The sequence below is a fragment of the Pristiophorus japonicus genome, chromosome 3 (assembly GCF_044704955.1).
Source record: "Pristiophorus japonicus isolate sPriJap1 chromosome 3, sPriJap1.hap1, whole genome shotgun sequence".
Classification (NCBI taxonomy): domain Eukaryota; kingdom Metazoa; phylum Chordata; class Chondrichthyes; family Pristiophoridae; genus Pristiophorus; species Pristiophorus japonicus.
Window position 1 is genome coordinate 176270303 of NC_091979.1, and position 72089 is coordinate 176342391.

The 72089-nt window shown below is 45.3% G+C and overlaps 1 protein-coding gene across 1 annotated transcript; it reads left to right on the forward strand.

Annotated features, from left to right (window-relative positions):
* The first annotated feature begins 4830 nt into the window (after window positions 1–4830).
* LOC139259416 (protein S100-B-like) lies at window positions 4831–44945 on the forward strand. Its single transcript, XM_070874879.1, has 4 exons — window positions 4831–4933; window positions 19038–19190; window positions 33203–33371; window positions 44602–44945. The coding sequence occupies exons 2-3, from the start codon at window positions 19053–19055 to the stop codon at window positions 33347–33349; spliced, it is 285 nt and encodes a 94-aa protein (XP_070730980.1). The 5' UTR covers window positions 4831–4933; window positions 19038–19052; the 3' UTR covers window positions 33350–33371; window positions 44602–44945.
* The last annotated feature ends 27144 nt before the right edge of the window (window positions 44946–72089 follow it).

A 72089-nucleotide genomic window follows, 5' to 3' on the forward strand; every position in this document is an offset into this window, starting at 1 on the left:
GTCATGTCAGAGTCATGTGGGAAATCAGGGACACTTCCAGTGTCCAGCTGCAGCTCCTGACAGACCACATTGTGGCACTGGAGCTTCGGATGGATTCATTCTGGAGCATTCGCGATGCTGAGGATGTCATGAATTGCATGTTTAATGAGTTGGTCACACCGCAAGTAAAGGTTACACGGGCAGATAGGGAATGGGTGACCATCAGGAAGAGCAGCAGAAGGAAGGTAGTGCAGGGGTCTGCTGTAGCCATCTCCCTCCAAAACAGATATACAGTTTTTGGTACAGTTGGGGGAGATGGCCCATCAGGGGGAGGCAGCAGCAGCCAAGTTCCTGGCACCATGGGTGGCTCTGCTGCAAAGGAAGGCAGGAAAAAGAGTGGGAGAGCTATAGTGGTAGGGGATTCTATTGTAAGGGGAATAGATAGGCGTTTCTGCGGCCACAATCGAGACTCCAGGATGGTATGTTGCCTCCCTGATGCAAGGGTCAAGGATGTCTTGGAGTGGTTGCAGGGCATTCTGGAGGGGGAGGGTGAACAGCCAGTTGTCGTGGTGCATATAGGTACAAACGACATAGGAAAAAGATGGGATGAGGTCCTACAAGCTGAATTTAGAGAGCTAGGAGTTAAATTAAAAAGTAGGATGTCAAAGGTAGTAATCTCAGGATTGCTACCAGTGCCACGTGCTAGTCAGAGTAGGAATTGCAGGATAGTTAAGATGAATACGTGGCTTGAGGAATGGTGCAAGAGGGAGGGATTCAAATTCCTGGGACATTGGAACCGGTTCTGGGTGAGGTGGGACCAGTACAAACCGGACGGTCTGCACCTGGGCAGGACCGGAACCGATGTCCTAGATGGAGTGATTGCTAGTGCTATTGGGGAGGGGTTAAACTAATATGGCAGGGGGATGGGAATCTATGCAGGGAGAAAGAGGGAAGTAAAATGGGGGCTGAAGCAAAAGATAGAAAGGAGAAAAGTAAAAGTGGAGGGCAGAGAAATCCAAGGCAAAACTCAAAAAGGGCCACATCACAGCATAATTCTAAAAGGACAAAGAGTGTTAAAAGGAGTGTTAAAAAGACAAGCCTGAAGCCCATGTGTCTCAATGCAAGGACTATTCGTAAAAAGGTGGACAAATTAACTGCGCAGGCAACTATTAACGAATATGATATAACTGGATTACGGAGAATGGCTCCAGGGTGACTAAGGCTGAGAACTCAACATCCAGGGGTAGTCAACATTCAGGAAGGATAGACAGAAAGGAAAAGGAGGTGGGGTAGCGTGCTGGTTAAAGAGGAAATTAACAAAATAGTAAGGAAGGACATTAGCTTGGATGATGTGGAATCTGTATGGGTGGAGCTGCGGAATACCAAATGGCAGAAAACATTAGTGGGAGTTGTGTATAGACCATCAAACAGTAATAAGGAGATTAGGGATGGCATCAAACAAGAAATTAGGGATGCGTGCAATAAAGGTACAGCAGTTAACATGGGCAACTTTAATCTGCATCGAGATTGAGCTAACCAAACTGGTAGCAATACAATGGAGGAGGATTTCCTGGAATGTATTAGGGATGTTTTTCTAGACCAATATGTAGAGGAACCAACTAGGGAGCTGGCCATCCTGGACTGGGTGTTGTATAATGAGAGAGGATTAATTAGCAATCTTGTTGTGCGAGTCCCCTTGGGGAAGATTGACCATAATATGGTAGAATTCTTTATTGAGATGGAGAGTGACACAGTTAATTCAGAGACTAGGGTCCTGAACTTAAGGAAAGGTAACTTCAATGGTATGAGACGTGAATTGGCTAGGATAGACTAGCAAATGATACTTAAAGGGTTGACGGTGGATAGGCAATGGCAGATGTTTATAAATCACATGGATGAACTTCAACAATTGCACATCCCTGTCTGGAATAAAAATAAAACGAAGAAGGTGGCTCAACTGTGGCTAACAAGCAAAATTAGGGACAGTGTTAAATCCAAGGAAGAGGCATATAAATTGGCCAGAAAAAGCAGCAAACCTGAGGACTGAGAGAAATTTAGAATTCAGCAGAGGAGGACAAAGGGTTTAATTAGGAGGGGGAAATAGAGTATGAGCGGAAGCTTGCACGGAACATAAAAACTGACTGCTAAAGCTTCTATAGATATGTGAAGAGAAAAAGGTTAGTGAAGACAAATGTAGGTCCCTTGTAGTCAGAATCAGGTGAATTTATAATGGGGAACAAAGAAATGGCAGACCAATTGAACAAATACTTTGGTTCTGTCTTCACTAAGGAAGACACAAATAACCTTCCGGAAATACTAGGGGTCCGAGGCTCTAGCGAGAAGGAATATCACTTATTAGTGAGGAAATTGTGTTCAGGAAATTGATGGGATTGAAGGCCGATAAATCCCCAATGCCTGATAATCTGCATCCCAGAGTAGTTAAGGAAGTGGCCCTAGAAATAGTGGATGCATTGGTGATCATTTTCCAACATTCTATTGACTCTGGATCAGTTCCTATGGACTGGAGGGTAGCTAATGAACACCACTTTTTAAAAAAAGAGGGAGGGAGAAAACGGGAAATTATAGACTGGTTAGCCTGACATCGGTAGTGGGGAAAATGTTGGAATCAATTATTAAAGATGAAATAGCAGTGCATTTGGAAAACAGTGACAGGATCGGACCAAGTCAGCATGGATTTATGAAAGGGAAATCATGCTTGACAAATCTTCTAGAATTTTTTGACGATGTAACTAATAGAGTGGACAAGGGAGAACCAGTGGATGTGTTGTATTTGGACTTTCAAAAGGCTTTTGACAAGGTCCCACACAGGAGATAAGTGTGAAAAATTAAAGCACATGGTATTGGGGGTAATGTATTGATGTGGATAGAGAACTGGTTGGCAGACAGGGAGCAGAGAGTCGGAATAAATGGGTCCTTTTCAGAATGGCAGGCAATGACTAGTGGGGTGCCGCAGGGTTCAGTGTTGGGACCCCAGCTATTTACAATATACATTAATGATTTAGATGAAGGAATTGAATATCATATCTCCAAGTTTGCAGATAACACTAAACTGGGTGGTGGTGTGAGCTGTGAGGAGGATGCTAAGATGCTGCAGGGTGACTTGGACAGGTTAGGTGAGTGGGCAAATGCATGGTAGATATAGTATAATGTGGATAACTGTGAGGTTATCCACTTTGGTGGCAAAAACACGAAGGCAGAATATTTTCTGAATGATGACAGATTAGGAAAAGGGGAGGTACAACAAGACCTGGGTGTCATGGTACATCAGTCTTTGAAAGTTGGCAAGCAGATACAGCAGGCAGTAAAGAAGGCAAATGGCATGTTGGCCTTCATAGCTCGAGGATTTGAGTATAGGAGCAGGGAGGTCTTACTGCAGTTGTACAGGGCCTTGGTGAGGCCATACCTGGAATAGTGTGTTCAATTTTGGTCTCCTAATCTGAGGATGGACATTCTTGCTATTGAGGGAGTGCAGCGAAGGCTCACCAGACTGATTCCCAGGATGGCAGGACTGACATATGAGGAGGGAATGGATCGACTGGGCTTGTATTCAGTGGAGTTTCAAAGAATGAGAGGGGATCTCATAGAAATATATAAAAGTCTGATGGGATTGGACAGGTTAGAGGCAGGAAGAATGTTCCCGATGCTGGGGATGTCTAGAAGCAGGGCTCACAGTCTAAGGATAAGGGTTAAGCCATTTAGGACTGAGATGAGGAGAAACTTCTTCACTCAGATAGTTTTTAACCTGTGGAATTCTCTACTGCAGAAAGTTGTTGAGGCCAGTCGTTAGATATATTCAAGCAGGAGTTAGATATGGTCCTTATGGCTAAAGGGATCAAGGGGTATGGAGAGAAAGCAGGAAAGGAGTACTGAGATTGAATGATCAGCCATGATCTTATTGAATGGTGGTGCAGGCTCGAAGGGATGAATGGCCTACTACTGCACCTATTTTCTGTGTTTCTATGTTTTTATGTCTAGGCCAGATCAGATAGGGGTGAGCAAGCATTTAGGAAATTAGTGAACCAGTTGGATTTTTGTGACAATCTGGTAGCTTTGATGATACTAGCCCATAAACTACCACATTTATTGAATCTAATATGCACAACTTCCCTTGATGGGATTTGAACTGTAATTTGCTAGTCCTGTACCATATTTACTATACTGCCATATCCAATCAGTTTCCCTATTTCCCTTTTCAAAGCTCTTCATAATTTTGAGCACCTCTATTAGATTTCCTCTTTACCTTCTCTGTTCTAATGAAACAAATTCCAGTTTCTCTAATCTCTCCTCACAACTAAAACTGCTCATCCCTGGTATCACCTTAATTGATCTCTTCTGCACCCGTCCCATGGCCTTGACATCCTTCCTAAGGTAGAGCACCCAAAACTGGACACAATATTCGAACTGCATCCCAATTAATTATTTGAGTAGGTTTAGCGTTATCTATTCCCCTGCATGAATTCGCTTCTTCAGGAGAGAAGGGCAGAACATTGGGCAGATATAAGAATGAGGTAATCATTGTGCATGAGTAAATGGGTCACCTACAATCATTTAACAAATCTTAATAAATCATGGATAGTATCATCGATCTAAGATGTAAAACAGAACCCATAGTGTGATATTCATCAGGGACAATGCAGATCATCACAATTTTGCAGAGACAATCTGTGTTCCTCTGCTCAAGTTCTAACAAGGTTCTGGGTCCTTTAAAAGATTTTGCTGCATCATTTAAGCTTCATTAAGTTGCAACTGATGTAGCTGGTCTGAGGGATGTGGTGAGCCTCAGCCACCGATTGGTTGAATCTATCCGCATAGGGACTGCAGTGATTTCAATAATAGCTTCTCACTCTCAACTCAGAGAGGATAAAAGCATCACTGTCAGACAGCAAAACTTGTAGTCAACTGCTCGCTGAAAGTTAGCTGGAATCACACCAAGGTAAGGAGTATACTGTCAAAAACTGCTGGTGTGGAATGAAACTGAGATGCATCAATATAATCTGTGTCAGTTTGAGACAATCATACTTAATACTGTAAAAAAAAATTACTGGTCGAAAAATAATATTCTACTATGAAAAAATGGAATACTCACCAAGTATATTTAATGTTGATTCTAAAACTGGGGTGAGAAGAATCAAATACACAGCCTGAATGAGTGGTGGAAGCAGATTCTGTAGTAACTTTCCAAAGGGATTTAGATAAATGCTCAAAATAGAAAAAATTGATGGGCTATGGGGAAAGAGCAAAGGAGTGGCACTAATTGGGTAGCTCTTTCAAAGAACCAGCACAGGCACAATAGACCAAACGGCCTCCTTCTATACTATAAGATTTTAAGATTCTATGAGAAGATTCCAATGGGTTTGTGAAGTGATCAGATTTATTTCGGTTTTATTAGATTTTTGTATTTTTGACCTATTAGCTTACTAATTCTTTTGCTGTGTATTAATTTAAAAAAATGTTTCCTGCAATGATAGCACTGCTTTCCATTGGGTAGCTATATTTCAGACATTCAGACACGGGTGGGGAGGTCTCTGATAATATGTCAGGGACTCTCCCAAACAGAAAAGTTTGAAAATCACAGTTCTAATTTACTGCAAAAAATCAAAAGAAAAACTGCAAATGCTGAAAATTTAAATTAACAGCATAAGAATCACCAGGCTGGAAATGCAAAGCAGATCAGTCCGAATCTGGAATAAAGAGATAGTTTAATGTATCACCAGATCCGTATCTTTTTCGCTTCTTAACTAACCAAATATTGCAGCTCTTCTAGATTGGAAATTCAATATAACTTGTAGCAAAGTTTAGAACTAAGTCATTACGGTAACGGACAAAGCAAGAGGAATTTGCAGCATGCTTCGCCAAGCCCTTCAGTGTGACCAGACCTTGTCTGTGAGAGCAGTGCCTCCAAGTACTAACTCCACGAGTTGTTATGATCCGGAATGCACTGCCTGAAAGGTCAGTGGAAGCAGATTCAATCGTAACTTTCATGAAGGGAACTGGATAAGTAAAAGGATAAATTTGCAGGGCTGTGGGGAAAGAGCAGGGGAGTGGGACTAATTGGATAGCTCTTTCAAAGTGTTGGCACAGGCACAATGGGACGAATGGCCTCCTTCTGTGCTGTATGATTCTGTTTGGTTGTATGCAGTGTATAAATAGCAACATTATGACATATATTGAAGCTATTGAATGGTAAATGCGGTGGATATGAAGTTTCCCCAAACTCATTTTTGCGAGAATAAAGATTGAAAGTGCTTATAACTGAAGCTAAAGTGTGCTGTTATGTTTTATTACTGTGTGCATGTGAATTACCATCCACGAGATTCAGTTTATATAGAACTATTCTCCTTCCTTCCCATATACGGGCAAAGCGAAGTTGTACATATCGTATGGTTCAGGGCCACTGGTGGCGTACCGTCCTCTCAATAGAATTGCTGCTCTCAGGGGTGCAGCTAGTTGAAGTTTGTGCATATACTAGCCAATCTACCCCGCACACCCCTCACCTTCCGGCCTAATATCCCTGGAACTTGAGTGAAGGCACCAACCGTACAGACATTGCTCTAGGTGCTGCTTCCAACCAGCATAAAAGATGTCACTAACATGAGAGATTTAGCATAAAATCTGGGCTGATTGTGGGAGTGCTGCACTGTTGGAGGTGACATCTTTCAGATGAGACATTAAAACGGGGCCACGTCTGCCTTTTCAGGTGGATGTAAAAGATCTCATGGCACTATTTTGAAGACGAGCAGGGGAGTTCATCCAATGTCCTGACCAACATTTATCCCTCAACCAACACCTAAAACAGATTTCAGAGTGTAACCGCTGCCAATCATTGGCTCCCTTTCCCCCCTCTCACACTCCCCTCTCCCCTCAGAGCGTGTTTCTTTCTTTTTTTCTCCTTGTCTCTAATGGTAGCTGGTCATTATCCTGCCATTCACACCTTATCTTGACTAATGTTTTTCTAACTCCGGGCATTACCATTTGAATTTGGGCCATCATCCCTTTTGTGTCTCTAATCTCTCCTGTCTTCCAACCTTTCACAGACCTTCCCTTTTGTTCTTTCTTTCCCTCCCCCTTTCAGTGCTTGTTAAGAACCTGTTCTTTCTGAATACTCTCCAGTTCTGATGAAGGGTCATCGACCAGAAACATTAACTCTGCTTCCTCTGCAAAGATGTTGCCTGACCTGCTGAGACCTCCAGCATTTTCTGTTTTTATTCCAGATTCCAGCATTTGCAGTATTTTGCTTTTGTGTTATCTGATCATTTATTCATTGATTTTTATGGGGCCTTGCTGTGCACAAATTTGGCTGCCACATTTCCTACAATAACAGTGACTAAACTTCAAAAGTACCTCATTGGCTGTATGGCACTTTTGGGACGTCCTGAGATTGTGAAGCGTGCAGCGTAAATGCAAGTTCTTTCTATGAAAACGAATGATGTTCCATAAGAACATAAGAACATAAGAATTAGGAACAGGAGTAGGCCATCTAGCCCCTCGAGCCTGCTCCGCCATTCAATAAGATCATGGACTCAGCTCCACTTACCCGCCCTCTCCCCGTAACCCTTAATTCCCTTATTGGTTAAAAATCTATCTATCTGTGACTTGACTACATTCAATGAGCTAGCCTCAACTGCTTCCTTGGGCAGAGAATTCCACAGATTCACAACCCTCTGGGAGAAGAAATTCCTTCTCAACTCGGTTTTAAATTGACTCCCCCATATTTTGAGGCTGTGCCCCCTAGTTCTAGTCTCCCCGACCAGTGGAAACAACCTCTCTGCCTCTATCTTGTCTATCCCTTTCATGATTTTAAATGTTTCTATAAGATCACCCCTCATCCTTCTGAACTCCAACGAGTAAAGACCCAGTCTACTCAATCTATCATCATAAGGTAACCCCCTCATCTCCGGAATCAGCCTAGTGAACCGAACCCCTCTGATTCATTTCCCCACTGCTGCTTAACACAATAAACTAGTATACAGTTGTATACCTCCCATACCCTGGCAGTTCAACTCTATCTCTCGGACACCACCCAGTTCTCGCCAGCTCTGGGATGTTACTGAAGCTGGGAGGAAGGGAGGAAGAGAGGTAAGAGAAAATATTTTGAATCAACTTATTCCAATAGAGTTGCTTTATTGCCCTTGGCCAAGTCCATGCCCCAGACTGTGGTCTTTCATAAAACTGTCCCGGATCTACCAATGTAATAACATAATAGGGATTTATAGTCATGCTTTTACTTCAGTAAGTGCCAGTGTTTCATATCAGTTTGAGTATGAGCATTTATAGACAGCCACGTATCTACCGGTCTCTGACAATGTGTCAGTTATCAGACTGCAGTTAAAGCAATTGGTGAACTGGAATTTGTGAAGTGACTGGTACTGCTGATTGCTGCTATATTTGATCTTGCGTTAAAACGTTTCTGTTTCCCTTCTCATTGGATGTTGAATCATGATGAATCCTAAAATAAGATCAACATCAGAACAATCCTAACAGAACAGTACTCACTGTTGAAATGGTTAGCTCATACTAACCAATCTTCCCTACTGCCCAACTTAAATTAGACAATTAAACAATCCCTGGTGTCGCAGCCATGACAACAGTGAAAGAACCAGTTTTTTCCTATAGTGAACCTTCCTGATTTCACTGAGCCCAAAACATTAGTCCACATTAAATCCACCTAACTTTTATTCCTACTTTCTGACCAACTGGAAGTTTAAACAGTTACTTTTTGTAGTTATTTCTGAAACCAAACCTGAAATATTGCCCAGTCTGTAAAGCTCAGCAGCACCCAACAAATCAGAAGATAATTACGGATGAGAAAACCCATTTAATCTATCTTGCTTCATCCATCCAGAGACATTTTAAGCTCACCATATTGCAGCATCCTATTGTTTCTTAAATGATTCCAGGGCTTTTGTGTCCACTACTCAAGTTTATTCCACACATTAACCTCTCTTTGTGTGAAGAGGAATTTCCTGCTATTAATCCTCAAAATATCCTTTACTGGTTTGAACTTGAGTTCTGTTGTTCTACTCTCCCAACTTAATCTAACATAATTGTCAGAATTTACCTTTTCCATTCTTAACTATCTTACATGCTCCTATATGATCGATCACCTCTCAGATACCCTCTCCCCCAGGCTACAAAGCCCCAGTTTCTCTAATCTTTCCTCATAACTCAGGCCTTTGACAGTCGAGATCAGTCTTGTGACACTTCACTGCACTGCCTCCAGCTCCTGAATGGCTCCCTTGTGTTTCGGTGATCAGAAACTGGAGACAGGATTCAAAGTATGATCTGGCCAGAGCTCTGGACGTTTGATCTTTCTCTGACATGTATTCTACTCTTTTGGTCTTGTATTACATTTAACCTGTGAGCTATGGGGCAACTTCCTGAGATTATTAATTGAACTGCTTATCTAAAATATAATGAGATTTTAATTGGGGGAAACATTTTGGTAATGCACTGCATATACTATCCAGCAAGCAGACACAATTGTAATGCATTCAGGACGTTATCACTAGACCTTTTTGGGTCCACACATTAGATTGATATCATATACAATAAGTCTCCAGTATGTATCCTCTATATGACTTGTTTTTGCTCCTCCCCCAATTCTTTTTCTCCCTTCCTTTCTGACAGCGCTAATTCATGGTGAGGTGTGGTTCAATGGAAATCTGTCACCCTCCATATCTCACCTAAGTGGCCATTCATCATGGGCCAGGACAGTGAACAACAGTGGGCCATTCATCCACGTGGTGCATCACCGCCAAATCTGTTCCTGTCCTTTCCTGACATCAGCACACATTCCAGTGAAGATTAGTGGATGATGATGAGGAGCAGGAACTGGCTTGTTTATCCAATCACTAGCCCAGGGATGTTGATGCCATTGTAGTTCCACGCCCACTCCACCCCACCCACTCGACTGTTGCCTCATTTGAGAGCTGCAGTAACAATAACAACAACTTGCATTTCTAAAGTGATCCTCATGTGCATCTTAAAGCAGCAATGGTCAAAGAACAGGTGCCAAGGTAAAGGGATGGGAGGCTTTTCATTCAATCTTTAGTTTGAGCCTATTTCAGTCCGGTGTGCCACTGAGACATTAAGATCAGGAAGGTCCCAGTGCACTGTTACCCTTGTAATTACCCTCCAACCTCTCAGACCATTCCCTGCTCAAGACCCTCCACATAGGCCCACACCTCACTGCCAGGACTCAAACCTCACTACCCCACACCTCACTGTGCCACAGCCTATGTGATATTTTCCTTATGACATCACTAAGCACAATACACACAAGATGGCGCTACAGGAACTTGTCATGTGACCTTGTCACATGATCCTTTTATTATATACAGCATTAGTTACATTATCAATTAGTCCACTAGGTGGAGCAATAGTCCACTAAATATGCTACTACTACTTCCTTAATGATGGATTCCAGCATTTTCCCAATGACAGATGTTAGGCTAACTGGTCCATAGTTTACTGCTTTCTATTTTTCCAGTCTGCTGGGAACTCTCCAGAATTCAGGGAATTTTGGTAGATTACAACCAATGCATCCATTATCTCTGCTGCCACTTCTTTTAAGAGCCTAGGATGCAGGCCATCAGGTCCAGGGAACTTGTCCACCTTTAGTCCTTTTAGTTTACTGAGGACTTTATCTCGAGTGATAGTGATTGTTTTAAGTCCCCCCCGCCCCACCCCTGGCAATAGCTCCTTGATTACCAATTATTGGGATGTTTTTAGTGTCTTCTACTATGAAGACCTATACAAAATATTTGTTCAAAGTCTCTGCCATGTCCCTGTTTCCAGTCTCATCCTCTAACATTTACTTTAGCTACTCGCTTCCTTTTTATATATCTGTAGAAACTCTTACTGTCCGTTTTTATATTTCTTGCTAGTTTACTCTCATATGCTATCTTCTCTGTCTTTATCATTTTTGTAGTCGTGCTTTGCTGGTTTCTAAATACTTCCCAATCCTCTGGCCTTCCACTGTTCTTTGCAACATTGTATGCCTTTGTTTTCAATTTTATACCCTCCTTTACTTCCTTAGTTAGCCAGGAATGGTCCATCATTCTCTTACCATCTTTTTTTTCTCACTGGAATAAATCTTTGCTGAGAATTATGAAATATCTCCTTAAATGTTTGCCACTGCTTTTCTACAATCTTACCCTTTAATATATTTGCCCAGTCCACTTTAACCAACTGTGCCATCATACCTTTGTAATTACCTTTATTTAAGTTCAGGACACTAGTTTGAGACCTAGCTTTCTCACCCTCAAACTGAATTTGAAATTCTACCATGCTATGATCACTCTTCCCAAGAGGATCTTTCACTGTGAAATCATTAATTAATCCAGACTTGTTACACATTACCAGACCTAGAATAGTCTGCTCCCTGGTTGGTTCCACAACATATTGTTCCAAGAAACCATCCCGAATACACCCTGTGAACTCTTCCTCAAGGCTACCTTTTCCAATTTGATTTGTCCAATCGATATGAAGATTAAAATTGCACATGATTATTGCAGTACCATTCTTACAAGCCGTCATTATATCTTGATTTATAATCTATCCTACAATGTGGCTGCTGTTTGGGGGACTGCAGACCACATTGTGACTTCTTTCCCTTATTATTTCTTATCTCTACCCAAACTGATTCTACATCTTGATCTTCTGAGCCAATATCATTTCTCACTACTGCTCTGATCTCATCCCTTATTAACAGAGCTACCCCACCTCGTTTTCCTTTCTGCTTATCCTTACAAAATGGCAAATACCCCTGAATATTTAGTTCTTAGCCTTGGTCACCTTGCAACCACGTCTCTGTAATGGCAATCAGATCAGGCAATGTCGACAAGTGTGTTTGAAATTTAACTTGGATTTTTAGCTGTTCTGCAAAACAAAGATCCTCTCAAAGTCTTTGTGTTGGTTGGAAGAATTATCCATCAACAAAAATTTCAGCTAGGGAATCCGATTATCCTATCTTCATTGCCAATGTGATATTTTCCTTACAGCATCACTAAGCATACTTCACACAAGATGGCTCTACAGGAACTTGTATTGTGACCTTGTCACATGATCCTTTAATATATACAGCATTAGTTGCACTACCACATTAGTCCACTAGGTGGAGCAATAGTCCACTAGGGGAGCTCTCTATTACAGCACACATCTCACTGCCCCACCCACACCACAAGGATTGACTTTAACGCCCTCATCCATGCTCTGCCCACATTCTCAGTGATCTCTTACAGCCATGCATAACCCTTGCACTTTTATGTTGGCCTACTCTTTTTTTCCCTACTCCCTTTGCTTCACCTACTATGCTTCCATCCTCTGAAACTTGCTCTCCCATATCTTCACCTTATTACCTACCTGCCTTCAAAAGCCTCCTTGAGATTCTTCTTCCGTCAAACGAATATTATGTTACTTCAACTAATATTAGTTTTATAGTGCAATCAATTTGAAATTGTAGCATCAAGAGTGACAAGAAAGCAAATTAACTAATAGAATCTAGACCTGTGTTTGATAACCAACTTGAAAATGAGTCCCATTTATAGAGCACTTCAACTTCCCAAAACGCTTACAGGCAATGAAGTACTTTTGAAATGTATTCACTGTTGTAATGTAGGTAAACACAGTAGCCAATCTATATGTAGCAAGGTCCCACAAACAGCAATGAGATAAATGGCCAGATAATCTGTTTTAGCGATGTTGTTTGATGGATAAATATCAGCTAGAACACCGGGAAAACTCCCTTGCTTCTTTGAATAGTGCCATGGGATCCAACTGAGAGGGCAGACGGGGCTTCAGTAAACGTCTCACCCAAAAGAGGACCCCCTCCGACAGTACAGCGCTCCCTCAGTACTGCACTGGAATGCCAGCCTGGATTATACACTGGAGTGTGACTTGAACTCACAACCTTCTAACTGAGAGGTGAGAGCACTTCCACCGAGCCACAACTGACATCGTCTATGTCAATGAAAGAAAAAAGGGACATGTTCTTTCTGGTTTTGTGACAGACAATCTAGTAAAAACCTTGACACAATACTTAATACAGCATTCCACAGATATTTTCACACATCAAAATGCAAGGGTGAAAAGCTTTTCTGGTACAATTTCTGGTTGAATTATCTCTTTTTAAATGATCAAGGACAACGAGTTTGTTTACTCTGATTGGCCCGATTGCCTGAAGTGTGTTCAGCTGTAATATGGTCATCTAATTTTAGACAGTGTTTTGAAAGGTTTTTCAGAAGGTTCAAAAGGAAAAAGATTTTTAGAAGCTTTTGAACCATGAGATTTTGAAAAGGGCATTAAAGGAGACCACTATGCAGGAGGTCAACAAATGAGGGCTTGACAAACTCCAAATGGACACTTTATCAAAATGTAAATCTTCTATTACACAGAACAGATTGGAACTAAAAATCAGAGTTAGAGAATTAACCCGAAAACAGACTTACATGTCAGTGAACCTGGAACTGTGCCTAGTACATGCTGCAATCTTAGTTTCTGAATATGGCTTAAATGTTGGGGTAACTCAAATTAATGCTGTAATATTGAATGAATTTGTTTCTATCAACCTATGCGCATATCTTTTCCTGTGATCACGGATGTTTAAAGTTTAGAACGGTGCCAACCAGACTGTTACAAATGTAGCTAAATAACATCATTTTCAGTTGATTATCGATTACGTTCTTAAGGTATGACAGTGACTTTCGTTAACTGTGTTGGCTTCTGTAGGACAACATTGAAGTTAAGTGGGATCACACATAAAATCTTGAACAATTCAGTTCTTCCTATACAATTTTGCCCATTGTCTGGGATTTTTTATTCAATTCTTCCGATAAGGAGTTTTATTTACTCACTATGCCATTGGGGTTTCCCAGAGATTATTCCATATTTGAAATGTTCTTAGGCATTAATTGGGACAGAAATGGTGTTTGTTTATTTATGTCCCTGTCAATTATCTTCTTTGCTTTCCTGAAGGTGTTGACTCTAGGTGGGCTATGGCTCCACTGGCATGGGGACCCCTGGTACCTCATTATTATTAATGTGTGAGTGTGGACAATGGGCTGGTTTTCCCTTCTTCTTAATGGCAGTTTTTTTTGGGGGTGTTCTTCGGGTGCTAAAAGCAGTAAAACAAGGTGGTACGGCCTTATTACAACACCACACCAACAAAGTTGGAAGCAAAATTATCTTCAGTAAAACCTTTAAGTCTGCAGTAGCAGCTGGAGCCAGCCAACTCTGCCGCAAGTCAATGGTGGAGGACAGGCATAGCAAAGCTCTGCACACAACTTCCCCAAATTACCACTCCAAACCCCGCCTCTGAGAATATCGCCCCTTATGTAATGGTCCCTTATGCAATATCCCTGAGGCAGATGCTGCATTCGGGCAGTCACCTTGGTTCAGATATCTGAAGCTTTGTGAAATTTTGCCTGGAAATTGATTATTACTGTTTGCTGCTCATAAGCTTCTCTTCAAGACTTCCCCTGTCATTTATGGTACCATGAGAGACAGCAGAATCTGCTACCACTCTTTGTAGCTCATTGGTGCAGGGCACAGGCTCAGATGGGCTACTTGCTGGTGTCACTGCAGACTGCATAGTCCCAATCAAGTCTTGAAAGCTCTGTGAGCATGTCATGTTCAGGCTGACCCTTGAAGTAGTGCTGGCTGCCACGCCGGAAACCATGTGTGTCCTGAGAACCGTTGCCTGGCCTGTTGTTACTGTAGAGATTAGTTACACTGTCACACTCTCCAGTGTGTTTTGCACGTCATAAGAAACTTCATGCAATGTGTTACAGATGGGTGTATTGGACTCCTCCACTGCCTCCTCTTGAGATCTATGTGACCAAATTATTGTTCTGTGATCAGACTCTCTTGGCTCTTCAGCCGAGGGGAGTCATCGCTCCAGCCTCCATGGAGGAACTGCACTCTCCCTCTCTTGGCTGTTCAGCTGAATGCCTGGCCTCTTCCTAGAAGGCACAGAAGCTTGTTTAGCCATGTAAACACTCACATGACTCCTTACATAATAGTGGCTAATTGCATGGTCGTTGCGATACTATGGCAGCCCACATAAAGCTGAAACTGCCTGTGCTCCCTCTTTTGCTTTACGTTAAGGGAAGGAAAATCAGGTGACGTACACAACTTGCGGACGATCTGGAATCACCTGATTTATGCTCCTGTGAAAGAATTTTATCCTCATAGGTTCAAAGGAATGTGATTGACAAGGATTCTTATATCTGCACGTGTAGTATTCTTATCAGACTTGCGGGTGCAGGCAACCTTTAAACACCTCTCTTTCAGGATTAGCAGGATCCATTATGACAGGGAATAAGAGTCCTCCCATTGGTTTGGAGCTATTCTGGTGCCTTATTATTGATGGGGTTAGATGAAGAAGGGTGGGAGGAGGCTCATGTGGAGCATAAACACAGGCATGGACCTGCTGGGTCGTATGAACATAAGAACATAAGAATTAGGAGCAGGAGTAGACCATTTGGCCCCTTGAGCCTGCTCCACCATTCAATGAGATCAAGGATGATCTTCTACCTCAACTCCATTTTCCTGCTCTATTTCCATATCCCTTGATTCCCTTAATAACAAAAAATCTGTGGATCTCTGTCTTGAACATATTCAAAGACTGAGCCTCCACAGTCTTCTGGGGTAGAGAATTCCAAAGATGCACCACCCTCTGAATGAATAAGTTTCTCCTCATCTCAGTCCTAAATGGCCAACCCCTTATTCTGAGACTGTGACCCTTGGTTCTAGACTCCTCAGCCAGAGTAAATATCCTCCCTGCATCTACCCTGTCAAGCTCTGGTCTGTTTTTATGCTGTAAATACTTTGTAATTGTTTCCAGAGGTTTCCTTGTAATTAGTCAGTTAATGGCACTGAGTGGATGAGAGGTAAGGGAGTGAGCCCTTGGCCAACCCGGTGAGGTCATGGAAACTCTTCCTGCCCAGTGTGCCAATTTGTGGGCTGGTGGAGGTGGCACTCAGGACTCTGCCATCTCCCTCAATAAAGGTTGCCCTCTGTGGAGCTTCCTGCCCTAATAACCCAGGGCACAGGATTGGATAAAAAGGTGTGGGGGGGGGGGGGGGGGGTGGAGGACAGCACCTATAATGCAGCAATATGGAAACATTCACTGGGAGTGGTCCAGATTTCCCACAAGACCGGTTCGCCCTGTCCTGTAATTAGCTGCCATGTTTTAAATGCTGTTATTGCTGTGCCAAAGCCACGCTGGATAGATAATTAGTGTCAATCTAAGAAATTTTAGGGGATTAGCGCTGGCATGATGAAAACCCCCCCACTACATACCCAGCAATTAGAGGAGAACATAAGAACATAAGCAATAGGAGCAAGAGTAGGCCATATGGCCCCTCGAGTCTGCTCCGCCATTTAATACGATCTGATCATGGACTCAAGTCCGCTCCTCATAACCCCTTAATCCCTTATCAGTTAAGCTGTCTATCTCTGTCTTTAATTTATTCAATGTCCCGGCTTCCACAGTTCTCTGAGGCAACGAATTCCACAGATTTACAACCCTCTGAGAGAAGAAATTCCTCCTCATCTCAGTTTTAAATGGGTGGCCCCTTATTCTAAGATTCTGCCCCCTAGTTCTATTCTCCCCTATCAGTGGAAACATCCTCTCTGCATCCACCTTGTCAAGCCCCCTCATAATCTTATATGTTTAAATAAGAACACCTCTCATTCTTCTGAATTCTAATGAGTAGAGACCCAACCTCCTCAACTTTTCTTCATAAGTCAACCCGCTCATCTCCGGAATCAACCAAGTGAACCCTCTCTGGACTGCCTCCAAAGCAAGTATATCCTTTCGTAAATATGGAAACCAAAACTGTACACAGTACTCCAGGTGTGGCCTCATCAATACCCTGTATAACTGTAGCAAGACTTCCCTGCTTTTATAAATCCATCCCCTTTGCAATAAAGGCCAAGATTCCATTGGCCTTCCTGATCACATGCTGTACCTGCATACTAACCTTTTGTGTTTCATGCACAAGTATCCCCAGGTCCCGCTGTACTGCAATACTTTGCAATTTTTCTCCGTTTAAATAATAAATTGTTCTTTGATTTTTTTTCTGCCAAAGTGCATGACCTCACACTTTCCAACATTATATTCCATTTGCTAAATTTTTGCCTGTCTATGTCCTTTTGCAGCTTTTTTGTGTCCTCCTCACACATTGCTTTTCCTCCCAAATTTATATCGTTAGCAAACTTGGCTATGTTACACTCGGTCCTTTCTTCGAAGTCGTAAATATAGATTGTAAATAGTTGGGGTCCCAGCACTGATCCCTGCGGCACCCCACTAGTTACTGATTGCCAACCCGAGAATGAACCATTTATCCCAACTCTCTGTTTTCTGTTAGTTAGCCAATCCTCTATCCATGCCCCGTAAACTTTTATTTTGTGCAGCAACCTTTTATGTGGCACCTTGCCACATGCCTTCTAGAAGTCCAAATACACCACATCCACTGGTTCCCCTTTATCCACCCTGTTCGTTACATCCTCAAAGAATTCCAGCAAATTTGTCAAAAATGACTTCTCCTTCATAAATCCATGCTGACTCTGCCTGACTGAATTATGCTTTTCCAAATGTCCTGCTACTGCTTCTTTAATAATGGACTCCAACATTTTCCCAACTACAGATGTTAGGCTAACTGGTCTATAGTTTTCTGCTTTTTGTCTGCCTCCTTTTTTAAATAGGGGCGTTACATTTTCAGTTTTCCAATCTGCTGGGACCTCCCCAGAATCCAGGGAATTTTGGTAAATTACAACCAATCCATCCACAATTCCTGCCGCTACTTCTCTTAAGACCCTAGGATGCAAGCCATCAGGTCCAGGGGATTTATCCGCCTTCAGTCCCATTATCTTAATCAGTACCACCTCCTTAGTGATTGTGATTGTGCTAAGTTCCTTCCCCCCCCCCCCCCCCCCATAGCCCCTTGATTATCCATTGTTGGGATAGAATGCAGCCTAATGTGTCTCAACAGGCTACAGGAGGGGGAAGAGAGACAAATGGGAACAAAACTTGTTGGGGACCATTCAGCATCCCGTGCACCCAACAGGAAGTCATACTCGTAGGGAGTTGTAGCCCTATCACTGCATTCTTCGTGAGCGCAACTATCTCCCACATTCCGGAATCACCAGGCGGCCTCTGAAATGTTTCTGTTTTCAGATAATGCTAACAAATATTTTAAATAGGTACTGTCACAGCCATTCCTGATTTTACACCAGGAGGTGACTGGATAGAGATCGGGGCATGAACCCTGGCTGATTTTTTCCCTCCCGAGTGCAGAGATGCTGAGCCCAATTGTCACCCCCCTCCTGTTGTCCCAGTTGATAGGAACGAACTCAGCACAGATCGATAATCACATCTGGGGCCCTTTGCTTGCGATGGCTTACTGATACGCTGCTTTTGCCAATTGAGGCATTTGGGGGAGTTGGATTTTCCACAAGTGGAGAATTATTTCAGAAAAATATTTCTGCCCTCAGCAGACAAAGAACAGAGTTTCTTTCACTTAGCATTGCTTTTAGTGATTTTCAGGAATATTGGGCAGCCTTCTATCTATAAGAGAACATCATCAGTTTGTAATGTAACTTGCATTTATATAGTGCCGTTAATGTAGTAAAATGTCCTAAGGCACTTCACAGGAGCATTATCAGACAAATTTGACACTGAGCCACATAAGGAGATATTACGGCAGATGGCCAAAAGCTTGGTCGAAGAGTAGGTTTTAAGGAGTGTCTTAAAGGAGGAAAGAGAGGTAGAGAGGTTTAGGGAGGAAATTCTAGAGCTTAAGGCTGAGGCAACTGAAGGCACGGCCACCAATGATGGAGCGACCTAGATCAGGGATATACAAGAGGCCAGAATTGGAGAACAGTGATCTCGAAGGCTGGTAAGGCTGGAGGAGGTTACAGAGATAGGGAGGGGCGAGATCATGGAGGGATTTGAAAACAAGGATAAAAATGTTAAAATCAAGGTGTTGCCGGACTGAGAACTAACCCATTCCCCTCTTTTCACTCCCATTCAGGGTTTAACTGACAGAATGTCTGATCTGGAGAATGCTCTGGTCACAATTATTGAAACTTTTCACAAATATAGTGGAAAAGACGGAGATAAGCTGAAGCTGAAGAAGGTGGAACTGAAGGAGCTCATTAATAACGAGCTCACTAACTTCATTGGCGTGAGTATAGTCAAGTTCTTTTTTAGCCATGTAGAGGGAAAGTGGGCCTTTGCATTGGTTCTGCTGACAGTGTTTCAGATCTTGGCAGCGTATTTCAAATACTAGTGTTAGGACTCAGATTGAAAGGAGTCTTCGTTTTTCTCACAACAAAGAACCTTTATGTGGAGGCATTATTTATTTACTTCACACTGTGAGCTGCATTTGTTGGATCCCCACACACTGAGCGATGCGCTGATTTGGTGTTTAGCACAATTAGGTGCGCCAAAATGCACTGAAGTAGGAATTTTTGTTGTTGTTTGTTGTTGTCCTGCGCCTTGAGGTATCCAGAACTAGGAGGGCAGCCTTCCTCCGTGCTGATGCATTACTACTTTAACCAACTCTCAAGAAGATCACAGCCTTGGGAATACTCTCCCCCCCCTATTTGTTTACTCTCTCTCTTCCCTCCTGTGGGTAAATGTCTGGCCTACATGCCCAGGTTTCCTACAAGCAATGTGGCTGAGAGCAAAATGAGAGATCGTACCAAAGTACTGACACTCTCTGATATCATGAGTGTATCAAGGTGGTATGTAGGCTGTAGTAGCTACAGTTATCTTAGACATTGAGGTAGATTTTACAGATTAGTGCTCCCAACCCAGGGCCCCAAGCACCTCTTGCGAATTTCGGTGTGGAAGTCAGTGTTCCCATTAAACACCATCCACGGTGCATTGACCTCTGCACTCGAATTCCTGCTATGCACTCCGATTGCGCCAAGTTCAAGATGAGGAGGGGTAAGTTATAAAATGTGCCCACTGACTGTAAGTACAGAGCCAACAAGCTGAGTAATTACCCATACTTATATATATATGTTTGTAGCAGCAGCCATTTGAAAGTTGGAATGCAGTGAGCGAGTCAGCAAAAAAGTAGGGGTACAATTTCCGCGAGGGTTCGCTGCCGTAACATCGAAAAGCTCAGCAGGAAACGCAAAGGAATGGCATAATTGATCATTTGCCCTATTTCTCTGAGATTTCTGCCAATCTTCTGTTGAAGTTACAGTGGGAGATCGGGAGAATGTACAGAAATTGGTGAACATTGCTCTGTAACATGTTAGCCTGGATGCTTATGGAGACTGCAGAGTGAGAGAGAATAACAGATTAACGGGTGAATTCATTGTATGAGTAAAGAGGGCCCAGAAATGTTCCACACTGTATATTGGAAGAAGTAGGATAAAAAAATATTCCCTCAGTCTTGAAGCTTCCCACTGTCCTTCTCATTTTTCTTTGTGACCCTTTTTAATTAATAAAAACTTGGTGCATATCCCAGAACCAAGCAACAAAGAGGGACTAAGAAACCCTGTGGTTGCTATTGTGCATGCAACTACGGAAATGTACTCTATTCATTATTTCTAGAAAATCGGAAACATGTTGTAAAAGAACCCACTTAGAATTTCACAAGATGTACTGAAAGAACATTTCCATCAATGCATTTAAGATCTGCATATCTCACAGCAACCAGAGGAATTCTCGACCTGCCAATATGGTACTGGAGGGTCGGTTGCTGCTTGTCGATTGTTTTCTGTTGCACTTCAGGGCAGTAAGAAACCAGTGTTCATGTAGAATCTGCAGGTATCATGTGTCATATCACAGATTGTTCAGACGTGCTGTCCCATGTTGGCCATTTAGGGAACAAAACAGCATTGTAATATTGCTTTGTTTTGCCTTTTCTCTACCTCACCGGTTAGCTTCCCTGCCTCAAGAATTCTGTTCTTGCTCAAACAGCCACTGGTCCTTGTGTAGCACCTTGTCCAACCGGCCATTTATGTATAACCATTGGCAATGAGTGTCAGCAGCCTATTCAACCAGAATGAGGTGCAGGGATTGTTATGTATGTAATAACTCGATAGACTGAATACTGTAAACTAACACAGGTACAAACCCGGCTATGCTTTATTAGGGCTCAAAGTGATTACATTACACGATGGCTTGCCTTTTATACCTGGGCCGCACACACATGCACACAGCCCACTGACCTCCGACAGTGGCACCACCTGGTGGCTAGTAACCCCAAGCATACATACATGACATGGGTGATATGACCCAATGTTCATGCATATGGATATTTAGTGGGGATCGCTGTGATAGCAATCAGGAACAGGAATCCCAGTTGACTTTCGCCAGCCTAGCCCAGGAGCAGTGGGGTTTCTTAATGGCACTTCAGCACAGCTGAATCAGCACAGATTAGGAATTGCACCTGGACCCTTCCTGGTCTGTATGCCGCAGCTACTGATTTAATAAACTCATGGAGCCATTGGGACAACATGCGCTCTTTTATTTGTTCCTAAGTATAGCTTGCAATAACTTGCATTTACATAGTGCCTTTAACTTCATAGGAGGGTTATCAAACAAAATTTGACACCGAGCTACATAAGGAGATATTAGGGCAGCTTTGTCAAAGAGGTAGATTTTAAGGAGCGTCTTAAAGGAGGAGAGAGGTAGAGAAGCGGAGAGGTTCAGGAAGGAAATTCGAGAGGTTAGGGTCTTGGCAGCTGAAGCCATGGAGCGATTAAAATCGGGGATATGCAAGAGGTCAGAATTGGAGGGTTGTAGGCAATGTTCTCTGTAATTTTTTTTGGCCCCTTTAATGGGCTGCGCGGCCCATTCAAAATACCACGCATGCGTGGTTTATCTATTTAACATCCAGCAAACCGGCTGTGTGGGACTATCAGAGCTTAACTGATCATTGGTTGTAGGGCTGGAGGAGATTACAGAGATAGAGAGGGGTGAGGCCATGGAGGAACTTAAAAACAAAGATGAGAATTTTAAAATTGAGGCGTTGCTTATCCGGGATCCAATATAGGTCAGCAAGCACAGGGATGATGGGTGAACAGGACTTGGCACGAGTTAGATCCAGGACCGGAAATTTATTTTAGTGCGTGTATTATGGTCTGGCCTATGACTGGAAATTTATTTCCTCCCCAGCTGCCTCTTGAAATTTGTTAGCGGTGAAGTTCCACAAGCGTTCTCCCAGTCTCCCACCATAACTCCGGCAGAAACCAGCAGGAACCTCAGGGAGATGGCCAGAAGAACCCCCATGGAATTTCAGGTCCCTTTTGTCTGTAATTCTCATTCTTAGTTTTGGTTGGCATTTGCGATTTTATATACAAAAACAAAATACTGCGGATGCTGGAATCTGAAATAAAAACAGAAAATGCTGGAAAACTCAGCGGGTCAGGCAGCATTTGTGGAGAGAGAAACAGCGTTAATGTTTCGGGTCTGTGACACTTCATCAGAACTGGCGAATGTTCAAAATTAACAAATTCTTAAGGAGCACTGAAAGGGGGAGGAGAGGAAAGAACAAAAGGGAAGGTCTGTGATAGGGTGGAAGACAGGAGAGATTTGAGAGACAAAAGAGACGATGGGCGGGAGCGGCAGTGAGCTGTGAGTTCTGTGAATGACCTTCCTTAGTGCCTGGTTTGTGTCTTCGCTGGCTGCATATATTGACATCATTATTCAAAGCCGGAATGGGAGCATTGGTGGACACAGTGGTGTAAATTAAGCATTCTGGTATCCCAAACCAACCACTAGGGGAAATTTTCAATAGAAACATAGAAAATAGGTGCAGGAGTAGGCCATTTGGCCCTTCAAGCCTGCACCACCATTCAATATGATCATGGCTGATCATTTTTGCAACTTTAGTGCCCCATTCCTGCTTTCTCTCCATACCCCTTAATCTCTTTAGCCATAAGGATCACATCTAACTTCCTCAACAACTATCTGTGGTAGAGAATTCCACAGGTTCACAATTCTCTAAGTGAAGAAGTTTCTCCTCATCTCGGTCCTAAATGGCTTACCCCTTACCCTTAGACTGTGACCCCTGGTTCTGGACTTCCATCGGGAACATCGGGAACATTGTTCCTGCTTCTAACCTGTCCAATCCCATCAAAATGTTATATGTTTCTATGAGATCCCCTCTCATTCTTCTAAATTCCAGGGAATATAAGCCTAGTCGATCCAGTCTTTCTTCATATGTCAGTCCTGCCATCCCCGGAATCAGTCTGGTGAACCTTCGCTGCACTCCATCAATAGCAAGAATGTCCATCCTCAGATTAGGAGACCAAAACTGTACACAATATTCAAGGTGTGGCCTCACCAAGGCCCATTAAGACCTCCCTGCTCCTATACTCAAATCCTCTCGCTATGAAGGCCAACATGCCATTTGCCTTCTTCACCGCCTGCTGTACCTGCATGCCAACTTTCAATGACTGATGTACCATGACACCCAGGTCTCGTTGCACCTCCCCTTTTCCTAATCTGTCACCATTCAGAAAATATTCTGTCTTCCTCTTTTTGCCACCAAAGTAGATAACCTCACATTTATCTGCATTATACTGCATCTGCCATGCATTTTCCCACTCACCTAACATGTCCAAGTCACCCTGCAGCCTCTCAGCATCCTCCTCACAGCTCACACCGCCACCCAGCTTAGTGTCATCTGCAAACTTGGAGATATTACCTTCAATTCCTTCATCCAAATCATTAATGTATATTGTAAATAACTGGGGTCCCAGCACTGAACCTTGCGTTACCCCACTAGTCACTGCCTGCCATTCTGAAAAGGACCCATTTATCCTGACTCTCTGCTTCCTGTCTGCCAACCAGTTCTCTATCCACATCGGTACATTATCCCCAATACCATGTGCTTTAATTTTGCACACTAATCTCTTGTATGGTAAACCTTGTCAAAAGCCTTTTGAAAGAGCAAATACACCACATCCACTGGTTCTCCCTTGTCCACTCTACTAGATACATCCTCAAAAAATTCCAGAAGATTTGTCAAGCATGATTTCCCTTTTATAAATCCATGTTGACTTGGACCGATCCTGTCACTGCTTTCCAAATGCGCTGCTATTACATCTATAAAAACAGCAAATGCTGCAACCAGCCTGCAAGTCAGGCAAAATATGTGGAGAGAGAAACAGAGCTGTTGCTGTTGTTGAGTTAATGTTTCAGGTCAACGACTGAGGGGGAAGATGCTACTGTATTTATTTTTCAGCTGGTTGAGTTGATCACATTAATATTGACAGAAGCAATTTTTTCTGATGGGTGGGTGGGTGGGGGGACATGAATTCACTTGACACATGTGGTGCATACCGTTGGTTTATCTCCTTTTATTACTTGCCAGGTAGCATCAAGTATATGGTTCAGAGGATGTTATATCAATGAAGTCTGATTTTCAGGCACAGAGATTCAATCCAAACAAATTGAAAGAGAATAGCTGTTGTCAGACACCAGAAGGCATTGAGGCCTTCCGAGTTAATGCTGTGCTGTGTCTTGTGACTTTTACATTGTTAATTTCACTGACGGTAACATCACACCAGCAACAAGCTACATGTATACATGTCAGCGGGACAGCAGGAAGTGAAGGGATATAATTAAGGAGACTGAAGGTACAGTAAAAGAGCTACAAGTGTTTAGAAGGCAGGAAGCGGGTCAGAGTGCTTTTGGTGTGCATGGCCATCACCCTTCTTCTGAAAGCTGCCCTATCAAGGTCCTCATCTGAGTCCTATGCAGCAGAACTCGCTCTCCGGGGAACTGGCCCCCAAGCTACCCTTTCCCCCTGGCCTTGCTGTTGCCCAATCATGCCTGGGGCCTCACCCTGTGTAGATCCTGCGACTACACTAGCCCCTAAGAAAATGCTGTGCCAGTTTCCAAGTGACAGATGCAGTGACGCAGTGTCGTCTTCTTCTCCCCCTCGCTCTCATGTATTGCCTCGGGGATATCTGTTCAGGTGCTTGTTCTTGATTATCTGGAATCAGAAAGACATGAGAGTCAGGTTATGGTGAGCGGGTAGTGGAGCAAGGTATGCATGCATACAGGATCAGCAGCTTGAAAGTGAGAAGAGATTGTGGGCTGCGGGGGAAGTGGGATATGAGAAGAAGCATGTCTAGGCCTCTTTGACTAAAGTCTCTAAATGTTTCTGCTGGGTGTCCAACATTCTGCGTTGTGATGTTTCATTTACATAGAATTACATAGAATTGACAGTGCAGAAACAGATCATTTGGCCCAACTGCTCTATGCTGGTTGCACTTAGATAGTTTTGCATGAGCAGAAATATATAAGTGCACGTTGTGGCACTTGGTCACTCCAGATCATCACCTGTGACCCAAAATGACCTGCTCCCAGTGTTCACCAGTGCAGCTTGGAGTAGCCGTTAGGAGATGTCTGACACCGATTCAAGCCTGCATTATATATTTTTTTCTCTCACTCCCTGTGGGATAAAGTCTTGGGGCTGGATTTTCGGCTTTACTGATTTTGGGGCATTAATGGTGGCGAGACGGTTCCGATATCGCCTGAAAAAAGTTTGCACCCTCGATTGGAAATTTTGCCAAAAAAATGAGGATCCATGATCGGGGGCGTTAAACCAGGCATTACACAACATACATTTTGCGCCCGAGCCGAAAATTGCAGCATTAAGGAAGGTCGCCATTTTGCACATGCGCAGATGCATTTTAGTTTTCCCAGGCGCAGTCAGTATTTCTGGATGTGGTGGATTCCTGCACTCATGTGCAGATGACCCGGCCGACTTCTGGGACTGCGGCAGAGATGGCGCAGCAGGAGGGCAGAGAGCGTGCCAGGAGATTTTCATCAGAGGCTGCTGATTCCTGAGTGCATGCAGTGGAAAGGAGGTGGACTGCACTGCATCTAGTTGGGGCAGGGAGGCCACTGCAAAGCATCTTTAAATGCATCTGGCATGAGATTGGACAGGAGGTGACTGTGGCAGACACGGTAACCAGAACCGGCACCTAATGCCGCAAAAACTTCAATGACCTTACGAGAATCGTCAGGGTGAGTATCCTTCACATTTACGTATGCCTGCTATCTTTCCAAAATGAATGTCAGACACTATGTGAAGTCACACAATGGCACTATTGAACTATGGAAGGCATATATGGCACAACAGGAGGTGCGCCATTACTGAACCCTTCTTATTTTTCTCATTGCAGGCGAAGCTCTCACACAACAGGCGTGAGCAGTGCTGTACAGGCGGGGGGCCGCTGCAGCCCCTAGATTTAACTAATGTCGAGCAACGGGTGTTGCCCTCATGGAACCCCAGTTTGGACAGTTGCCGGGGGCAAAGCTGAACCCCCTACATGGTGGAGATGATGAGGCATGTGAAGAGGGTGTTATGGCTGAGTCGCAGGGCCCAACAGTTGCCCTGTCTGGACACAGTCAAATTAAAAAAGATATTAGGAAAGCAAAAAGAGAGCATGAAAAATTATTGGCAAGTAAAATCAAGGAAATTCCAAAGATGTTTTATAAATATATTAAGAGCAAGAGGATAACTAAAGAAAGGGTAGGGCCTATTAGAGACCATGAGGGTGATCTGTGTGTAGAGGTGAAAGATGTGGGTATGGTTCTTAATGAATACTTTGTATTTATTTTCAGAAAAGAGAAGGTCGATGCAGACACTGCTATCGAGGAGGAGAAGTGTGAAATATTAGATTAAATAAACTTAGTGAGAGAGGAGGTATTAAGGGGTTTCGCAGTTTTGAAAGTGGATAAGTCCCCAGGCCTGGATGAAATGTATCCCAGGCTGTTCAGTGAAGCAAAAGAAGAAATAGCAGAGACTTTGACGATCATTTTCCAATTCTCTCTGGTTTCAGGTGTGGTGCCAGAGGACTGGAGGACTGGTAATGTAGGACCTTTGTTTAAGAAGGGAAAAAGGGATAGACTGAATAATTACAGGCAAATCATATAATGTAGTGTATATGGATTTTAGCAAAGCTTTTGATAAGGTCCCTCATGTCAGACTTGTCACTAAAGTAAAAGCCTGTGGGATCCAGGGCAAAATGGCAAGTTGGATCCAAAATTGTCTCAGAAGTAGGAAGAAAAGGGTAATGGTTGATGGGTGTTTTTGTGACTGGAAGGATGTTTCCAGTGGGGTTCCACAGGACTCAGTACCAGGTTCCTTTCTTTTTGTGATATACATCAATCATCTAGACTTGAATATAGGGGGTATGATTATAAAAGTTTGCAGATGATACTAAAATCGGCTATGTGGTTGATAATGAAGAAGAAAGCTGTGGACTGCAGGAAGATATCAATCAATTGGTCAGGTGGGTAGAACAGTGGAAAATGGAATTCAATCCGGAGAAGTGAGGTAATGCATTTGAGAAGGGCTAACACGGAAAGGGAATACACATTAAATGGTAGGACACTGAGAAGTGTAGAGGAACAAAGGGACCTTGGAGTACTTGTCCACAGATCCCTGAAGGTAGCAGGCCAGGTGGATAAGGTGATTAAGAAGGCATACGGAATGCTTGCCTTTATTAGCTGAGGCATAGAATACAAGAGCAGTGGGGTAATGCTTGAACTGTATAAAACACTGGTTAGGCCACAGCTGGAATACTGCGTGTAGTTCTGGTCACTGCATTACAGGAAGGATGTGATTGCACTGGAGAAGGTACAGCGGAGATTTACGAGGATGTTGCCGGGAGTGGAGAATCTTAGCTACGAGGACAGATTGGATAGGCTGGGTTTGTTTTCCTTGGAACAAAGGAGGCTGAGGAGAGATCTCATTGAGGTGTATAAAATTATGAGAGGCCTAGATATAGTGGATAGAAAGGGTCTATTTCCCTCAGCAGAGGGGTCAACAACCAGTGGGCATACATTTAAAATAATTGGTAAAAGGTTTAGAGGGGATTTGAGAGGAAATGTCTTCACGCAGAGGGTTGTGGGGGTCTGGAACTCATTGCCTGACAGGGTGGTAAAGGCAGAAACCCTCACCACATTTAAAAAGTACTTGGATGTGCACTTGAAGTGCCGTGACCTGCAGGGTTACGGACCTAGATCTGTAAAGTGGAATGAGGCTGGATAGCCTCTTGTTGGTCGGCATCGACACGCTGGGCCGAAATGGCTTCTTTCTGTGCTGTAAATTTCTATGATTCTATGATTCTATCTGGGGATGAAGCCATTTTCCTGGGGTTTGAGTCGTCAGAGGCTCCTGGCCCCATTTGCCTACAGCAACGCAGTGCAGGAGATAAATCTCGGAGGCCAGCTCTCCGGAGGGTGAATTGGCACAGTAGGCCTGCTGAAGAACAGGCAGATATAGAACTGGACTTGGTGGCAATGTCCAGGGATAATACAGAGATGCACTGTGAGTTCATGGATGCATTGAGTAGGATCCCAGAATGCATCGACGGACTTGCTGTGACTGTTGCGGAGGCTGCGTCACGCATTGTCTGTGCAACTCAGGACACCAGCGAGGCCATCATTGCTGACTCACGGAGACAGACAGCCTCCAGAAGCAACAGCGGCATTCCAGAATATGTGGCGTGTGCCATTGATCATGTTACAGCATTGATCGCATCGCAGGCACCAGCCATGCTGCAACTTGGTGATATGATGCGGTCGATGATTGGTGTCTTCCCCACTGTCCAACGGGGAAGTGACGGTGCCAAAGCAGGCCAACAAGTTGTGGAGACACATCATGCTCCGGATGCTGAGGCCCAGCTCCGTCGGAGTCTCCGTAGCTCCGAGGAAATGGAAGGTGCTGTCCTTCCTCAGGGTGACAGCATTCCAGCTCCCACCACTGACTCGCCAGCAATGCACAATACGCAATCTGCACCCAAGCCACTAGAGACTGCTTATGCTGATGCTGAGGCGCAGCAGTCCATAGCCGGACCTTCTAGGCCCAGAGATAGTCCAGGGCATCATCATACACCATCTGCACTATCTGCCCTCCTGACGCAGCAGACTTGCTGTAGGCACTGAGGCCTCAATGAGGAGGAGCCGCAGGCATGGGAGGGGAATGAAGGGAAGGGGGGAAGTCTATTGGCAAGTCCCAGTAAGTGTCACACAACCATGTGCAAATGAGGTCCCATATAATGAGTGCCCCTGTATATAATTATTTTGTTATAATTTACTTTAATGGTTTGTAGTATCATTTACTTTTACTGTTTTATAGCATATTTTGAAATTGTTTGTTGATCGATTCATTACATTTGTTTGGAGGGTATTGTTTGATACTTTTGTTCCTACATTATAACTTTGAGCCTTTGCCGTTATTGTCTTGTGTATTATTGTGAAGCTCAGCGTAGATGTGCCTTTATGCTAGCACATAGTGTGGCCACTAGTAAATGCATCCCTCAGCTTCCTCCATTCAAGCAAATCTGTCCATTATGAGCTGGTGACATGCGGCTGTTGCTCTGGCAGCATCACGCTGCCACCCATGTGGATGGGTTGGCTATCCAATTGGTGCCTTTCCAGGCTCATCTTCAACGTTCTCCTCCTCCTGAGGTGGCCCTGCAATCCCCATTGGCAATGCTTGGCCCCTCATAATGGCCAAGTTGTGCCGCATGCAGCACAAGACAATGAATTCGGAGAGGGGGATATGAAGGCTGCCACCAAAGCAGTCCAGGCATTGGTGTCACTGTAGGAGATGGCATATCTCTGTCAGCACTTCCTTTCAGAAGCACAGCCTACTCACACACTGCTCCATAGAGAGCTGGACATAGGAGCGTTAGTGCCTGTAAACCTGTGGGAGGTAAGCCCTCCTCCTCAGATGTCTTCGGCCTCTTCTCATCCGTATCCCGACATGGCCAGCAGCCGTTCTTCTAGCTCGACACCGCCTGGCAATAGCAACCAGCATGATACACTGCCAAACTGGTAATGCTGCATTAAATTCTCTCACTGACCTTGTATGGACACTGTAATGGCAGATAAGAGTGCTGTTTGCAAGTCTGAGATTCATACAGCTCAACCATTGCAGTCAACATGAGCTGCAATGTAGGATCCTGATCCTCAGTTTAACATCTCATCCTCTGACAGTGCAGCACTCCCTCAGCACTGCACTGGAGAATCAGCCTAGATTTTTTGTATAACAAGTTCCTGGAGTAGGACTTGAATCCACAAACTTCTGACTCAGAGGTGAGGGTGCTACTTACTGAGCCACAGATGTAAGCTGCCAATACCGCCCGCTGCATCCTGGTAATGCCTGGTTTTTCAGATGTTTCTTAGGGCGGGTGTTAAATGAGACAATAGGTCCAAATTCTTCATCCAGGGCGCTAGTGGAGCGTTGCATGATGATGGACGTCATGATCTCAGTGAAACTAAAGGGCAGGGTGGTAAGTTTTTGCACGACCACAAAACAGGAGCCTAATTTACTGGCCGGGTGCTAAAAGCTGGACGGCAAGCGTTACGCCTAGAAACACCATTTACCACACCTCCGGGTTGCAAACAGAGATGCAAATGAGCTGAAAATCCAGCCCTTGGACTCTGTTTATTTCAATTGAGATCAGGAACTTATGGAGACATAATTGATCTACTTCCTACTGTATCACAACTCATCAGCTTACATCTGTGGCTCAGTAAGTAGCACTCTCGCCTCTGAGTCAGAAGTTTGTGGATTCAAGTTCCACTCCAGGAACTTGTCGTACAAAAAATCTAGGCTGATACTCCAGTGCAGTGCTGAGGGAGTGCTGCACTGTCAGAGGATGAGATGTTAAACTGAGGCCTGGCTGCTGTCTCAAGTGGACATAAAAGATCTCGTGGCATTATTTTGAAGACGAGCAGGGGAACTAGCCCCGGTGTCCTGGCAAATATTTATCCCTGAATCAAAAAAACAGATTATCTGGTCATTATCACATTGCTGTTTGTGGGAGCTTGCTTGTTTGCAAATTGGCTGCTGTATTTCCTACATTACAACAGTGACTACACTCCAAAAGTACTTCATTGGCTGTAAAGTGCTTTGAGATGTCCGGTGGTTGTGAAAAGTGCTCTATAAATGCAGTTTCTTTCTTTATAAACTGAACATCTATTTATAATATATTAAGGGGTTGAAATTCGGCATCGCCCCATTAGGGGGCGCTAACTGAAATGAGGCGGGACTTCCTGCGCTTGGCGCAGACATCCCACCCCAGCCGTGAAATTGGGGTTACTGCCACCAAGAGGAAGTGGAGTGCAATGTTGGATGCTTCACTTCCTCTCAGGGGTGGGACCGGGGCAGTAAGCATGCGAAGTTTCCAGCGCTACGTGGCCTTCCTTTACGTTAAAGGGATGTGCACACTGCGAGCTCGGCAGTGGGTTGTGGGGCCTCCACAACACCACCGAGGATGCGGGTGCCATGGCTGCAGCCCGACACGGAATTAGGAGCAGGAGGAGGCAACCTCATGGGGCGCTATCGGCGGGATGCTGCTGGTTTGTACCTCCACTAACTCCCATGCAAGTTCTTGGGAGGGGGCAGTGCCCCACCCCCCAACACTAGGGCGAGAAATTGTTTGTGTCCCATATGCTAACGGGAGGCACAAACAATGCGAATTTCTCCCCTAAAATTTTTGACACTTTCTGTAAGTGCTGCAGTTACTTCCTGTAACCTTTACCCTGTCACACTTCATTTATCCTCAGGTTTGCCATGATCAATGCCATGTGATATCCGCTAATTATATTGGAAAACAGATGCTCTGGCATATGATGAGGGCATTCAGTCCATCAATTATCCATTATTTTGTCTATGTATATATTTTTATTGTATTTATTTTCATTTTTCTCCCCTCTTCTCCAGAAGATCCTCTCATGCAGAGGTATAGTTCAATAGGCAACCCTCTCAAATGATGCCCAAATTGTTTACTTTCTATATGTGATCCTTGGCCATGAGTGTTGGCCCACAATTCATTCATGGAGCCGAACCCTGTTCTATCTTCATGCAACGTCAACACAGCAGGGCTCTCTGGATAGGGATCAGGAACGAGCACCCTAGTTGATTTGTTTTCCTCCTTCATAGCCCAGAAATACTGATACCAATTGTAGTGCCCAAATTGCTGTCCCAGCTGAGACCAGCTAACAATGCACAGACCAGGGATGGAATTTGGGAGCTTCTGGTCTCTATGGCTCTGTATCTCTGTACTGTATAGCATGCATTGGAGTGAGTCAACGGCCATAATGACCCAAGGATTCAGATGATGGTCATAATCTATAATGTAATTTAAACCCATTTGACCGATTTACAAGGTCCTAAAATAGCCCGACTCAACCTTTTTGAAGTGCATTGATAGTGTTTGTGGGGGAATTTTTTACTTTCGATATTTTATTTGGTTTATGTTTCTGACCATTCCAGTAGATGAGCCCTGTTCATCTATCAAGGAAAGTGCTTTCACTTGCCTAAATAGCTAAATAAATTAGTAGGCACCTTGGAATTAATTGAAGAACCCTCTGCATTTTATTCCAGCCTACTGATTTTATCACACGCCTTGACGTAATTTTCCCTGACTTTGGAAGATGGCAGAATAAACACTTCACTGGACCACGGCTTAGGCGTTAACTGCCAATCTAATTTATTAAACAGTAGAAGAATAAGTAACCAGTAGCAGTGACACAATGTAGATTATACAGCAGATTTTAAGACTATCTCACATGAGCAGAAAATAACAAATGGTCACACCATACTGAATGTACTAAATATCCTTGTCTTCTTTTTTTCTCATTGTCCATGGAAGCTCTTTGGCCTGACTAACTCTCTCTGAAAACTTTAGACAGCCTCCCCAATTTGAACCAGGCAGCCTGAGAAATAGTTTGAAAAAAATTACTGGAAGTAAGCACATTTAGATAAATATCTGTCCAGTTCCAAAAGAGCTGCCAATCATATAAATTCAAACCAAGCCTACAGGATGTTTGTATTTGAATTGAATGGCTTGTCTCTTCTTTTGAACAACTGGCTCAAGGAAAGTGACACATTTTGAAATTATTATATTAAAATAAAAGAATGGTTTTCTGAATGAATCATTTTTTAACTGACTATGTATCGTGAAAAGAATTGGAGAAGCAAACGCCATGTTGGAGGTAAATCTATAATGTAATGAAATATTACAGGTCTGTTGCTTGAAGTGTTAAGCTGCTTGGCACTTGACTTTAAATTACCATGCATATACTTTTTAAAAGCAAAAAAGTTAATTTAAGGTGAAGGTATGCAGGATGATCTGTGCTGTACATGTGTTCATTGCTTTTTGAAGTTTGTGTTTTCTTTTAAAAAACATCTTTTAGGACATCAAAGACCAAGAGACACTGGACAAGCTGATGGAGAGCCTGGATGCTGATGGTGATGCAGAGTGTGACTTTCAGGAGTTTGTTGCTTTCATTAGTATGGTAACTGCGGCTTGTCATGAGTTCTTTGTGCTGGAAGACGAATAGGTGGATCATGTAATGGCACAATGTAAGACATCGTTTTCTTCATATTTCCCACTTCTAATGGCTTGTGAGAAGTCAGAGTTATGACAGAGCATTCAAGTTTAATTTATAGAGTTTGTAAATAAGAATTATTAATGAGCATCATCTGCCAAAAATATCAACCCACAGTCTAATAGCAGGTCCAGAGAAATTCATGTCTTCCTGGGCCAATTGATTATGTTTGTTTTCAGCTCACATTGAAAAGCAATAATTTTACCATGGTTAACCCAGTTATAGTGAGGGATAGTCCTTTGAGTATGGATTTAATGCATAATGTTGGGACAGCGTTGAGGGATCTTCATGTTCCTTTGAACCCATGACATGTGTGACCTGTAAGAACTTGACAGAGTAGTGGAAAGGAAACTTAATTCTGCATCTAAGCCTTGCTCTACTTGAGGTGGGGTGCTTTCTAGGCAGAGTATAGAGAACTTTATTTGGTGCCTAACCCTGTGCTGTACCAGAAATGGGAGTGTTTCATGACACTGAGTGGAAAGAAAGAACTTGCAGTTATACAATCTCTCATCCCATCTCTCAGAAACATTGCAAAATGCTTCACATAGATTGAATTACAACAGCTACTGTTGTGGGTAAGTCCATCAGCCATCTTTTGCTTGCCACAGTTCCATAAACAGTCGTGATATAAATGACCCATTAATCTGTTTCTGCTGGTGTTTGTTGAGGGTATAATGTTGGCCAGGAGAGCTCCCTGCTCTTTTTCAAATAATGTCAGGGATCTTTAATGTTCACCTGAGCTTCTCAATTGAAGGACAGCATCTTCAGCATTGAAACAGTCCCTCAGTATTGCATTGGAGTTTCAGCCTAGATTATGCACTGAAGTCCTAGACTGGGGCTTGAACCTTCTGACACAGAGGTGAGAGTGCTACCACTGAGCCAAGCTGACACTTTATAATGATAAGAAAATTGTTCAATTCTCAACATTGGTATTCTTCATCCTGCACACAATATTAACCAAAAGGTGGGTAATTGATATAATACAACCACCAGTCAGCATCTGTCTGCTTGCTGCCTCTACTTGTTTTCAAGCCTTTAGAAATAAAAATAAGGCTTGAATGGAATGAGTTCAATACTTTATGAAAATCAGCACTCCTCAGCAATTGAAACACCCTCTGAATGGTTGTGAGGTGCCTGGAATGTGTGATGTCAAGTACATTGCATTCTATTTCCATGGCAACTCTCAGACTCTGTTGTTCAAGAATGGATTTTTAATGTTTTCCAGCATCTCCTCTAATGAATGTCTATTTGCTTTTTTATAGTTAAGGAAGTTGGAAAGATTTAAAATGGTAGACAAAGGCACTGAGCTCAGTGTGAGATCATTCTGTCAACTCCCTCCTGGTCCACTGAGCTGACCAGCTTAATGCCTTTGAGTCACAAAGCCATGTTGGTGCCAATTTAGGCCTAATTGTGGACTGTATTGCACTGTGCATCTATGCAGACTGTCCTGAACTCTACATTTAGGACTCTGACAACCAGCAAAGAGAGGAGACTGCTTAATGTTATTGAAACATTTAAGATTCTGAGGGGTCTGGACAGGGTAGATGCAGAGAGGATGTTTCCCCTCATGCGTGAATCTAGAACTAGGGAGCATAGTTCCAGAGTGAGGGGTCGCTCATTTAAGACAGAAAAGAGGAGGAATTTCTTCTCTCAGAGGGCCGTGAATCTTTGGAATTTTCTACCTCAGCGAGCTGTGGAAGCTGGGTCATTGCATGTATTTAAGGTGGAGATAGACTGATTTTTGAATGATAAGGGAGTGAGAGTTATGGGTAGCGGACGGGGAAGTGAGTTGAGGCCAGGATCAGATCAGCCATGATCTTATTGAATGGCAGAGCAGGCTCGAGGGGCCAAATGGCCTACTCCTGCTCCTATTTCTTATGTTCTTATGTTCTTAATCCCATCATTGTGCATTGGATTCAAACCTGGATCCCAGAGGTGAAAGCTTAGTGTGCCAACCAACAGCAGTCAAGTCAGTGATCTGCTTATGTACACTTTCTCTCACAGGGACTTGTCCTGATGTCACATAGTTCACATTTCTTATTCAACATAACCAAAACTTGAAATCAATCAGGCCTCAGAAGCCAGTAAAGTTAATTAATACAGGCACCTGGTGTAGCAAGTCATTTTGTTTCTCTTTACTGAGTCACATAGCTCTGTAAACAATTTATTTATTACTGAATGGCAGAGGAAGTGACTTCAATAGAAACATAGAAAATAGGTGCAGGAGTAGGCCATTCGGCCCTTCAAGCCTGCACCACCATTCAATGAGTTCATGGCTGAACATGCAACTTCAGTACCCCATTCCTGCTTTCTCGCCATACCCCTTGATCTTCCTAGTAGTAAGGACTACATCTAACTCCTTTTGAATATATTTAGTGAATTGGCCTCAACAACTTTCTGTGGTAGAGAATTCCACTCTCTGGGTGAAGAAGTTTCTCCTCATTTCGGTCCTAAATGGCTTACCCCTTGTCCTTAGACTGTGACCCCTGGTTCTAGACTTCCCCAACATTGGGAATATTCTTCCTGCATCTAACCTGTCTAAACCCGTCAGAATTTTAAATATTTCTATGAGATCCCCTCTCATTCTTCTGAACTCCAGTGAATACAAGCCCAGTTGATATGTCAGTCCCGCCATCCCGGGAATCAGTCTGGTGAACCTTCACTGCATTCACTCAACAGCAAGAATGTCCTTCCTCAAGTTAGGAGACCAAAACTGTACACAATACTCCAGGTGTGGCCTCACCAAGGCCCTGTACAACTGTAGTAACACCTCCCTGCCCCTGTACTCAAATCCCCTCGCTATGAAGGCCAACATGCCATTTTCTTTCTTAACTGCCTGCTGTACCTGCATGCCAACCTTCAATGACTGATGTACCATGACACCCAGGTCTCGTTGCACCTCCCCTTTTCCTAATCTGTCACCATTCAGATAATAGTCTGTCTCTCTGTTTTTACCACCAAAGTGGATAACCTCACATTTATCCACATTATACTTCATCTGCCATGCATTTGCCCACTCACCTAACCTATCCAAGTCACTCTGCAGCCTCATAGCATCCTCCTCGCAGCTCACACTGCCACCCAACTTAGTGTCATCCGCAAATTTGGAGATACTACATTTAATCCCCTCGTCTAAATCATTAATGTACAATGTAAACAGCTGGGGCCCCAGCACAGAACCTTGCGGTACCCCACTAGTCACTGCCTGCCATTCTGAAAAGCACCCATTTACTCCTACTCTTTGCTTCCTGTCTGCCAACCAGTTCTCAATCCACGTCAGCACACTAACCCCAATCCCATGTGCTTTATCTTTGCATAATAATCTCTTGTGTGGGACCTTGTCGAAAGCCTTCTGAAAGTCCAAATACACCACATCAACTGGTTTTCCCTTGTCCACTCTACTGGAAACATCCTCAAAAAATTCCAGATTTGTCAAGCATGATTTCCCTTTCACAAATCCATGCTGACTTGGACCTATCATGTCACCTCTTTCCAAATGTGCTACTATGACATCCTTAATAATTGATTCCATCATTTTACTCACTACCGATGTCAGGCTGACCGGTCTATAATTCCCTGTTTTCTCTCTCCCTCCTTTTTTAACAATTGGGGTTACCCTCCACTCCATAGGAACTGATCCAGAGTCTATGGAATGTTGGAAAATGACTGTCAATGCATCGCTATTTCCAAGGCCACCTCCTTAAGTACTCTGGGATGCAGACCATCAGGCCCTGGATGATAGGGTAAATTAAGTAATTTTAGTTAGTTTACTGGCAGGCTAAACAATTTTCTTGATCAAATTCCTCAGTCCAAATAATACTGCAACATAGCTGATAAAGAACTTGCAACCAACCAAAGCAATACAAACTCCCTGCTGTATATGGTCCACGGCTCTGAGTCATACAGGAGGGCGGGTATCACGACAGCCCTGTGGACCATAAGCTTGGTGCCAGATTTGAGGGCCTGATCCTCAAACACTCTCTTCCTCAGGCGACCGAAGGCTGCGCTGGCACACAGGAGGTGGTGTTGGACCTCGATGTCTGCCCTTGCTGATAATAGGCTCCCGAGGTATGGAAAGTGGTCCAAGTTGTCCAAGGCCGCTATGTGGATTTTGATGAACGGGGGCCAGTACCTCAAATCGCTGGAGAAATGCCACCAATGATGTCTCCACAAGATCATGCAAATTCCCTGGGAGGATAAATGTCAGTGTTCTCGATCAGGCCAACATCCAAAGCATCAAAGCACTAACCACACTCGACCATGCCCGTTGGGTGTGCCACATTGTCCGCATGCCCGACACAAGACTCCCAAAGCAAGCGCTCTACTTGGAACTCCTACACAGTAAGCGAGCCCCAGGTGGGCAAGGGAGGTGTTTCAAGGACACCCTCAAAGCCTCCTTGATAAAGTGCAAAATCCTCACCGGCACCTGGGAATTCCTGGCCAAAAGCCACCCAAAGTGGAGGAAGAGCATCCGGGAGGTCGCTGAGCACCTTGAGTCTCATCACCGAGAGCTGACAGAAAACAAGCGCAGGCAGCGGAAGGGGCGTGTGGCAAACCAGACTCCCCATCCACCCTTTCCTTCAACAAGTGTCTGTCCCACCTGTGACAGAGACTGTAATTCCTGTATTGGACTGTACAGTCACCTGAGAAACATAGAAACATAGAAAATAGGTGCAGGAGTAGGCCATTCGGCCCTTCGAGCTTGCACCACCATTCAATATGATCATGGCTGATCATGCAACTTCAGTACCCCATTCCTGCTTTCTCTCCATACTCCTTGATCCCTTTAGCCGTAAGAGCCACATCTAACTCCCTTTTAAATATATCTAATGAACTGGCCTCAACAATTTTCTGTGGTATAGAATTCCATAGGTTCAAAATTCTCTGAGTGAAGAAGTTTCTCCTCATCTTGGTCCTAAATGGCTCACCCCTTATCCTTAGACTGTGACCCCTGGTTCTGGACTTCCCTAACATCGGGAACATTCTTCCTGCATTTAACCAGTCCAATCCCGTCAGAATTTTATATGTTTCTATGAGATCCCCTCTCATTCTTCTAAATTCCAGGTAATATAAGCCTAGTTAATCCAGTCTTTCTTCATGACAGACCTACCATTCCGGGAATCAGTCTGGTGAACCTTCGCTGCACTCCCTCAATAGCAAGAATGTCCTTCCTCAGATTAGGAGATCAAAACTGTACACAATATTCAAGGTGTGGCCTCACCAAGGCCCAGTAAGACCTCCCTGCTCCTATACCCAAATCTTCTCGCTATGAAGGCCAACATGCCATTTGCCTTCTTCACCGCCTGCTGTACTTGCATGCCAACTTTCAATGACTGATGTACCATGACACCCAGGTCTCGTTGCACCTCCCCTTTTCCTAAGCTGTCACCATTCAGATAATATTCTGCCTTCCTGTTTTTGCCACCAAAGTGAATAACCTCACATTTATCTACATTATACTGCATCTGCCATGCATTTGCCCACTCACCTAACCTGTCCAAGTCACCCTGCAGCCATTTAGCGTCCTCCTCACAGCTCACACTGCCACCCAACTTAGTGGCATCAGCAAACTTGGAGATATTACATTCAATTCCTTCGTCTAAATCATTAATGTATATCGTAAATAGCTGGGGTCCCAGCACAGAAACTTGCGGTACCTCATTAGTCACTGCCGGCCATTCTGAAAAGGACCCGTTTAGTCCTGCTCCTTGCTTCCTGTCTGCCAACCAGTTCTCTAACCACATCAATACATTACCCCCAATACCATGTGCTTTAATTTTGCACACTAATTTCTTGAGTGGTACCTTGTCAAAAGACTTTTGAAAGTCCAAATACACCACAGCCACTGGTTCTCCCTTGTCCACTCTACTAGTTACATCCTCAAAAAATTCCAGAAGATTTGTTAAGCATAATTTCTCTTTCAAAAATCCCTGCTGTCTTTGACTGATCCTGTCACTGCTTTCCAAATGCGCTGCTATTACATCTTTAATCATTGGTTCCAACATTTTAGCCACTACCGATGTCAGGCTAACCGGTCTATAATTCCCTGTTTTCTCTCTCCCTCCTTTTTTAAAAAGTGGGGTTATATTAGCTACGCTCCAATCCATAGGAACTGATCCAGTGTCTGTAGAATGTTGGAAAATGACCACCAATGCATCCACTATTTCTAGGGCAACTTCCTTAAGTACTCTGGGATATAGACTATCAGACCCTGGGGATTTATTGGCCTTCAATCCCATCAATTTCCGTAGCACAATTTCCTGACTAATAAGGATTTCCTTCAGTTCCTCCTTCTCGCTAGACCCTCAGTCCCCGAGTATTTCCGGAAGGTCATTTCGAATTTTTTTCTCTTCATATATCTATCGAAGCTTTTGCAGTCAGTTTTTATGTTCCCCGCAAGCTTACTCTCATACTCTATTTCTCCCTCCTAATTAAACCCTTTGTCCTCCTCTGCTGAATTCTAAATTTCTCCCAGTCCTCAGGTTTGCCACTTTTTCTGGCCAATTTATATGCCTCTTCCTTGGATTTAACACTATCCCTAATTTCCCTTGTTAGCCACGGTTGAGCCACCTTCCCCGTTTTATTTTTATGCCAGACAGGGATGTACAATTGTTGAAGTTCATCCATGTAATCTTTAAATGTCTGCCTTTGCCTATCCACCTTCAGCCCTTTAAGTATCATTCGCCAGTCTATCCTAGTCAATTCACGTCTCATACCATCGAAGTTATCTTTCTTTAAGTTCAGGACCCTAGTCTCTGAATTAACTGTGTCACTCTCCATCTTAATGAAGAATTCTACCATATTATGTTCACTCTTCCCCAAGGGGCCTCGCACAACAAGATTGCTAATTAATCCTCTCTCATTACACAATACCCTGTCTAGGATGGCCAACTCTCTAGTTGGTTCCTCAACATATTAATCTAGAAAACCATCCCTTACACACTCCAGGAAATTCTCCTCCATCGTATTGCTACCAGTTTGGTTCGCCCAATCTATATGTAGATTAAAGTCACCCATGATAACTGCTGTACCTTTATTGCACGCATCCCTAATTTCCTGTTTGATATCATCTCCATCCTCACTACTATTGTTTGGTGGTCTGTACACAACTCCTACTAGCATTTTCTGCCCTTTGGTGTTCCGCAGCTCTACCCATACAGATTTCACATCATCCAAGCTAATGTCCTTCCATACTATTGCGTTAATCTCCTCTTTAACCAGCAATGCTACCCCACCTCCTTTTCCTTTCTGTCTATCCTTCCTGAATATTGAATACCCCTGGATGTTGACTTCCCAATCTTGGTCACCCTGGAGCCATGTCTCCATAATCCCAATTACATCATATCCGTTAACAGCTATCTGCGCCGTTAATTTATCCACCTTATTACGAATGCTTCGTAATAAGGTGGAAGAACTCACTTTTAGAGTGGAAGCAAGTCTTCCTTGATTTCGACGGACTGCCTATGATGATGACAAACTCCCTTCACATCATCCCATTGCCACACACTTGGGAGAAAAAATTGGCTTGGTTTGTGCCTCCCATTAGTGCCTGCGGAGGGTGGTAACATGATACTAAGGGTTTACCAACCGGGCACGGCGAATTCACCAATGCCCGCGAACTTCCCTGGCAGTTGACGCTGGTGTCAACACTTACCGCCTCACTCTCTTGTGCCCCGTTGATCGTGATGTTATCCGGTGCACAGTGCCCCATTAGTGCCCCAGATGTGATATTCGCTCCTGCCCCCCACAGCATCGCCGGACGTCAACAACACCAGCTGCAGGTGGTGTTGTCACCTTCGCTGGCCGCATGGGGAGCGATATTTAAAGGCAGTGATGGTCAGTTAGGGCAACATTTATTTCTTCCACCAGTCTGGTGCCTCCTAATTTGCTTTGACACCATCATTTCTCAACCCTGCAACCTCTTCGAATGCTTGGGGCTGTTATGCATGTAGCCAGGTCCCATGGCCCCACAGAGATAGCATGAGGATTGCTTCAAACCAACATTGGCCCTTCCCGTTAAGTGAGGGAAGGAGTCTCCAAGGATGACAGTGCTGCATGAAGCATTACTCAGTGCTCTGCTGCTACCGACCCTCTCACTCACTTTAGCGCTCTAAGGGATGTGGTAGCCCTTGATTTAGTGCTCCACTTCCCTCTTGGAGTGCTAAAGCGATGTTCCCTGGAGCAGCAATTCTTTTTCGCCTGCCGATACTTTTTTGCTCCCTGAAAAGTTATTGCCCCAAACGGACGTTTCGCAATTTCTGGCCCTCAGAATTTCAGGGCACAAGTTCCCAGCCTATCTGGATATTTCTATCAACCTCTATTTCACTATATTATATTTTCCTTGGTGTGAAATGTGCAGTAGGTTACTCTTGAAGCTTATTTCTTGCTCTTACTGGGCAAATCCCAGAAATAAACAGTTATAGGAAAAATAAATTACTTGCAGTGGACTTGTGTATGGCGGAACTACTATGCACTATAGCCAAAAGGAAACTAACCGTTGCATTGTGGCACAAGTAATATAACCTAACCTAATGATTCTTCTCCTTTACAAGTACAGTCCAGTCTGAATTTTTCCTTTGGATTGTTGATGTAAATTCCTGGGGTCAATTTAAGTACCTGCACCTGGCGTTAATGGGTTTCAAAATGGAATCGACGGCCTTACTGCCCCATTAACAGCAGCTCCATTTTGAAAGGGGCCTACTGTTAGGTGCCCAAAACACCCGCCTGTTTTAGGTGATGGGCCCCTTTTAATATGGAAATCGGGTTCCTATGATATAAGTAGAATGGATCAGCAGCCGAGTGCTGGGGAAACCCAAACAGGAGCAGCCTAAAAAACAAAAACAAGAGGGGGAGCAGTCTTGGGAATTAACTACTGATGGAAACAAAATGGAGAAATAGAACAGGAATGGCAGTGACTCCAAAAAATCAAAATGGAGCAGTCCACAATAATAAAGCAAAAGGTATCAAATGGAGAGGTACCAGCAGAGAATAAGGCCTTGGAGAAGAGGGCCTAGGGAGCAACTTCTGTCAGAATGGGGTCTGGGAAAATTAGGAGAAGCAGCAGAAGAGCAGGCTCTTGGGAGGCAAGAGAGAACAATAACAGAAAGTGTCTCAGGAGGGAAGGGGCAGTTGGAGGAGCAGTACAGGCCCTGAGGAGGGAAGGGGCAGCACCGACTCTGAGGAGGGATGGGGCAGTGGGGGAAGGAAACCTGGATCTGAATCGCCAGTTTGAATTCTAGCATCAAACCAGGACTCCTACCCTCATGTGACTAGCACCGTTTTTCAAATCCAGTGATTTCAAAGTCACAACTCTGCATTTTGTAGGTTGAAATTGGCACCAAAAAAACTCAAAGGATTTAAGACAAGATGCCGACCCCTAGGTGCCCTTTGACTAGACAACTTGTGTCAGCCTTACGCTGAAATGACAAATTTTTCTGCTACTGGTGTCATGATTGCAGAATGCCAATGAGTAGGTGTAGGGTGTCACAGCAGAGGAGAAATTTGACACAAAATATCTGCAGCCATCACTTGTGAAGCAGTAACCTTTATAAGAGATGATTCGTAACTATGCAACTGGATGGACTAGGGGAGTGGCACATGAATTTTTATATTGATAAATGGATTGATACGCACATTGGAACAGGAGCCATGACGTGTGTACATGTTGAAGGGACATTCATTAACAAAGGTGGAAAAGGAGCTGTGTGCAAATATAAGCCATTCAACATAAATCTGTGATCACCAAGAATAATCTAGAATAAAAAAAAACAGAATATGATGTATCTCAAAGATATTTGGTGAAAGTTATTTTAACATTGCAGTGATCTTTGGTATGGCTACATTTACCCTCAAAAGGACACTGGCGTGTAGGGGAGGATGAAGACAAGAGCTTTGAACTTGCAAAGAAAATAACTTGACCTTGTTTTCATGGGAGGAAGGATACAAGGGAGACATGAACTGTATTTTAAAAGGCCAAGACAAATCAATATTGTAGGTGCCTGCAGTGTATTTAGTAGGACTGTGGGCAGGAAACTACAAGTCTTGAGTATAAAATGAACAAGATTCTAGCAAGACTCAGAAAGAGTATTTCCACATCACAGAACAGTGACTGTGTGAAATAAAGTCCCAGATAAATCAGTTCATGCTGAGTCAATTAAGACCGTTAGATATAGAACTGTGAATAGCTGGACTAAGAGTTAAAAGGTTAGAGGTGGTGGAATATAATGGCTGAGCTCCTAAGATTATATAAATATCACGCTAAGAAAGGCAACAGGTGAAAGATGTATAATGTGTGATGTAAAGTCTGAAGAAGTTTTGTTTCATTTACTTTAGAGGGCAAGAATTTTTCCTCAAGCAATGAAATAGCTTCTGTAGAACCCATGATAAAGGGGAGCAAACTGTCAGTTTGCCTCAGTTGGTGGCACCCTTGCCTCTGAGTTAGAAGGCTGTAGATTCAACACTCCCCCCTCCCCGCTCCCCCCCCCCCCGACAGCTTGAACACCTCACCTTGGCTGTGTTTAAAATCATGACAGGTTTAGATAAGGGGCACAGATTTAAGGTGATTGGCAAAAGAACCAGAGGTGAAATGAGGAAAAACATTTTTACGAGACAAATTAATTAGGATTTGGAATGCACTATCTGATATGGTGTAGATACAGATTCAATAGTAGCCTTCAAAAGGTAATTGGAAATATATGTGATGGGGATATGGGGAAAGAGCGGGGGAGTGGGACTAATTGGATTGCTTTTTGAAAGAGCTGGTGCAGACTCAATGGGCCGAATGGCCTCCTTCTGTGCTGTGCAATTTTCTGATTCTATGACACCTCAGTGCAGCATTGAGGAGTACTGCCCTTGTAGGAGGGACATCCTTGAGCTGGGTTCCTCACTGTTTGGGGTAGCCATCAATCCTCATCAATGTGGCGTTCAACAGGAATCCTGAGCTTCTGCAATTGTGGAAGCAAGAAAAGGAGGGGCGGCCTCTGTGGCCATCAATTCCATTTCCTTAAATAACAAGTGGCCCACTGGGTCTTCTGTAGCCAAAACAGTTTATCTGCACATGTCTGGTAAACTCACTAGTTTTGACTGAAGAGAAGCAAAATCCTTATGTTCCCAGCAACAGGTTCTTCAAAAAAAAGTGCCAGATGAGATCTTGTTTGTCATTTAAATCTTTTCGTGCAGTTTATTCATTTTGTTTTCCTTCACAGGGCGCTGGAAACAAAATGTGTAGCAGGGCTCTGCCTATATAGACACTGCAGAAGTAACATGCAGCTCCAGGCAAGCACACCGCTTGCAAACTAACCTTCACCTCTGTGTAGCTGTGAAGAAGCCCATTATCCTGCATAACGCATAGGGCTTCAACTACAGATACTGATGGACAGCAGTAATTCTGAAAGCAATGCAACCTAACTGCTGATAACAAGGATCATGTAATGTATAGATGTGTTTAACTAAGTAAAGGACTAACAATGTCTCTTAGCATACCTGAATGGATATATCAGTAAATGGTTAAACATGCTTGTAATGGATCCATAAATAAAATCAGGCACATTGGACAATTGCACCATTGTGTACGGCTTATTTAATTCCAGCTCTCTCTCCTGAAAGTGCTGACTCCTGCTGAGTTAGGGTTCCATCTCTAGTTCTTCATGTGTGAGCTTCAGTGGGGAGCTTCAGTGGGGTGCCCAGCCTGATATTGTTTATATGCACGCACTTTCCAGTAGTGGTCACTGAATAGAGATCAAGAGTGAGATCTCAGACTGTTTTGTTTCCTTCCCCACTTCCTAGACCTAGAATGTTGAGGCCAATTATACTGCTTTGACCAACAACAACAACAACTTGCATTTATATAGTGCCTTTAACGCAGTAAAACGTCCCTTATCTCAGCAGGCATCGCAGCTGATTGAACCTGGTATCTTCCTGATCAGGTATAGCCACAATGAACAAGAATTGTTCAAGGAGCGAACAGCAACCCTTTTAAAATATAATAGCAGATCTACCTTGAGGGTGGAAATTCGGTCGTGCCTTATTTAGGGCAGTAACCCAGCTGGACCGGCAATTTTATTGCCTTGAAATAGTTTGTGCCCTCTGCCCAGAAATTCATCAGAATCGGGTGATGAGCTGACAGGCATTAAATCAGCCGTTGCACACCAGGGGGTAGAAATTCAGCACTGCCTGAAATGGGTCACACCTACCGCTTCTGAAGTGTTTTATCCACCGTTGAGGATTAGGTGGCTTCCTGCATGAAATTCAGCTCTTTGTCATTTTTTTTGGAGCAGACCGGAAGTCGCTCATAATGGGGGTGGAAGTGCAGCAGTAAGCACTCTAAAGAGGTGGAAGTGGAGGCAGGACAGAGTCTCTGCCGCTGTCAGTCATCAGCTTGGCGCTGATGACATCATGATGCATGTGCATCACCACCTCGCTACCCTTCACTTAAAGGGGAGAGCCGCTGCGAGCTCTGTGTTTATTTTAGTTAGGTCGACTGGGCCACCAGGAAGGGTTTCGGCAGGTCCAGCAGCCTGGCATTCAAGAGGGGCTGCCAGGTTACCTGTTGGTAGCCAGGCTGAACCCGGGGGCACAATTGTCAGGCTGACCTAGCAGTCGGCCGACAAAAAAAACAAAATGGGGGCTGCAGCAGTGCGTCCTCCCTTTGAATGGCCACTGCACAGTCATGTCGCACACACTGAAAAGGCTGTGCACCGACAAAAAAAGCTGTCGGGGGCACCGCTTGGTGTCCCGAAGATTTTTGTAGCTGAATTTCAGTGGAGGTGTGGGACATCGGCGGTGCACTCTTTGATGGCACACTTAGGAGGGTTTGGCAGCAGCGAAGCAGAGGTGGGGACTGCCGGAAAAACCACCATTTCGCTGGCGGCGGCCATTGGACTCCAAATCGGCGGCCACTCGACTTCGCCGGCCGCCACTTTCTGATGGTAAGAGGCCTTTTCTGAAGGCTGAATTTCGGCCCCCACAACTGGGGGGCCTTAAAGAAAATTTGGTCGGTAAATTTGGCGGACCCTTTGCGCATGCGCAGAACTCCGAGTCAGACCCTGGGAACAGCCAAGTCTTAAAGGCACGGCAACTGAAGTTCACACATGCACAGTTCAAGATACACAAGGTCTTCAGAATGTGAAAATGGAGGATCAAGGAGCATGTCAGCTTTCTGCCCTCTTCTCCATCGCTGCCCTTGATACATTGTTGGAGGCAATGGAGAGTCGCTGGAGTGCTCTCCAGCCTGGAGGGGGACGAATGCCAGCACCTCGGGATTTGAGAAGGTTCTGGGGGGAGGTGGCTGAGCATGTTATAGCCCGGAGCGCATTGCCCACAACAGCGACCCAATGTCACACTACATTCAGTGGCCTTACTATGGTCATCAGGGTGCATACCCTTCCCATTCACCTTCCAATGCCTTCTTGTAAACTTCACTCTCTCACACAATGTAAAGACTTTGCACTGCCTTCGCCTTCTTTATGTCTACCATGTTCCTCATTGCTGAAGCCAGCCTGAGACCTCTCCATCTCCTCACCAGACATGCCCAGCCCATCCAAGCATCTCTCACCTTTTACCTCCATACTCATCCTGAGTCCACCTACAAGCACCTTTCAACTCTTCATATATGGTTCCAGTCCTGAGCCTCATATGTAATAATATGTCCTTACTATACAGTACAAATGCACACGAGGCAATCCTATTCCCCTCTTTGGCAATCACAGTGCCTGCGAGCCATTTGGGCCCTGCAGCGTAGTTGGAGACAAAGACAGGGTCATTGACGTCAATACATCACGCCCTCGCATTCCCATCATGGTCGTCACATTGTGACCGGCATCTGCTCTCAACAATTTCTTTCATGGTGGGGTGTATAAGGGATAAAAAGGTTTTGAGCGTCCTTTTCATTAGCAGCTCTGCGGGTGGAACCCCTGTGAGCGAGTGTGGTCAGAATCTATTGGCCAATAGGAGGTGTGATAAGCGGCTTTGTAGGGAACCCCCTTGGATTCTGAGCATCCCCTGTTTGATTATCTGCACTGCTCGTTCTGCCTGTCCGTTTGAGGTCGGCTTGAACGGTGCCGTTCTGACATGGTTGATACCATTTCCTGCCATGAAGCCCTGGAATTCAATGCTTGTAAAGCACGGGCCATTGTCGCTGACCAAGACATCCAGTAGACCATGGGCGGCGAACATTGCCCGTAGACTTTCTACGGGTGGCAGAGGATGTGCTTGAATTGAGAATGTCACACTCGATCCATTTGGAGTAGGCGTATACTACAACCAAAAACATTTTTCCCATGAAAGGACCTATGTAGTCCACATGGATGCGTGACCATGGCTTGGCGGGCCAGGACCAGGGGCTAAGGGGGGCTTCCCTGGGCGCATTGCCCAGCTGGGCACACGTGTTGCACCTGCGAACACAAAGTTCCAGATCTGCATCTATCCCTGGCCACCAAATGTGTGACCTGGCAATTGCCTTCATCATGACAATGCCCGGGTGCTCATTGTGGAGTTCTCGGATGAATGCCTCTCTGCCCAGCTGGGGCATGACAACTTGGTTTCCCCATAGCAGGCAATCGGCCTGAATCGAGAGTTCAAACTTGCGCCTGTGAAATGGTTTAAATTCCTCAGGGGATGCCCTGTACGTGGCTCCCCAGTCCCCATTCAGGACACATTTCTTGACTAAAGACAATAGTGGGTCTCTATTTGTCCAGACTTTGATCTGACAGGCTGTCACGGGTGAGCCTTCGCTTTCAAAAGCTTCAACAGCCATGACCATCTCAGCAGCATGCTCGGTTGCCCCCCTCGGTGGTGGCTAGTGGGAGCCTGCTGAGTGCATCGGCACAGTTTTCAGTGCCCGGTCTGTGCCGAATTGTATAGTCATAGGCGGCTAACGTGAGTGCCCACCTCTGTATGCGGGCCGACGCATTTGCATTTATGGCCTTGTTGTCGGCCAAAAGGGACGTGAGGGGTTTGTGATCTGTCTCCAGCTCAAATTTCCTACCAAACAGGTACTAGTGCATTTTTTTTACTGCATATACACATGCTAGCACTTCTTTTTCTATCATCCTGTAACCCCTTTCTGCCTGGGACAGACTTCTGGAGGTATAAGCTACCGGCTGTAACTGACCCTTGGCGTTAACATACTGCAACGCACACCCGACCCCATAGGATGATGCATCGCACATTAAAACAAGTTTCTTACATGGGTGATATAGCGTTAACAGATTGTTGGAGCATAACAAATTGCATACTCTATCGAAAGTCCTTTCCTGGCTGTCCCCCCAGGCCCATTCGCGACCTTTTGCATAGGAGCACGTTTAGCGGCTCTAACACCGTGCTCAATTTGGGAAGAAAGTTACCAAAATAGTTCAGGAGCCCCAGGAACGAATGCAGCTCTGTCGTGTTACAGGATCTGGGTGCTCTCTGGATCGCTTCCGTTTTGGACGCAGTAGATCTGATCCCGTCTGCTGCTACCCTCATCCCCAGGAATTCTACCTCTGGAGCTAGAAAGACGCACTTCGCCTTTTTCAGTCGCAGACCTACCCAGTCCAGTCTGCATAGCACCTCCTCCAGGTTGTGGAGGTGTTGTTCAGTATCGCAACCCGTGATGAGGATGTCATCTTGAAAAACCACCGTCCTTGGAATTGACTTGAGGAGACTTGACATGTTTCATTGAAAGATCGCGGCGGCCGAGCGAATCCCGAACGGACATCTGTTGTACTCAAACAACCCCTTGTGTGTCGTGATGGTGGTCATCTGCTTCAACTCACTCGCCAGCTCCTGGGTCATGTAAGCTGAGGTCAGGTCCAATTTTGAAAAAAGTTTGCCACCGGATAGCGTCGCAAAGAGGTCCTTCGCTCTCGGTAGCGGGTACTGGTCTTGGAGTGACACCCGATTGATGGTGGCCTTATAATCACTACATATCCTGACCGACCCATCTGCCTTGAGCAGCGGCACAATCGGGCTTGCCCAGTCACTGAATTCGACTGGCGAGATGAAGCTTTCCCTCAGCAGGCAGTCCAATTCGCCTTCTATCTTTTCCCGCATTACGTACGGCACCGCTCTGGCCTTTTGGTGTACTGGCCTGGCATCCGGGTTTATGTGAATCACAAACTTGGTCCCCATGAAAGTGCCAATGCCGGGTTGAAATAGTGAGTCAAATTTGTCCAGGACCCGTGAGCATGATATTCGCTCCACAGAAGAAATTGCATTGACATTGCCCCATTTCCAGTTCATGACAGCAAGCCAACTCCCCCCCAGCAGTGCGGGACCATCCCCCGGGACAATCAAGAGTGTTCTCCAATCTTTGTGGGTCACGACTACCGTGACGCTGCCTAGCACCGGAATAATCTCCTTTGTTTATGTCCATAGCTGCGCGTCAATTGGCAATAATTTTGGCCTCCTGGCCTTGGACGGCCACAACTTGTCGAACTGTTTGATACTCATCAGGGACTGGCTGGCCCCTGTGTCTAGCTCCATTGATACTGGGATGCCATTGAGGAGCACTTTCATCATTATCGGTGGCGTCCTGGTGTATGAACTGTATATGTGCTCCACATGAACTTGCTGAACTTCAGCTTCCAGCGATTTCCCCCAGTGTCCATTTGGCCTCGTAGGGCTTACATCGGGCCCATCCTCCTCGTACATCAACCTGGCTGCAGGCTTCCTGCACATACGTGCCAAGTGACCGCTGACGTTGCAGTTTCTGCAGGTATATTGCTGATACCTGCAAGCTCTGGCTGTGTGTTTGCCTCCACACCCCCAGCATGAGCCATTGTTGGAAACAAAAGGTCCATTACTAATCGATCGTCCCTGACTGTCTGTAACTGTCCTTAAACGCACCATTGACAGGTGTTGATGGCCCCATTACTGGCTGCATTGCCCCTTGCGATGGCATGAATCGCCGTTCAGCTAGTCATTGTCTCTGCTGAATTCCCCCTTTGGATTCGACTACATGCTCGGGCATGTCCGATTGCCCCTGTCTGCCTGGAGAACTATGTGCCACGTTAACAATGTTGACTCCCTGTCCATTTGCTGCATTTAAACCAAGATTTTTGTCAAACATCATTCTGATCTCTTCCTCCCCTGAGATAAATGTCTGGGCAATCAAAGCCGCCGTTTCCAGGGTCAAGTCTTTGGTCTCCGGATTAAAGTGTTCCCCGATCAGCTTAAGGGGATCAAGGGGTATGGAGAGAAAGCAGGAAAGGGGTACTGAAGGAATGATCAGCCATGATCTTATTGAATGGTGGTGCAGGCTCGAATGGCCGAATGGCCTACTCCTGCACCAATTTTCTATGTTTCTATGTTTCTATGTCTCAATCTGTTTCCTGAAAACCCCAGCGTGCCCGATGCCCTCAATAAAAAAGTCTCACAGCATCTCCGCTCTGCATGCATCTGGGAACTTACATAGGCTCGCCAGTCACCGGAGGTCTGCCACGAAGTCTGGATCGCTTTGCCCTTCTCGCCGCCGATGCGTGTAAAACCACTGTCTCGCCATGTGCATGCTGCTCGCCGGTTTAAAGTGTTCCCCGATCCGTTTACTGAGCTCTTCGAAAGTCTTGTCCGCTGGCTTCTCTGGTGCTAGAAGGTCCTTCATCAGGGAGCGTGTTCTGGATCCACAAACTGTCAGGAGATGAGCCCTGTGTTTGTCGGCCGAATCCTGTCCCAGCCATTCCTTAGTGATGAAACTTTGCTGTCGTGTCTCAATAAAATCATCCCAATCATCACCAACACAGTACCTCTCGTCTGTGCTGCTAGTGGCCATGCTCACGTGGTTTAAATCCCAGTTTCTCGGTCGCCAATAATATGTCCTTACTATACAGTACAAATGCACACGAGGCCCATACTTGAGAGAAGGTCACTCTGTGACCAGTAACCTTTATTCGCCAGCACTGAAGTGGAGAAGATGGGCGGAGCTTCCCCTTTTACACCTGAAAGTCCAGGTTAGGAGTGTCTCCCACAAGTTCACCACCTAGTGGTCAGTGTTCTCACGGTGTACAACTTAGGGCAGTTTATACATGGATTACAATGACAGTTGAATACATGACACGTATTAGTAGTTGCTTGTGCCCCAGACCCACGGTTTGCACATCCACTGTGCAATGCCATGCAGCATGAACTGTCAATATACACACTTCATCATAATACTCGCGAATACCCTACTGCAGACACATCTGGCACACAAGCATCTACACAGCCACTAATAACTTTTTGCCTTTGCCAATGCAGGACAAACCCGCACACAAACAGCGCGAATTGGAGCATCGGGGACTGGGTGGCCCATCCCTGCTGGACCTGACCGACCAGGAGCAGCAAGTGTCTCCCCTCATGGGTGCTGCAGTCATAGTGGTGGAGGTAGCGGGGGCAGAGCTCCTGCTCGACGGTGACAGTATGTGAATGAGGTGGGCGTTTTGCATGACTCCCTTTAGCCTTGAGGCCACATGCCTTGCAAAATGAAGCAGCTAATAACGATGCCCCCTCCTTCTTGCCTTCCAGCCCCCTCCCCATCTGATAACCGCATTGTTATTGTTTTGTGCTTACAGATGATGAGCCAGAAGAGCGCCAGCCTCCCCGTCAGCGGACGTCTTCAGACAATGGGAAAGATGAGGAGGAGGAGGTGGAGAGTAGTGTGCCAGCACGGCGTGATATATCATTGGGAGAGTGAGTGGGGAGAGCACCTCGGTGTCTTCCCAGGGTTGCATGCAGCTGAGGCTCCTGGCTCCAGTGGCGAGGGGAAGCTCGGGTGCTAGCGCTCCGGAGGGTAAGTCGGCCCATGATCATGCTCACAGACAGGCAGAAGAAGACTTGGACTTGGAGGCTATGTCCAGGGATTCAATGCAGATGCATCGCAAGCTCATCGGTGCATTGGTGAGGATCCTGCCGAGTGTCGATGCACTTGCGTTGAGTGTGGTGGAGGCGCCTCAACTTTGGTATTTGCGGATCGGGCCCATCCTTGGTCGATTGCAATGGATGCTCGATGCCACAAGTGCCCATGGGGCCCATAACACGATGGCATGGGCCATGGCTGACGTGGAAGTAGCCATTGAGCGGCAGGCCGAGACCACACAACACCTCATTCTGTATGTCATCAGTACGCGCTGGCATCAATGCACTGTCTGTTCTGATGCATGGTCAAATTGATGCAACGCAAACACTGACTGCTGCCATTGTGTCTGGGTCTCTATCAATCCAATGAGGAGGTAACAGTGCTGAAGTAGGCCAGCAATCTATACTCCACCAGATGCTCCGGATGCTAAGTCTCTGACCTGGGGATGTGGCAGGCCTTCGGTTGAGATGGAACATTAAGTCCTCTCTCAGGAGGACATCATTCGGTCTTCTGGCACTGCCATTCTGCCCTTGCACCTGCCGTGGTCTGCACCCCAGCCATCCCACACTGATGAAAGGTGTGGCCATGGGCCTATGTTGAGAAGGTCTAAATCTTATTCATCTGTTGTATTATTTGAAGGGGTGGGTGTTCCATTTTGTTTTCTTTGAGGTGGTGGCTTTTTGGGGTTGTTTGAGGAATGTGTAACATTGAACGGTTCCTTCAGCCTCTGTTGTATGACTGTTGACTTGTATCGGAGAGGTGCCATTATCAACCCACAATACATGCTCATTATTAGCTGCATCCCTCAGCACACTCCATTAAAGGTAATGAAGCGCTCCATTATGAGCCAACGCCGAATAACCCTGCCGCCGCCAACATTGGCACGCTGCCTCCTCCATTGCTGCTGCTGGTAGTCGCCATCTTGCTGATCATTCAGGGCATTGGCAGGCTCCTGTTCCTCCTCCTCCTCCCCCGCCTCATCCTCCTGAAATGGGCCTCCGATTCCCACTGGCAAGGCATGGGCCCTCATGATGGCCGAATTGTGCAGCATGCAGCACACCACAATGAATGGTGAGACCTGTTGAGGGGAGCATTAAAGGCGGTCCAGGCATCGGAATCACTGCTTCAGTAGCCCTATAGTCAGTTCTATTACATTGTGGGTGGCGGCATGGTTCTCACTGTAGCATTCCTCCGGCTCTGTGGTGGGGTTGCGGAGGGGGGTCATTAGCCAGGTGGCCAGGCCGTATCCCTTGTCTCCAAGCAGCCAGCCTCGGCCTTGCCGTGCTGGCGGAAACAGTTACCTTTGACTCGAGTGTTCTTGATTCCATCCTGCAGCATGTGACCCGCCCTCACCCCAGTGAAACTCCAATGTTACACGAGGTAGGCAAAGCCATAAAACAGCTTAAGAATAACAAGGCTACGGAAGCGGATGGAATCCCTGCTGAGGCGCTAAAGTATGACGGAGAGGCGCAGTTGGCGCGGATACATGACCTCATCTCTCTCATCTGCAGGGAGGAGAGCATGCCAGGAGATCTGAGAGGTGCAGTGATTGTGACCATTTTTGAAAAGGAGGAAAAGTCCAACTGCAGCAACAACAGAGGAATCTCCCTGCTATCAGCCACTGGGAAAGTTGTCGCTCGAGTTCTCCTCAATCATCTTCTCCCTGTGGCCAAGGAGCTCCTCCCGGAATCACAATGCGGATTTCGTGCCCTATGGGGCACAACAGACATGATCTTTGCAGCGCGTCAGTCGCAGGAAAAATGCAGGGAGCAGCGCCAGCCTTTATACATGGCCTTTTTCGATCTTACAAAGGCCTTTGACACTGTCAACCGTGAGGGTCTATGGAGCGTCCTCCTCCGTTTCGGATGCCCCCAAAAGTTTGTCAACATCCTTCGCCTGCTTCACGATGACATGAAGGCCGTGATCCTTATGAACAGATCCATTACAGACCCAATCCATGTCCGAACCGGGGTCAAACAGGGCTGCGTTATCACTCCAACCCTCTTCTCAATCTTCCTCGCCACCATGTTCCACCTCACAATCAACAAGCTCTCTGCTGGAGTGGAATTAAACTACAGAACCAGTGGGAAGCTGTTTAACCTATGCCGTCTCCAGGCCAGGTCCAAGATCAACCCAACCTCTGTCGTTGAGCTGCAGTATGCAGACGACGCCTGCGTCTGTGCACATTCAGAGGCTGAACTCCAGGATATAGTCAATGTATTCACTGAGGCATATGAAAGCATGGGCCTTACACTTAACATCCATAAGACAAAGGTCCTCCACCAGCCTGTCACCGCCGCACAGCACTACCCTCCAATCATCAACATCCACGGTGCGGTCCTGGACAACATGGATCATTTTCCATACCTCGGGAGCTTCTTATCAACAAAGGCAGAAATTGATGCGGAGATTCAGCATCGCCTCCAGTGCGCCAATGCAGCCTCCGGCTGTCTGAGGAAAAGAGTGTTTGAAGACCATGCCCTCAAATCTACTACGAAACTCATGGTCTACAGGGCTGTAGTAATACCTGCCCTCCTGTATGGATCTGAGGCATGGACGATGTATAGAAGGCACCTCAAGTCGCTGGAGATGTATAGAAACAAAGAAACATAGAAAATAGGTGCAGGAGTAGGCCATTCAGCCCTTCAAGCCTGCACCGCCATTCAATGAGTTCATGGCTGAACATGCAACTTCAGTACCCCAATCCTACTTTCTTGCCCTACACCTTGATCACCCTAGTAGTAAGGACTAAATCTAACTCCTTTTTGAATATATTTAGTGAATTGGCCTCAACAACTTCCTATGGTAGAGAATTCCACAGGTTCTCCATTCTCTGGGTGAAGAAGTTTCTCCTCATCTCGGTCCTAAATGGCTTACCCCTTATCCTTAGACTGTGACCCCTGGTTCTGGACTTCCCCAACATTGGGAACATTCTTCCTGCATCTAACCTGTCTAAACCCATCAGAATTTTAAACGTTTCTATGAGATCCCCTTTCATTCTTCTGAACTCCAGTGAATACAAGCCCAGCTGATCCAATCTTTCTTGATATGTCAGTCCCACCATTCCGGGAATCAGTCTGGTGAACCTTCGCTGCACTCCTTCAATAGCAAGAATGTCCTTCCTCAAGTTAGGAGACCAAAACTGTACACATACTCCAGGTGTGGCCTCACCAAGGCCCTGTACAACTGTAGTAACACCTCCCTGCCCCTGTACTCAAATCCCTTTGCTAGGAAGGCCAACATGCCATTTGCTTTCTTAACCGCCTGCTGTACCTGCATGCCAACATTCAATGACTGATGTACCATGACACCCAGGTCTCGTTGCACCTCCCCTTTTCCTAATCTGTCACCATTCAGATAATAGTCTGTCTCTCTGTTTTTACCACCAAAGTGGATAACCTCACATTTATCCACATTATACTTCATCTGCCATGCATTTGCCCACTCACCTAACCTATCCAAGTCACTCTGCAGTCTCATAGCATCCTCCTCGCAGCTCACACTGCCACCCAACTTAGTGTCATCTGCAAATTTGGAGGTACTACATTTAATCCCCTCGTCGAAATCATTAATGTACAATGTAAACAGCTGGGGCCCCAGCACTGAATCTTGCGGTACCCCACTAGTCACCGCCTGCCATTCTGAAAAGTACCCATTTACTCCTACTCTTTGCTTCCTGTCTGCCAACCAGTTCTCAATCCACGTCAGCACACTACCCCCAATCCCATGTGCTTTAACTTTGCACATTAATCTCTTGTGTGGGACCTTGTCGAAAACCTTCTGAAAGTCCAAATACACCACATCAACTGGTTCTCCCTTGTCCACTCTACTGGAAACATCCTGAAAAAATTCCAGAAGATTTGTCAAGCATGATTTCTCTTTCACAAATCCATGCTGACTTGGACCTATCATGTCACCTCGTTCCAAATGCGTTGCTATGACATCCTTAATAATTGATTCCATCATTTTACCCGCTACCGATGTCAGGCTGACCGGTCTATAATTCCCTGTTTTCTCTCTCCCTCCTTTTTAAAAAAGTGGGGTTACATTGGCTACCCTCCACTCCATAGGAACTGATCCAGAGTCAATGGAATGTTGGAAAATGACTGTCAATGCATCCGCTATTTCCAAGGCCACCTCCTTAAGTACTCTGAGATGCAGTCCATCAGGCCCTGGGGATTTATCGGCCTTCAATCCCATCAATTTCCCCAACACAATTTCCAGACTAATAATGATTTCCCTCAGTTCCTCCTTCTTACTAGATCCTCTGACCCCTTTTATACCCGGAAGATTGTTTGTGTCCTCCTAAGTGAATACCGAACCAAAGTACTTGTTCAATTGGTCTGCCATTTCTTTGTTCCCCGTTATGACTTCCCCTGATTCTGACTGCAGGGGACCTACGTTTGTCTTTACTAACCTTTTTCTCTTTACATATCTGCAGAACTTTTGCAGTCTGTCTTAATGTTCCCTGAAAGCTTCCTCTCGTACTCTATTTTCCCTGCCCTAACGATGTCACCAACGATGTCTCCGCAAGATCCTGCAAATCCCCTGGGAGGGCAGGCGCACCAACATCAGTGTCCTCGACCAGGCTAACATCTCCAGTGTTGAAGCACTGACAACACTCGATCAGCTTCGCTGGGCAGGCCACATAGTACGCATGCCAGATGCGAGACTCCCTAAGCAAATGCTTTATGCGGAGCTCCTTCATGGTAAACGAGCCAGAGGAGGACAGTGGAAACGTTATAGGGACACACTCAAAGCCTCGCTGGTAGAGTGCGATATCACCACTGACACCTGGGAGACCCTGGCCGCAGACGGCCCGAGGTGGAGAAAGTCCATCCGGGAGGGCGTTGAGCTCTTCAAGTCTCAGCGCAAAGAGAATGGAGAGGCCAAGCGTAGGCAGCGGAAGGAGCGCATGGCAAACCAGCCTCACCCACCCCTTCCCACGACGAATGTCTTTCTCATCTGTAACAGGATCTGTGGCTATCGTATCAGACTATTCAGCCATCAGAGAACTCACTTTGGAAGTGGAAGCAAGTCCTCTTCGATTCCAAGGGACTGCCTATGATGATGATGATGAAACAATTGAGGCACAGTGCTCCCCTGCAGGATAAAGGCGTCATGTGCACTTCCAGGATAGTGAGCATTGACTGCGAGGATGCACACCAGTTGTACATTTAGGGAGTGGTATGCCTTTCTGTTTCTGAATATCTCTGCATTCTGGAATGGAGCTCGTACGGCCACATGTGTGCAGTCAATTGCTCCTTGCACCCCACCCTCGGGAAGCCCGCTATCTTGGCAAACCCACATGCGTGCTCAGTCGTGCTTCCCCCGGTCATCGGGGAGGAAATGAAGTCCATTCTACGTGTGTAGAAAGCTTGTGTGATGTTGCGGATGCAGCGATGTACTGCGAATTGTGAGATGCAGCATATGCCCCCTGATGTAGCCTGGAAGGAGCCGGAGGCATAGAAGGTGAGTGCCACCATGACCTTCACTGCGATGGGCAGCGCAGTCCTGGTGCCGATATGAGGCTGCAGGTCTGCCTGTAGGAGATGGTATATCGATGTAACAACCTCCTTTTGCAGCGCAGCCTTCTGACACACTGCTCCTCGAAGAGGTCCAGGTATAAACGTTGCTGCCGGTAAAGCTGTGGGGGGTAAGGCCACCTGCCCCGACATCTAGGGGCTCTCCTTCTTCAACCACTGACATGGCCAACAGCCCTTCTTTCTTCACGATGCCTTGCTAGCGCATGTAGAATGTGGTGTTGGCGAACTAGTAATGCCCCCCGTTAGTGTTTTAGAAATAATTTTCTCCCAAGCTCAAATGCTATGTCTGTCCGCCGTTGCAAACTCAGAGGCTCACCACCGTGCTGTGTGTAAACATTGCACTAACTGTGACAACCAAGGGAAGCACTTCCTCGTCCCTTTAATTAGCCACCAGTTAACGACTCTGCAAGCCTGTACCGACTGTTTTTCCAGATATTATTCTTGGCGGCCATTAAATGAGGCGGCCACACCTAATTTTCCGACCGGAGTGCAAGTGTGGGCATTGCACCAGGAAAATGCCATGATCAGAGTGATCATCAGCAACTAGGCGCTACTGGTTTGTGCCCCCAGTGAGCCTTTAATTAATTTTTGGTCGGGGCGCTAAACGTTGCACTCCCAGTCAATAACTCCCTTTAACGCCCTCCTCTGGTCACTAAATGAGGCATTAGGCAACTGAACATCCAGACTTGGTGTTTTACAATGGCCCTGAAATCCCAGTTTCTTCTTCTCGCGAGCGTTCGACTAAAAATAGAACAAAAGATGCGCACTTACCTTTTGGTCGAATGCTCGCCAGAGATCCTGGAATCGAGGCCTCCTCTTCTTGCGCAATAGAGTGCGTTCACGTTGGGACGTCCGTAGGAGTCACTTGGGCCTGGATACCCAATCACGGTAAAGTATTTTCTCATTCATAGTAATAGGAGTTTCGTAAGTCCGAAACTCCTATGACTGTGAATGAGAAACACCCCCAAACACCACATAAAACATTAAAAAAACACCTCACATAAATACACTATAGAAATTAAAGTTGATAGAAATGTTTTTTTTTTAAATTTGCCGATTTTTAAAAAAAGTTTTAGTTATGGTTTAAAATAAAATTACCTGAGTGGGCAGGATTTTTAACATGAATATGTATTTTTAAATTTTATTTTAATATGTTTTTGATATGTTTTTAAACTCTTACGCTGGTAAAAGTAGGCTATGTGCCAGCTTTTACCAGGCGCAAGAGTTTTAAGGACATTCGCAGGGCAAAAGATGGGAAAATAGCCCAATCTCTGTCGTGGGAATATCCTCGCTCCTGAGATGTGGCCATCTGTCCAGCCAGAAACTTGACAGATCAGAAAAGCCGGTTTTTAGCGCATGCGCATTGCACGCCGAAAACCGGCTTTTCTGATGCTTTCCCGGGTCCGTACACATTCTGTACGGATCCGGGGAGGCCGGAATTTCAGGGCCATTATGCTTTGTAAGGACAGGAGTACTATAATGTACAACGTTTTACTCTATCAAAGTGGAGTTATGTCCCTTTAAGGTTAAAGTCTAACTTTTAAGTAAACAAAGGCTCAGTTGAAGCAGGGTTTAAGAGGATGAAATTCAACAGCCCACAGCCCACTGCCGCCGACATTGCTCTTCGGGGTGGCTTGGAGTGGGTGAGAAGGGAGAGCCATCGGGAACCGTCCGCTGACGTCAGCGGACGGCCGAGTGGCACAACTGAGCTCCCAGATTCCTGTGGGCGGGAGTCGTCGGGACTCGACAGCAGAACGGGGGTGGACCGCTGGCTGGAGGCTGGTCTGTCCCCGACGGTGAGTCTGAAGAACCTGAAAAAAAGGTAAGTGAACAGTTTAAAACATTTTTTCAACAGCGACTTACCTGCATAGGGTCCTCTGAAGGTTTTTGAATAGTTTTTGTCTTTTTTATTGGGGATTTTTTTTTCAGGTCTTCAACCCTCTGTGGCACTTGGGTGGCAAGCACCTCTGCCGCCGAAAATGAGAGCTCCCGCCTGCTGCTGCCCAGATTGGCGGCGTATGTTGTCCATTTGCCGCCCGCCGACCTTCGAAGGACCTCGGCCATGAATATCCCGCCCAAAGTACCATCTGGTACCTTGGCAGCCATCGGTGGCACTTTGGGTGGCACTTGGGTGGGTTGAGGCCTTGATGAAAATCGGCCCCTAAATCTTACTTGATCAGGGTAGTGTGCAGGTTGTATAATGGACTTGTCAGTTTAGGCTACAGGTCAGAAGCACTTCAAAACAACAAGAGCAGGAACTTGCATTTATATAGCACTTTTAAAGCAATAAGGCCTCAAGGCACGCCACAGAGACACTAGAAAATGGACATCAAGCCAAAAAAAAGGAGAGATTGTAAGGGGTGACTAAGAGCTTGGTCAAAGAGTTGGGGTTTATAGAGGAACTTAAAGAAGGATAAACAGTTGAAGAGGAAAGGAGTTCCAGAAAATGGGATCCAGGTGCCTGAAAACATGGATGTTAATCATGGGGTGTTTTACTATGTAAAAGGTGCTATATAAGTGCAAGTCGTTGTTGATGTAAGATGAAGGGTTTGGGAATGCATAAGGAACCACGGTTAGAGGAATAGAAAGTATAGGGGGAGGGATTGATGGGCTGGAAAATGTTACAAAGATAGGAAGGGGCGAGGGCATGATGGAATTTAAACACGGGCATGAGAATTGTAAATTCAGGAGATGGGTGTCTGGGAGCCAATGTAGGTCAATGGGTATCAGGCTGATGGGCGAGTGGGTATGGGATCAGATTGATACAGCAGAGTTTGGATGAGATTAGGTTTATGGAGGGAGGAGGATGGTATGCTGGCCAAGTGAGCATTGGATCAAGCTTTTGGTTAGCCCTCATAATCGCTCCTTTTTTTGGCTTGGTGTCTATTTTCTAGAGACTCTGTTCAACTGAGCCTTTGTTTATTTAATGTCATATATGTACTTTTGGGATCACTAGCCACTAGATGGCATCACTGTTGGAGGCCATTGGGCTGCACGTACATGTCTGCAGCACAAGTATAAAAGGCCAGCCATTTTGCATATTAGTAACTTTGGGCCTTAATAAAGCAGTGCCAAGGTCATACCTCTTGGAGTTATACAGTACTCAGTCTAACAGTTATTGCAAACACAACACTTAATGACAGACTTTAACTGAGTCGGGAGGTGACAAGTATATGGATGAGGTGTTTCAGCAGTTGATAGGCTGTGATAGGGCCAAAGATGGGTAATGTTACTAACATTGGAAGTCTTTGTGATGGAGAGGATATGAGGTCAGAAGCTTAACACAGGATTGAACGGGATGTCAAGGTTGTGAACATCCCGGTATAGCCTGAAACAGTGGCCAGGGAGGGAGACAGAGTTTGTGGTGGGGGTTGAAGACAATGGCCCAGAAATTGCGGTCGGAGGCTTCCTGCAGGTGGATGCCTCCGATCGCAATAATTTCTACGAAAGTACCTGGTGGCCCCGGATGTTCGGCGATTTGCGGTCCTGGGGCTCTACGTGAAGGCCAGCGTAGGGGCTCATGTATCCCAGGATCGTATGGTTTCGTACCGATCTCTAGGACCAATTGGGCTGGCCCAACCTATCAGAATAGGGGGATCCCCATTCATACTTATGTGAGTTCTGAATGTACGGAGCTGCTATAAGTATGAATGGGAATACCCCCAAAAACACACAAACACTGAAAATAGATTTAAAAAAAACACATTACATATTTAAAATTAATTCGAATGCTATTTAATTGAATATTTTATACAAAAAAAAGTTTGCATTTTTTTAAATATGTTTTAACAGGGCTAAAAATTAACTTATCTTAATGCACAGTGTTTTTAATATATAAATGAGTGATAACATTTTATTTTTCTATTTTTTTAAACTCTTACTCTGGTAATAGCAAGTCTTATGCATTCTTTTATCAGCATAAGAATTTGAAGGACATTCGCTGGGCAGGAGTTGGGCAATAGCCCAACTCTCCGCCCGCAGAGGACCTTTTCCTTTGCATGCATGCGATCTGTCAAATTCACATACCTAAAGCCGGAACTTGTGGGGACCCCATGGGCAGGTGCGCACTTCGCAATCGCCGGTCGGGTGCACGATTTCAGGCCCATTGTCTTCGGTCTTCCCAATGTTTAGCTGGAGGAAGTTACGGTTCATCTGACATTGGATGTTGGACCCGCTATATGATTGCACAGAGGCAGTATAGAGGTCGAGGGAGGTGAAGAAGTAGAATTGGGTATCTATGTGGAAGCTACCCCATGTCTGTAGATGATGAAGCCAAGGAGCATCATGAAATGAGGAAGAAGGGGCCAAGGATGAATGTGAGGGGACTCTTGGGATGACAGTGTAGGTGGGGTGGGCAGAGAGGCATTGCTTGAAATGTTCTGGCTACGATTTGATACATAATAGTGGAACCAAGCAAAACCAGCCCAAGGAGCTTAACCTCAGTGGAGAAGCACTGGAGGAGGATTGTGCAATCAAAAGATAACAGAGAGGTTGAGGACAAAGAGGGATGATTTGCAATGGGCAGTGTATGACATTCGAAGTGTGACGACAGGAAATGTGTGCACGCCTGTTAGTTTTAATAGTGTATACATATATTGTAGAGATAGACAATGATTCTTGACTGTATCAATTTTTACATATCTATGTGTTTTAGTCATGGGATTAACTGCCAAAAAGGAAGCCAGCAGCATAGTCAACATTACAGTAGATTAATTACTTCATTCAGGAGACATTTGGTTCAAAAATTTGTGTTATTGTGAAGGTAAATCTGGAAAAAACTCCAATATAAATTAGCATTCAGCTGTTCCTGCCAACTCGCTGGTATTTCATCGGTCTTTGTTATGGCTGATCTGTGGAACATAAAGTGAATGGGTAATTCTGGGGATGCTGCTTAATGAAAGCTATTATGGAAATGATAGAAAAAAAGGTTATAGACATTCTAAAGAGCCCCACAACCCCTGATCAGCAAGGTGAGCAAACACAACCTGTTGTCGCCTTTTGTTAGCTTAAAAGTGAAACCACAGATTTCAAAGTTCCTGCTGAAAGAGACATCCTTTTTACAGCACTGCTACAACACCTTGTCAGGAGTGAATGGAAAATCGCAAGAGAGGATCGACAGAGGACCCAGGACGAAAGAAGGAACAAGCATCCTCCTCACAGCTCACTCCGCCACCCAGCTTAGTGTCATCTGCAAACTTGGAGATATTACACTCAATTCCTTCATCTAAATCATTAATGTATATTGTAAATAGCTGGGGTCCCAGCACTGAGTCGTGCGGCACCCCACTAGTCACTGTCTGCCATTCTGAAAAGGACCCGTTTATCCCGACTCTCTGCTTCCTGTCTGCCAACCAGTTCTCTATCTACTGATGAGGGTGATGGTGCCTCTGGGAAGTGCAAACTGAGCAGGTGGCTCAGCTGCAAAGGGGCGGAGGAAGAAGAATAGAAGAGCAATAGTGGTGGGAATTCGATAGTCAGGGGAGCAGACAGACGTTTCTGCAGCTGCAGATGTGACTCCAGGATGGTATGTTCCCTCCTTGGTGTCAGGGTCAAGGATGTCACCGAGCGGCTGCAAGACATTTTGGGGGGGAAAGGGTGAATAGTCAGAGGTCGTGGTCCATATCGGTACCAATGACAAGGTAGAAAGAGGGATGAGGTCCTGCAAGCCAAGTTTAGGGAGCTAGGAGAGAGATAAAAAAGCAGGGCCTCAAAGGTAGTAATCTCCGGATTACTCCCGGTGCCATATGCTGGTGAGTACAGAAATAGGAGAATAGAGCAGATCAATGCGTGGCTGGAGTGATGGTGCAGGCAGGAGGGCTTTAGATTCCTGAGGCATTGGGACCATTTCTGGGGGATGTGGGACCTATACAAGCCGGACTGGTTGCACCTCAACAGAGCCGGAACCAGTATCCTCGTGAGAGGGTTTGCTAGTGCTGTTGGGGAGGGTTTAAACTAGCTTGGCAAGGGGATGGGAACTGGCGAATAGATTCAGTGTGGAGAAAAGTAAAGCTGGAATTGGGCAGCAGAAAAGTAGAAAGTGAATTTGGAAGACAGAGGAAACAAGGGCTGGAAAATAGACAAGAGAGTTTGGCACCACTAAATGGTATATAATTCAATGCAAGGAATATAGGGAATAAGGCAGATGAGTTGAGAGCACAGATAGACACTTGGCAGTATGATATTATAGCTATTACTGAGACATGGCTGAAAGAAGGACAAGAATAGCAGCTCAACATTCCTGGTTACAAGATTTTCAGACGGGATGGAGAGGAGGTAAAAAAGGAGGGGGTATCACAGTCTTAATTAAAGAAACAATTACAGCTATGAGAAGGGATGATATGTTAGAGGCCATATGGGTTGAATTGAAGAACAACCTGGGAGTGTATTATAGACCTCCAAATAGTCAGAGGGAGATAGAAGAACAAATATTTGGGCAAATTGCTGCGAAGTGCAAAACGTGTAGATCTCTAATAGTGGAGGATTTCAACTACCATAATATTAACTGGGAAAAAAGCAGTGTGAATGATACAGAGGGTGCAGAATTCCTAAAACACATTCAGGAAAACTTCTTTAGACAGCATGTAACAAGCCCAACAAGGGAGGGGGCGGTTCTGGACTTGGTTTTGGGGAATGGAGAGGGGCAGATGGAAAGGGTATCAGTGGGAGAGCATTTTGGAGCTAGTGATCATAATTCTGTAAGATTTAGGGTAGTTATGGAAAAGGAAAAAGGGGGACCAAGAATAAAAGTTCTCAATTGGGGTAAAGCCAATTTTACTGAGCTGAGATGGGATTTGGCCAAGGTGGAATGGAAACAGCTACTTGATGGTAAATCAGTGTCAGAGCAATGGGAGACATTCAATGAGACCATCCTATGGGTGCAGAGCAAGTATGTTCCCTTAAAAAAGGGTGGGGCTAATAAATCTAGAGCCCCCTGGATGTCAAGGGACATACAGGATAAGATAAAGGAAAAAAGGGAAGCTTATGACAGAATCCGAGAATTCAATACTGCAATGACTCTAGAGAAGTATAAGAAGTGTAGAGGTGCAATTAAAACATATATCAGGAAAGCAAAGAGAGAGCATGAAAGAATGTTGGCAAATAAAATGAGGGAAAAGCCTAAGATGTTTTATAATACATTAAGAGCAAGAGAATAACTAGAGAAAGAGTGGGGCCTATTAGAGACCATAAAGGAAATCTCTGTGTGGAGACCAAAGATGTTGGTATGATTAATAATGAATACTTTGCATCTGTTTTCACAAAAGAGCGGAGCGATGCACAATTTGCAGTGAGGGAGCAGTGTGAAATATTAGACCAGATAAACATAATGAGAGCGGAAATATTAAGGGGCTTAACAGTTTTGAAAGTGGATAAATCCCTAGTCCCGGATGAAATGTATTCTAGGCTGTTAAGAGAAGCAAATGAGGAAATAGCAGAGGCTCTGACCATCATTTTCCAATCCTCTCTGGCTATAGGTGTGATGCCAGAGGACTGGAGGACTGCTAATGTTGTACCTTTGTTTAAAAAGGGAGAAAGGGATAGACCGAGTAATTACAGGTCAGTCGGCCTAAGCTCAGTGTTGGGAAAATTATTGGAAGAAATCCTGAGAGACAGGATAAATATTCATTTGGAAAGACATGGATTAATCAAGGATAGTCAGCATGGATTTGTTAAGGGAAGGTTACGTCTGACTAATTTGATTACATTTTTTGAGGAGGTAACCAGGAGGGTCGATGAGGGCAGTGCGTATGATGTAGTGTATATGGATTTTAGCAAAGCTTTTGATAAGGTCCCACATAGCAAACTGGTCATGAAAGTAAAAGCCCGTGGGATCCAGGGCAAAGTGGCAAGTTGAATCCAAAATTGGCTCAGAGGCAGGAAGCAAAGGGTAATGGTTGATGAGTGCTTTTATGACTGGAGGCTGTATCCAATGGGGTTCTGCAGGGCTCAGTACTCGGTCCCTTGCTTTTTGTGGTATACATCAATGACTCGGACTTGAATGTCGGGGGTATAATTAAGAAGTTTGCAGATTACACTAAAATAGGCTGTGTGGTTGATAATGAAGAAAAAAGCTGCGGATTGCAGGAAGATATCAATCAACTGGTCAAGTGGGCGGAACAGTAGCAAATTGAATTCAATCCAGATAAGTGTGAGGTAATGCATTTGGGGAGGTCTAACAAAGCAAGATATTACACATTAAATGGTACGACACTGAAAAGTGTAAAGGGACAAAGGGACCTTGGAGTGCAGGTCCACAGATTCCTAAAGTTAGCAAGCCAGGTAGATAAGGTGGTTAAGAAGACATATGGAATACTTGCCTTTATAAGTCGAGGCATGGAATACACGAGCAAGGACGTTATGCTTGAACTGTATAAAACACTGGTTAGGCCGCAGCTGGTCACCACATTACAGGAAAGATGTGATTGCACTGGAAAGGGTGCAGAGGAGATTTACAAGAATGTTGCCTGGACTGGAGAATTTTGGCAATGAAGAAAGATTGGAGATGCTGGGTCTGTTTTCTTTGGAACAGAGGAGGTTGAGGGGAGACCTGATTGAAGTGTATAAAATTATGAGCGGCCTGGATAGAGTGGATAGGAAGGACCTGTTTCCCTAGGCAGAAGGGTCAACAACCAGTGACATAGATTCAAAGTAATTGGAGGGAAGTTTAGAGCAGATATGAGGGGAAATTTCTTTACCCAGAGAGTGGTGGGGGTCTATACACCGACAGTTTAGTTGACAGTCGGATGTGGTGGTGACTCAACACCTTAGTGCGCAAGCGACCAAGTGCCTGGCTGGCTTTACAGATCCTTGCATCAATCTCCTTGTCCAAGGACCCATCACTTGATATGGTGCTGCCAAGGTACTTGAAGCTGTCCACTGTCTTTAGTTGTATACTGCCGATGAAGACTGTGGGAGCAGGTGCTGTGGTGCCAGGCGCAGGCTGATAGAGAACCTCAGTTTTACTAAGGCTGATGGTTAGGCCAAACGGTTCTGTTGCCTCAGCAAATTTGTTGAGTATGAATTGTAGGTCACTCTCCTTGTGTGCCATGAGGGCGCCGTCGTCAGCAAAGAGTGCCTCCAGGATGAGTCGTTTCCGTACTTTGGTCTTTGCAGCAAGGCGGCAGAAGTTGAACAGCGAACCATCTAATCGATATTTCAGGTAGACCCCAAACTCCAAGTTTTTTATGGCATAGTTCAAGACGCAGGTAAAGAATAGGTTGAACAGAACTGAAGCGAGTATACAACCTTGTTTTACTCCATTTGAGATGGCAAATGGGGCCGTGGTTGTGCCGTCTGAGAGCACATCACCTGTCATGTTGTTATGAAATAGCCAACTGTCAACTAAATTGTCGGTGTATAGAGCAGTCGTTCTCTCATCTCTCCTTTATGGATGTGAGACCTGGACACCCTACAGGCGTCACACCAAAAAGCTGGAAGCTTTCCACATGCGCAGTCTCAGATCTATACTCCACATACGCTGGCAAGATCGGGCGTCAAACCTTGAGGTTCTGGAGAGAGCACAATCAACTAGCATTGAGGTGATGATCATGCAAGCCCAGTTCCGGTGGGCTGAACATGTCATCCGCATGGATGAGTCAAGGATCCCTTGTCAGCTTCTTCACGGCGAGCTTTGTGAAGGCCGAAGACACCAGGGGCACCCCCGCAAGCGCTATAAAGATTGCATTAAGGCTAACCTCCAGTACTGTGGCATCTGATCAAAGGACCTCGAGAATACAGCAGCTAATAAAATCCAGTGGCGAACCCTCACGAGGACTGCTTACCTTCAAAGAAAGCCGATGTCAACACCTGCGGGACACTAGAGATAGATGACATCAGGTGGCAGTACTGTCAGCATCAGGCACACTAAACTTCCCTTGTCCGGTATGCAAGAGACTATGTGCATCCAGAATTGGCCTATACACCCACTTGAAGACACATGCCATTGATGATTAGCACAACAACATCTTTGTTGGATACGGCAGACTACCAAGAGAAGGTGGGGGTCTGGAACTCACTGCCTGAAAGGGTGGTAGAGGCAGAAACCCTCACCACATTTAAAAAATACTTGGATGTGCACATAAAGTGCCGTAGCCTACAGGACCAAGAGCTGGAAAGTGGGATTAGGAAGGATAGCTCTTGGTCGGCCGGTGCCGACATGATGGACCTAAATGGCCTCCTTCCGTGCTGTAAATTTCTATGATTCTATGATCTGGGGACTTGTGCCAAAATTGGGAGAACTGTACAAGCAACAACAACAAAAACATCAACTTTTATTTATATAGTGCCTTTCACATAGTGAAACGTCCCAGGAGTATAAGTGGAAATTAGAAACTGCCTGACATAGTCATAGTCACAGAATCATAGCTTTCAGCCAATGTCCCAGACTCCTCCCTTACCATCACTGGGTATGTCCAGTCCCACTGGCAGGACAGACCCACCCGAGGTGGCAGCACAGTGATATACAGTCGGAAGGGAGTGGCCCTGGGAGTCCTCAATATTGACTCCAGACCCCATGAAGCTCATGGCTTTAGGTCAAGCATGGGCAAGGAAACCTCCTGTTGATTACCATTGACCGCACTCCCTCAGCAGAATCAGTACTCCTCCATGTAGAACACCACTTGAAAGAAGCACTGAGAGTAGCAAGGGAACAGAATGTACTCTGGGTGGGTGACCATCACCAAGAGTGGCTCGGTAGCACCACTACTGACCGAGCTGGTTGAGTCCTGAAGGACAAAGCTGCCAGACTGGGCCTGTAGCAGGTGGTGAGAGAATCAACAGGAGGAAAAATCTACTTGGCCTCGTCCTCACTAATCTACCTGTCGCAGATGCATCTATCCATGACAGCATTGGTAAGAGTGACCACTGCTCAGTCATTGTGGAGACCAAGTCCCAAGCACACTAACGGGAGGAGGAGGCTCCATGAATATCCTCAATGATGGCGGAGCCCTGCATGTAAGTGCAAAAGACAAGGCTGAAGCATTTGCAACTATCTTCAGCCAGAAGTGCCGAGTGGATGATCCATATCGGCCTTCTACTGAGGTCTCCACCCTCACAAAAGCCAGTCATCAGCCAATTCGATTCACTCCATGTGATATCAAGAAATGACTGAGTATAATGAATACAGCAAAGGCCATGGGCCCCAACAACATCCCGGCTGTCGTGCTGAAGACATATGCTCCAGAACTAACTGCGCCTCAAGCCTAGCTATTCCAGTACATCTGCAACACTGGCATCTATCCGACAATGTGGAAAACTGCCCACGTACATTCTGCCACAAAAAGCAGAACGAATCCAATCCGGACAATTACCGCCCGATCAGTCTACTCTTAGTCATCAGCAAAGTGATGGAAGGTGTTGTCAACAGTAACCTGTTCACCGATGCCTAGTTTGGGTTCCGCCAGGATCACTCGGCTCAGACCTTATTACAACCTTGGTCCAAACATGGACAAAAGAGCTGAATTTCAGAGGTGAGATTGGAGTGATTGTTCTTGACAACAAGACAGCATTTGACCAAGTGTGGCATCAAGGAAACTTCGCAAAACTGAAGTAATGAGAATCAGGGGGGAAACTCTCTACTGGCTGGAGTCATACCTAGCACAAAGGAAGATGGTTGTGTTGGTTGGAGGTCAATCAGCACAGTCCCAGGACATCGCTGCAGGAGTTCCTCGGGGCAATGTCCTAAGCCCAACCACCTTCAGCTGCTTCATCAATGATCTTCCCTCCATCATAAATTCAGAGGTGGGAATGTTCGCTGATGACTGCACAGAGTTCAGTGCCATTTAGAATTCCTCAGATAATGGAGCAATCTATGCCCGCATGCAGTAATTCTTGGGACTGCATTCAGGCTTGGGATGAAAAGTGGCAAGTAACATTCACGCAACACAAGTGACAGGCAAGCGAGAGTCTAACCACCACCTCTTGACATTCCACACCATTGCCATTGCCGAATCCACCATCATCGACATCCTGGGGGTCACCATTGACCAGAAACTTAACTGGACCAGCCACATAAATACTGTGGCAACAAGAACAGATCAGAGGCTGGGTATTCTGCAGCGAGTGTTGCACCTCCTGACTCCCCAGAGCCTTTCCACCATCTACAAGACACAAGTCAGGAGTGTGATGGAATACTCTCCACTTGCCTGGATGAGTGCAGCTCCAACAACACTCAAGAAGCTCGACACCATCCAGGACAAAGCAGCCCACTTGATTGACAACCAATTCACCACCTTAAACATTTACTCCCACCGTCAGCGGCGTACCTTGGCTGCAGTGTGTACCATCTACCAGATACACCACAGTAACTTGCCAAGGCTTCTTCAGCAGCACCTCCAAAACCCACGACCTCTACCATCTAGAAGGACAAGGGCAGCAGGCACATGGGAACACCACCACTTCCACTTTCTCCTCCAAGTCACATACCATCCTGATTTGTAATTATATCGCCGTTCCTTCATCGTCGCTGGGTCAAAATCATGGAACTCCCTCCCTAACAGCACTGTGGGAGTACCATCACTACATGGACTGCAGTGGTTTAAGAAAGCGGCTCACCACCATCTTCTCAAGGGCAATTAGGGATGGGCAATAAATGCTGGCCCTGCCAATGATGACCACATCCTATGAACAAATAAAAAAAAACTTCCAGGTAAGTTTAGCTTTTTGCTTTTGGACTGGTTTCTTTACATTTTATTTGAGTAGTGGCTTGGTGCAATACAGTTAAAAAGTTGTTGAAGTGTGAAGTGACGCAGGGAGTGCTGCTGGATAGTTGCAAGGCTTCAGCTCTTAAAGGAAGGGCCTCTGTGAACAACACTTGCTCACAGTCCTTGGTCGTTCTAGTTGCAGTTCCCCTTGGTCTGCAACATGATATGGAGATGGAGCAGAGGCAGCAAAGGGGACAAGCTGCTCGCATAGGGAGGAGGGATAGGAAGAAGAGGAGGAGAAAGAGGAAGATGATGAAGCAGAAGTGAAAGAAAAAAATAAAAGTGGCAACCCAGATAGCCCCTTTCTGGCTGTGATATCCGGGATGAAAACATCCACCTGTAGTATCAGTGAACATAATCCCAATTCCCCTTTCAACATTAGTCCCAAATATTACCTTCCATCTGTAACTGACCATCACACCATCCTCTTGGCGATGATGCTGAAATAAAAGCCACCACAAAGCAAACTTTTACATCCAACTTTATCCATATATGCATCCAATATTGCATCAAAAAATCAATTAATCACCCTTGTGCATTCCCTTAGTGCCTGTGTTCCATGTGCCTTTGCCTATCCTAGTGCTCCTACGCAGTGCTACCCCAGTGGCTGCAGCATGGCTGGTGGAAGGCTGCTGACTTTCAGTGGGGAACACTGCAAATGGACTTGCAGGATGACCTCAAGGAGCTGGGAGTGTGAAATTGAATGACTGTTTCTTCTTCTTCTCCTTCTTCAATCTCCTCTCCCTCTTCTTGGTCAACTATGGGCTGTACAGGCTCAATTTCTGGGGGTCTGTAATGAGGAAGGCACAAGGGCAGGGTTGTGGTGAGGGAAGGAGGTAAAGCAAGAGCAGCATGCTTACACCATGTGCAGCTTGTAAATCAGAAGAGATTGTGGGATGAGGGAGAAGTGTGATGTGAGAAGCAGGATAACATGTGACAATACCGGCGGCCTCTTGTATTCTTTCAGTCCCGCCGTTGGCCAAGGGCTCAGCCATGACCCTGCCAAAAAAGTCCTGTACCATCTTCTCCAATGGGGTGAGGTGAAGCTAGGAATGGGAGGTGCATTTGGTGGGGTTTTTGGTAGGTGAGTGACAGGGCAGTAATGTATTAAGCAGTGTGTGAGGCTAGTGGTACAGTTGGTAGGAGACAACTTTTGATGATGCATTCAGTGACTGAGGTCATGAAGCTACTTTGTGCACTGGAGCCAGGTGCTGGGGATGATACTGCTGGCAGTGACAGTCTCAGTGATTTGGTCCCATATCCTTCTTTCTGGAGGGCCTCCTGTCCTCTTGTGAGTAGAGGACCCCTCTTCCAGTGTTCACCCTCTGCACAAAGCTCAAGCGCTGTGTGCAAAACACTGGGTGCCCTTTCCCTGGCCTGTTGAGCCTTTGGCTGCCTTCGGAAAAGAGTGTATAAAGACCAGGCCCTCAAAACTGCCATCAAGCTCATGGTCTACAGGGCTGTAGTAATGCCCCCCCTCCTGTATGGTTCAGAGACATGGACCATGTACAGCAGACATCTCAAGTCGCTGGAGAAGTATCTCCTCCTCCCTCAATGATCCTGCAAATCCCCTGAGAGGGCAGGCGCACTAACATCAGCGTCCTCGTCCAGGCCAACATCCCCAGCATTGAAGCACTGAC

Excerpts from the sequence above, each read along its gene's own strand:
- LOC139259416 (XM_070874879.1), top strand. The coding sequence starts at position 19,053 with ATGTCTGATCTGGAGAATGCTCTGGTCACAATTATTGAAACTTTTCAC. Across the intron at positions 19,191-33,202 it reads AGCTCACTAACTTCATTGGC|GACATCAAAGACCAAGAGAC; the intron begins GTGAGTATAGTC and ends AACATCTTTTAG.